General features: G+C 42.4%; 2 protein-coding genes across 2 annotated transcripts in view; both read right to left on the bottom strand.

Annotated features, from left to right (window-relative positions):
• lovit (loss of visual transmission) overlaps nt 1-24,143 on the bottom strand; it is a 141,074-nt gene extending 116,931 nt beyond the window's left edge. Inside the window, exon 1 of the mRNA XM_053790216.2 lies at nt 23,666-24,143. The gene's annotated coding sequence lies outside the window, so the exon portion shown is untranslated. The remainder of the gene's footprint in view (nt 1-23,665) is intronic.
• An 11,120-nt stretch (nt 24,144-35,263) lies between these two features.
• Nucleotides 35,264-68,647, bottom strand: LOC128698108 (uncharacterized). Its single transcript, XM_070097553.1, has 5 exons — nt 68,437-68,647; nt 58,629-58,968; nt 39,639-39,798; nt 38,475-38,607; nt 35,264-37,961 (listed from the first exon to the last, which is right to left on the bottom strand). Exons 2-5 carry the CDS (start codon nt 58,752-58,754, stop codon nt 37,772-37,774), a joined length of 609 nt encoding a protein of 202 aa, XP_069953654.1. The 5' UTR covers nt 58,755-58,968; nt 68,437-68,647; the 3' UTR covers nt 35,264-37,771.
• Between the last annotated feature and the right edge of the window lie 3,442 nt (nt 68,648-72,089).

The raw sequence follows: 72,089 nt of genomic DNA, 5'->3' as shown, positions 1-72,089 counted from the left end.
CACGACATACAAAATACTGAGAGGAATTGACAAGGTGGACAAAGACAGGATGTTCCAGAGATTGGACACAGTAACAAGGGGACACAGTTGGAAGCTGAAGACACAGATGAATCACAGGGATGTTAGGAAGTATTTCTTCAGCCACAGAGTAGTCAGTAAGTGGAATAGTTTGGGAAGCGATGTAGTGGAGGCAGGATCCATACATAGCTTTAAGCAGAGGTATGATAAAGCTCACGGCTCAGGGAGAGTGACCTAGTAGCGACCAGTGAAGAGGCGGGGCCAGGAGCTCGGACTCGACCCCCGCAACCTCAACTAGGTGAGTACAACTAGGTGAGTACACACACACACACACACACACACACACACACACACACACACACACACACACACACACACACACACACACACACACACAACACTGCAGTTGGCCACCAGAACAAGAGTGGACCACCTCCGAGGTTACGAGTCTCGTTCCTCTATTAAATCTCTCTCCCTCGTGTCTTGATTGAGGCCAAATCTATTTCCCTTGTGGGGAGAATGTGTGGCAGAAGCAACAATGGTTCATAGATTAGAGAGAAATATTTTGGGCACAAGCAATGCTTACTTTTTCTTTTAAATAAAAATACAATTATTAGTTGAAATATTTTTTCCTATAAATAATAATAATAATAATATCTTCATTTATTACAAGTACATGTACAAGGTATACAGACCATAGCTGACATCAGTAACATACTACTATATAGAAAGCCACTTGTTATGCTGAGCATTTCGGGCAAATTAGGTCAGTTTTGTCCCAGGATGGGACCCACACCAGTCGACTAACGCCCAGGTACCCATTTTACTGATGGGTGAACATAGACAACCTGTGTAAGATACACGTCTGATGTTTCCACCTCTTCGCTGGGAATCGAACCCGGAACCTCGCTGTGTGAAGCGAGAACTTTTGCCACCAGGCCACGGGGCACCGTGGTCTGGTGGCAATGAAGAATATTTTGTTTAGGTAATGTTAACAGCAAATTAACACAGGATATATACAGTACACCAAGAGGTGTGTATCTCCTGTCTATATACACAGAGATGTGTATATACATCTTTGTATATACACCAAGAGATGTATATCTGTGTATATACACCGAGAGATGTCTCTCTCAGCCTATGTATAATGATAAATGCCTATCTCTCTGTATATACACCAAGGTTTAATTTAATCCCTGTCATACCTATTCTTGCAACTGCGTATGGAATTTGCCTCCACCAACACTGTCCCACTGTAGCTTATCACCCTGAGGCTGACAAAGTAATTCCTAACATCCCCATAAATAACGTGTTTATTTCAGCTATCTCAGCATAACAACGGAATGTATCATATTTAGCGGCCGGAGGTTCGAACCCCCATCACACCCCGTGCTGAGTTTCTTGTAAGTCGTAATCGTGTCCCCCCTAGTTCGTCCCTTTTATTTGTGTGAGGAGTCATATGTCATATGACTGACACCAGTGTTATCATATAACTGACACCAGTGTTATCATATGACTGACACCAGTCATCATATGACTGACACCAGAGTCAGCAGATATCTCTGTTTCTTCTGACAAACAAAATACTCTTTCCCGCTTCTCTCTCTCTCTCTCTCTCTCTCTCCTTCTCTAGCTCATAAAAAAATATCTTTTAGCCAAGCAGTAATATAAACCCAACACTTCTCATTTACAATTTACACTCGAGGTTTGTATTCAACAGACGTTCAGCTCATGAATTATGTAAACAAAGTTAAGACATTTTCTCTACCTTGACTCACGTTGCAAAGTAATTAGGCAGTGAAAAACCTGTGGTTTCTGCCACACACACACACACACACACACACACACACACACACACACACACACACACACACACACACACACACACACACACACACACACACACACACACACACACACACACACACACACACACACACACACACACACACACACACACACACACACACACACACACACACACACACACACACACACACACACACACACACACACACACACACACACACATATATATATATATATATATATATATATATATATATATATATATATATATATATATATATATATATATATTAGCACCACATCTTCACACATTAGTCTACTTTGTGTTCTACTGGGATCTACTCTTCAAAGAAGGGGGCTTTACGTTATCGTTTTCCTTCTTCAGAGAAAACCTCACTACCAGCATTCCCCAGGGGCTGTATGGCTCCTACGGGTTGAGCACAATGTATGGCGAGACTATGCAGAGAATTCATAGTTTGGATATTAGGTGCGGGGGGGCCACTAAATTTATTATCCAGAAAGCTGAAGAGTGGTTGTTGAGGTGGCTTGGATATTTAGAGAGGATGGAACATACTTCTGTGGATCAAAGAGTATGTTAGGGGAAGGAAGCAAAGTGATTGCCAGGGAAGATCCGTCAGAATGGGCAAGAGTAACTAGCGGGGTTCCGCAAGGGATCCGTATTTGGACCAGTACTGTTTCTGGCTCATGTGAATGACATACCAGTTAGGATTGGGTTAGATGTATCACTGTTGATTATGTAAAACTAATAAAGAAAATACTAATAGATGAGAGCAAAGAAAGTCTCCAGAGTGATCTGGACAAATTGCAAGATTGGTCCGATAAGTGATTGCTTGAATTCAACCCCAGTAAATGTAACGTCATGAAGATTGGAGTAGCAAGAAGACAGGAAACGGGGGAAAAGAGGCTGCAGACTTCCAAGAGAAAAACCCCGGGGTGAGCACAGTGCCCAGCATATCGCCAGAGGTTCACATCAGCTGAATAACCTCTGCAGCCAATGCTCGTCTGACAAATCTAAGAGCAGTCTTCAGGAATCTCATTTCAGTGTCATTCCAGGCCCTTTATACAACATACATTAGACCCATTTTGGAATATCCAGCACCAGTATGGAACCCACACCCGAAAAAGCATATTAAGAAACTGGAAAAAGTGCAGAACTATGCAACAAGACTTGTTCTTAAGCTAAGATGTCTTGTAGCTCGATTGCTAGCGCACCAGCTCACAGATTGAGGTCTATGGTTCGATCGTTGGTACGGGTGGAAACATGACGTGTTTCGTTAAGACACCCGCTGTCCATGTTCTTTTTTTTTTTTTTTTTTTTTTATTCGCCGGTATTCTCCCGGCCCGGGTCTTTTCCAAGTAGTGGCGACCCGGCCTTGGCTCCCTATCTGGGGAGTGTCTCGAGACTTAAGTCTCCCATGGGAGGAGGTACAGTACCTCCTCATCTTTGGGACCAAGTGTCCCCAGGCCTAGCCACATTCCCCGCCCTCACGGGGCTCGTAGGGAGAAGCTAGGCCTCTGGTCTGCCATCTACCCCGCCTCAAAGGGGCTCGTGGGGATGGCAGTCTTATGAGCTGCAGATGGTAGCAAGCTCAGGCCTCTCTTTGTCCATGTTCACCAAGCAGTATCATAGGTACCTGAGTGTTAGCAGACTAGTCTGGGTCGCATCCTGAGAACAAAACTGACCTAATTTGCCCGACATGCTCTGCATAACAAGGGGCTTTCTGTATAGTAATATGTCACTGATGTTATTTAGGCCTGCATACCTCGTGCATGTGCTTGCAGAAATAAAGATTATTGTTATTATTAAGGGGCATAAGCAATAAGGAGAGGCTAACGAAACGGAACCTAACGACATTGGAGGACATAAGAACCAGGAGGACAAGACTGAGAGGAAACAGGAGCTCGGGGACACCACTGGAAGTTAAAAAGGCACATGTGAGCCACAGGGCTGTTAGAAAGTATATCTTCAGTCTCAGATTTGTCGGGAAGTGGAATCATCTTGGTGAGGAAGTGGTGGAAGCAGACTCCATACATAGTTTTAAGAGCAGGCACGATAGTGTCCACGAGGCTAAGAGAGAGTGACTCGGAAGAGGGGCCAGTTAAGAGGCTGGGCCAGGAGCTGAGAATCGACCCCTGCAACCACAAATAGGTACGTACAAATAAGTGATTATACACACACAGACACACACACACGGGGCCAGGAGCTATGAATCGACCCCTGCAACCACAATCTGGCGAGTACACAGACACACAATAGCCTGCTAATTACAACTCACAGATTAAATGTCGTATTCACCTGTCTCCTCTGCATCTCTAGGTGTGTGACTTGCACTGTAACACACACACACACACACACACACACACACACACACACACACACACACACACACACACACACACACACACACACACACACACACACACACACACACACACACGAGTCATCTAACAGCTTATTCGCGCAGTCTTAATAACCCTATAGTACTCACTAGGCTTCAAGTCCAATTAACCAACCTTAGAAATAATTCAACGCCGTTACAAGAGACAGTTAGCAATGCAATAAACTGGTAATATTTGTCACCGTAACGAGGTGGTTCAGTCATTATATGGTAAGAACTTCTAATTAGTGATTGTTGATAAGCGCTATCATTGCGATGCTGTCGTCTGTGCTGAGTACCAGAGGCAGGGGAGATATAGGGAAATTAGATAGGGAAAAAGGGAAACTGTAAAGGGAAAAGAGAAATTGGAAAGGGGGTAAAAAGAGGTGAAAAGTCTTGAGAAAGAAAACTAGATAAGGAAAATTCGTTAGGAAAAGAGGGAAACAACATAGGGAAAATGTAAATAGGGTAAATATAAACGGGAAATGAACCCAGGTAGAAGAAAACTTACCGGGAGGGGAAAGAAAATAAGATCCCGGGGTGAGAGAGAGAGAGAGAGAGAGAGAGAGAGAGAGAGAGAGAGAGAGAGAGAGAGAGAGAGAGAGAGAGAGAGAGAGAGAGAGAGAGAGAGAGAGAGAGAGAGATTTGAAAAGCAAATTGATATCTTAAGTCCCCACGGAGGCTATCTTCTGACAAGGTCTATCTACATCTATCGTGATGAAGTACTGTCTACAATTATCTAGACGGTGGAGTCAAGGGAAGTAAAGCAGAAGGTTCTCCACCCATCCTTCAGCCAGCACCAGCATGAGAAATATACCATACTGAAGAAATGAGATGGAGTGTACATACAGTAGAAATAGAAGTGGATGGATGGTCACTAACTGCCTGTACTGTCTAGTTCTACCATAATTACTCATGTTACTTAACTGCTAGCTACAGAGATGTGTACTAGTGCTTCTGCTGCTAGTTATCGCTGGTTCTTCTGCTAGTTATCACTAGTTCTGCTTCTAGTTATCACTAGTTCTGCTACTTACTATGGTTCAGGATGGGAGCAAAACACTGGGATACCGGTGGTCAGTGTTATAACTACCATAACTAATTCCACTATTACTAGTAGTATTACTACCTTGGGGGCTCATTAAGAGAGGGGGGGAAAGAGAGAGAAAGGGGGAGAAGAGACAGGAAGAGAGTGATAAGATGGTGATGGAAGGAGAGGGGAGAAATAGAGGGGAGGAGAGATGGGAGGGACGGGAGAAAGGGAAGAGAGGAACACCCTACTTCGTCAGGATATTCAAGGGGGTGTATCAGAGGGTGGTGAGAGGTGGGTGATGATTGTTGTGATTGTGGTGATAGAGGTGGGTGATGGTGATGAGTGTTGTGATAAGAGGTGGGAGGAGATGATTGTGGTGACTAGTGGGTAATGGTGATTATGTACGTGAGTGGTAACTATAGTTGGCGATGGTGGTGAGTGGTGGGTGATTGTGACTGCAGTGGTTAATGTGGCGACTGTGGTAGGTGATTGTGACTGCAGTGGGTGATGTGGCGACTGTGGTAGGTGATTGTGACTGCAGTGGGTGATGTGGCGACTGTGATAGGTGATTGTGACTGCAGCGGGTGATGTGGCGACTGTGGTAGGTGATTGTGACTGTAGTGGATAATGATGATTGCAGTGAGTAATGGTGATTGTAGTGGGTAATGGTGATTATGGTGGGTAGTGATGATTTAGTGCATGAGTGGTAATTGTGGATGATGGTCGTGATTCTAGTGGGTGATGATGGTGATTGTAGTAGTTGGTTGTGATGTAGGTGGTGATTGTAGTAGTTGGTTGTGATGTAGGTGGTGACTGTAGTAGTTGGTTGTGATGTAGGTGGTGATTGTAGTACTTGGTTGTGATGTAGGTGGTGATTGTAGTAGTTGGTTGTGATGCAGGTGGTGATTGTAGTAGTTGGTTGTGATGTAGGTGGTGATTGTAGTAGTTGGTTGTGATGTAGGTGGTGATTGTAGTAGTTGGTTGTGATGCAGGTGGTGATTGTAGTAGTTGGTTGTGATGTAGGTGATTGTAGTAGTTGGTTGTGATGTAGGTGGTGATTGTAGTAGTTGGTTGTGATGTAGGTGGTGATTGTAGTAGTTGGTTGTGATGTAGGTGGTGATTGTAGTAGTTGGTTGTGATGCAGGTGGTGACTGTAGTAGTTGGTTGTGATGCAGGTGGTGACTGTAGTAGTTGGTTGTGATGCAGGTGGTGATTGTAGTAGTTGGTTGTGATGTAGGTGGTGATTGTAGTACTTGGTTGTGATGTAGGTGGTGATTGTAGTAGTTGGTTGTGATGTAGGTGGTGATTGTAGTAGTTGGTTGTGATGTAGGTGGTGATTGTAGTAGTTGGTTGTGATGTAGGTGGTGATTGTAGTACTTGGTTGTGATGCAGGTGGTGATTGTAGTAGTTGGTTGTGATGTAGGTGGTGATTGTAGTACTTGGTTGTGATGCAGGTGGTGATTGTAGTAGTTGGTTGTGATGTAGGTGGTGATTGTAGTACTTGGTTGTGATGCAGGTGGTGATTGTAGTAGTTGGTTGTGATGTAGGTGGTGATTGTAGTAGTTGGTTGTGATGTAGGTGGTGATTGTAGTAGTTGGTTGTGATGTAGGTGGTGATTGTAGTACTTGGTTGTGATGTAGGTGGTGATTGTAGTAGTTGGTTGTGATGCAGGTGGTGACTGTAGTAGTTGGTTGTGATGTAGGTGGTGACTGTAGTAGTTGGTTGTGATGTAGGTGGTGATTGTAGTAGTTGGTTGTGATGTAGGTGGTGATTGTAGTAGTTGGTTGTGATGCAGGTGGTGACTGTAGTAGTTGGTTGTGATGTAGGTGGTGACTGTAGTAGTTGGTTGTGATGTAGGTGGTGACTGTAGTAGTTGGCTGTGATGTAGGTGGTGACTGTAGTAGTTGGTTGTGATGTAGGTGGTGACTGTAGTAGTTGGTTGTGATGTAGGTGGTGATTGTAGTACTTGGTTGTGATGTAGGTGGTGATTGTAGTACTTGGTTGTGATGTAGGTGGTGATTGTAGTAGGTGGTTGTGATGTAGGTGGTGACTGTAGTAGTTGCTTGTGATGTAGGTGGTGATTGTAGTACTTGGTTGTGATGTAGGTGGTGATTGTAGTACTTGGTTGTGATGTAGGTGGTGATTGTAGCAGCAACAGCCTGGTTGATCAGGCGCTGATCCACCAGGAGGCCTGGTCACAGACCGGGCCGCGGGGGCGTTGACCCCCGAAACTCTCTCCAGGTAAACTCCAGGTGGTTGTGATGTAGGTGGTGATTGTGTTGCTGACAGAAGACATTAATAGTGGTGGTACAGTGGAAGTGATATAGGTAGATGGTGGTGGTGGTGGGAATTAGTGGTGATAGTGTTAGGAGGATGGTGGGGATAGTGGTTAGTAGTGATGATAAGAGATGATGCTGATAATAGTGATAGGGAGGGGTAGTAGGTGGTGGTGGTGATTATGGTAGGAAGTGGTGTTTGTGTGTGTGAGAGAGAGAGAGAGAGAGAGAGAGAGAGAGAGAGGGGGGCTACGCCCCCTCCCGAAACAAACATACGCCTAAAAGTCAGTAAGGGACCCCCGAGCCTCCCAGCGTTGCCAACGTCGGGAGATACCTTCAATGTTATTGATCCCCTGAGAGACTTGTGGAAGCAACAAGTGGACTTCACACTGACAACACTGCCACTCCACCAAACGCCAGAAGCAACAGTCTGCTCCACCACGTATATTTTCCAAGACATTTTACGAACCAAAACATTCCAGAAAGCTTAGAAACAAGGCAATACAAGCAGAGGCAGCTTATTCTAGGATTCTAGATGCGTATTAGAAGTTCTGACGCATCTTATGCTTAAGTGCTGAGCTGACGCATAATTACGCATACGAAGCGTAGATATAACGAATTTTAAGCATACACTGTGTGCATATAACACATATTTTGTAGAAAATCAAAGAAAAAGTATGATCAAACAACATACAAGGTGATGTATAACTGTACATACACTGTGATCAGAATGTCTTGGTACAGAGGGATATGTTTCAGCGTATAATACACCGAGAGATGTCTGCATATACAGAGATGTCTCTCAGTGTATATACACTAAGAAATCTTTCGGTGTAGCTAGAGATGTATCGGATATCCGCATCCGCGGAACACCCGCACAATTTCTTACATCCGCATCCGATTCTGCATCCGCATTTTACTCTAAACAGATATCTACATATGCATCCGCATCCGCGGATATCTAAATTTTCACATCCGATTCATCTCCGATACATCCGATGCAAACTCATTGTTAACACGTTGAGTGATACACACTTCTTGTGAATATAAACTGAAAGATATACATATTTTGGCGTATATATACCGAGACATCTTTGTATATACAATAACATTTCTCGGTGTATATTATACACCGAGAAATGGCATTGTATATACAAAGATGTCTCGGTATATATACTCCAAAATATGTAAATCTTTCAGTGTATATTCACAAGAAGTGTGTATCTATCAACGTGTTAACAATGGGTTTACTTTATTCCTAATTTAATAAAATTTCATAACTTTGTTGAGCACATGTGATATGCAGCCTTAATGACCTTCGTGCAGTCGACTGGCTTCAAACTTAATAAACATACCGACCAACACTAATGCTTATAATAATAATCTTTATTTCTACATGTACAAGGTATACAGGCCTAGCTGATATTAATGACATACTACAGTAGTCAAAAAAGCGGCTGGGGGCCCCTTCAAAGGATGCCGCCTTTTCACACCTATGTGCTAATGACCTTGACCCTATGATAATGACCCTTCCGGGCACGTGTCCCCTTTTCACACCTAGGTGTTACTTCAGGTTTTGACCATGACCTCGCCCTCGAGACTACCTCACCCTTGACCCCCCCCCCCCAACCAGTACCCCCGTCCCACGACCCCCCCCCCCTTCGCGACCCCCCCGCCCCGCGCGCCCGCGCGCCCGCCCGCGCGCCCGCCCGCGCGCCCGCCCGCGCGCCCGCCCGCGCGCCCGCCCGCGCGCCCGCCCGCGCCCTTCGCGAGCCCCGCCGCGCCTTCTGCTGCGCCTTCTGCAGCGTCGTCCGGATCGCCCCCGCGCCTCGAATTTTTTTCCGATTTTTTTCGAATTTTTTTTGAATTTCATTTTCTTGTGCTCTCCATCTCCTTGGATCAAGGTTTTTTGGATTGCCCCTCCTTCCACCCCCCATCCCCAAAAAATTTCTCAATATTACCAAGTTTTTGCATTCCCCCCTATGGGGGTTTCTCCATCTCCTCGGATCAAATTTTTTGAGGTTCCCCCTCTCACTTTCACCCCCATCCCAAAATTTCTCAATATTACCAAGTTTTTGGATTCCCCCCTATGGGGGTTTCGAAATTCTCCATCTCCTCGGATCAAGTTTTTTGGATCCCCCCTATGGGGTTTTCGAAATTCTCCATCTCCTCGGATCCCCCTCCCACTTTCACCCCCCAACCCCAAAAATTTCTCGATAATACAAGTTTTGGATTCCCCCCTATGGGGGTTTTGAATTTCTTATGATCACCTTGGATCAAATTTTTGGATTACCCCGCCTTTCACCCCCCCCCCCATCCCCCCCAAAAAATTCTCAATATCAAAGATCCACTTCCTCGGATCCCCCTCCCACTTTCACCCCCCCCAACCCCAAAAATTTCTCGATAATACAAGTTTTGGATTCCCCCCTATGGGGGTTTCGAAATTCTTATGATCTCCTCGGATCAAGTTTTTTGGATTCCCCCCTATGGGGTTTTCGAAATTCTCCATCTCCTTGGATCAAGGTTTTTTTTGGGTACCCCTCCTTTCACCCCCCATCCCCCCCAAAAATTCTCAATATCAAAGTCTCCACTTCCTCGGATCCCCCTCCCACTTTCACCCTCAACCCCAAAAATTTCTCGATAATACAAGTTTTGGATTCCCCCCTATGGGGGTTTCGAAATTCTTATGATCTCCTCGGATCAAATTTTTCTCGAAATCAAAGAATCCAACTCCTTGGATCAAGTTTTTCTCAATAATACCAAGTCTCCATCTCCTTGGATCAAGTTTTTGGATTCTCCCCTCTGGGGGTAAGCATTCAAATGAACTCCTCCTATGGGGCATGCTTACTACAGGTCTAAACAAGTGTGACGTCACCCCACCTGTGTTTACTCGGCGGTCAGTGACGTCACGCGATGACCCCCACACACACAGGCTGAATCTTGTCGTTCAGACAATAACTTAAAATGCAGGATAACACTATTTATTATACAACCAATGCATTTCATATACAACATAGGGAAAACATTTTCACTCTTAACCCAGGTTAATCCAAATAATTTCACATTTTTGTTTCGTTAATACCCACAACAATCCAACAATTTCTTTACAACACAAGTCTAGACATTTTTGTAACTATTTCATCTCAGGTCACTCCCCCACGAAGTAACCTCCTCCCCACCCTCCCGAACCCTCACACTCCAACCAACACCTCACAATTTTCACTCATAACCCCCAATTTTTCTCGTTTTAACCCTTTTAGTTCATTAAAGTTAATTAGGGGATACAGTACATCAGAAAGTCACCACAACACTTATAACCACTTTTCGATAAATTCACCAGTCACAATTTTACATATTACGAAGTTAATACGCACTTTTACTTTGAACACCTTCAAAACACTCTCTTAAATCATTTGAATACTCACAAAAATACCTTTATACATTTCAAAACATCACTGAAATACTCCAAAACATCATTCGAACACCCCCAAAATCACCTCTAAATACTCCCAGAACACCTTCATAAGTACTCTTGCACATCATTTGAACACCTTCATAAGTACTCTCATAATCATTTGTACACCTTCAAAAAACACCTTTGAATACTCACATAAACACCCTTGAACACCTTCAAAACACCTTTGAATAACCTCAAAACACCTTTGAACACCTTCAAAACACCCTTGAACACCCTTGATCACCTTCAAAAAAAAAAAACAACATTTGAACACACTCAAAAACACCTTTGAACACCTTTGAACATTTCCAAACAACACTGAAACACTTCCAAAAACACCATTTGAGTACTCCCAAATACACCACTGAATACTAAAACACCACTGAATACACTCAAAACACCACCAAAATCACCATGAAACACTTCCAAAAAACACAATTTGAGTACTCCCAATTACACCACTGAATACTAAAAAAACACCGCTGAATTCAATCAAAACACCCTTCAACACCTTCAAAACACCTTTGAACACCTTTGAACATTTCCAAAAACACTATTTGAGTACTCCCAATTACACCACTGATTACTACTAAAACACCGCTGAATTCAATCAAAACACCCTTCAACACCTTCAAACACCCTTGAACACCTTCAAAACACTCTTGAACACCTTCAAAAACACCTTTGAACATTTCCAAAACACTATTTGAGTACTCCCAAATACACCACTGAATACTAAAACACCGCTGAATTCAATCAAAACACCCTTCAACACCTTCAAACACCCTTGAACACCTTCAAAACACTCTTGAATACCTTCAAAAACACCATTGAACATTTCCAATCAACACTGAAACACTTCCAAAAAAAAAAAAAAAAAACAATTTGAGTACTCCCAATTACACCACTGAATACTACTAAAACACCGCTGAATTCAATCAAAACACCCTTCAACACCTTCAAACACCCTTGAACACCTTCAAAACACTCTTGAACACCTTCAAAAACACCTTTGAACACATTCAAAACACTCTCATAATCATTTGAACACACTCAAAACACCTTTGAATAGCCTCAAAACACCTTTGAACACCTTCAAAACACCCTTGAACACCCTTGATCACCTTCAAAAAAACAACATTTGAACACACTCAAAACACCTTTGAACACCTTTGAACATTTCCAAACAACACTGAAACACTTCCAAAACACTATTTGAGTACTCCCAATTACACCACTGAATACTAAAACACCGCTGAATTCAATCAAAACACCCTTCAACACCTTCAAACACCCTTGAACACCTTCAAAACACTCTTGAATACCTTCAAAAACACCATTGAACATTTCCAATCAACACTGAAACACTTCCAAAAAAAAAAAAAACAATTTGAGTACTCCCAATTACACCACTGAATACTACTAAAACACCGCTGAATTCAATCAAAACACCCTTCAACACCTTCAAACACCCTTGAACACACTCAAAACAGCCTTCAACACCTTCAAAACACCTTTGAACACCTTCAAAACACCTTTGAACACATTCAAATAATCATTTGAACACACTCAAAACACCTTTGAATAGCCTCAAAACACCTTTGAACACCTTCAAAACACCCTTGAACACCCTTGATCACCTTCAAAAAAACAACATTTGAACACACTCAAAACACCTTTGAACACCTTTGAACATTTCCAAACAACACTGAAACACTTCCAAAAACACCATTTGAGTACTCCCAATTACACCACTGATTACTACTAAAACACCGCTGAATTCAATCAAAACACCCTTCAACACCTTCAAACACCCTTGAACACACTCAAAACACCCTTCAACACCTTCAAAACACCTTTGAACACCTTCAAAACACCTTTGATCACATTCAAAACACTCTCATAATCATTTGAACACACTCAAAACACCTTTGAATAACCTCAAAACACCTTCGAACACCTTCAAAACACCCTTGAACACCCTTGATCACCTTCAAAAAAACAACATTTGAACACACTCAAAACACCTTTGAACACCTTTGAACATTTCCAAACAACACTGAAACACTTCCAAAAACACCATTTGAGTACTCCCAAATACACCACTGAATACTAAAACACCACTGAATACACTCAAAACACCACCAAAATCACCATAAACTAAGATCAACACCCACATCCCACAACACCCACAACCCACAATTTTTTCTCGTTTTATCTAATTTCATCAGAAAGTCACAACACCCACACCCCCCATTTTTTTCTCGTTTTAACCCTTTTAGTTCATTAAAGTTAATAAGGGGCCACACTACATCAGAAAAAGTCACAAAAACAACCCACTTATAACGTCTTTTCGGTATCTCTAGTTCGACAACAACACCCACATCCCACATCACCCACATCCCACATCCCCCACACACACACACAGACACACACACACACATCCCTAACCTAGCCTAACCTAACCTAACTTATCCTAACCTAATCTAACCTAACCTAACCTAACTTATCCTAACCTAGCCTAACCTAACCTAACCTTACCTAAATTATCCTAACCTAACCTAACCTAGCCTAACCTAACCTAACTTAACCTAACCTAACCTAACCGAACCTACCCTAACCTAACCTTACCTAACCTAACCTAGCCTAACCTAACCTAACCTAACTTAACCTAACCCAACCTAACCTAACCTAACCTAGCCTAACCTAACTTAACCTAACCTAACCTAACCTACCCTAACCTAACCTAACCTAACCTATCTTAACCTTACCTAACCTAACCTAGCCGAACCTATCCTAACCTAACCTAAAATATATTGGAACACTTCCAAAATACATTAGAGTACTCCAGAATTACTTTGAACGACTCCATTTTTGGATATTTCCAAATTAGTTTTGAAAACTTTATCGTAAAATCGAACATTATTTTCTTGTTGGTAAAACACACTCAATGGTAGAAATATTTACTCGATTTCCGAATAGAAGCACTGTCCTCGCTCTGAGAGACTCATTGTGGGTCACCCCAACACATGGTGTAATGCGCTTCACACCCAAGGTAGAACATAACACCTGCGTCAACTCAGGACAGACAGGCGCCATGTAATGCGGGTAACATCCAAGGTAGAAAATCATCTCTTTCCAGACCAACTGTCTATCCTAACCTAACCTAACCTAACCTAACCTAATTCCTAACCTAACCTAACCTCACCTAACCGAACCTAACCTAACTCCATCAATCACCTCTATCCTAACCTAACCTAACCTAACCTAACCCAACCTAACTCCATCAAACACCTCTAACCTAACCTAACCTAACCTATCCTAACCTAACCTAACTCCATCAAACACCTCGAATACTACCTAACTTAACCTAACCTAACCTTACCTAACCTACCGAACCTAACCTAACCTAACCTAACCTATCCTAACCTGTCCCAACCTAACCTAACCTAACCTAACCTAACCTAACCTAACCTAACCTAACTTATCCTAACCTAACCTATCCTAACCTAACCTAAACACTGACTAACTTTGAACCAACTCTGAACACCACTGATCTTCTTCAAAAAATGCTCTGCACATCATTTGAACACCTTCAAAAAAAAAACACCATCAAACACCTCCGAATACTCCCAAAAAAAAACACTACTGATTACTACCAAATCACCACTGAATACTACCAATCACCGTCAAAATCACCAGAAACTAAGTTTAACATCACCATCTAACATCCTTTTTATAGAAATCCCCTCAAATCACTATAACCAAGAACTCCCTCCCCATTTGGCGCATAAAAAAAAAAAGCATGAACACAAACCTAATACGCAAACACTTAGTACATGATCACCATCAACTGAAAACATATCTTATACACACACATAATATAAGACAATCACCAACTACAATCACCCATGTTCACTTACCTCAAAATCACTAATATCACAGAAAACAATAATTTTTATAAACATTTCACACACACACACACACAAAAAAAAAATCATATTTGACAATATCTAAGCGCACTCACCTCACTACCACCAACACACGATGTCTCACCTCACAGGACCGACGAGGTCACCTCCAGTGACGTCACACTCCCATTGTGTTACTTGGTGGTTGGTAACATCACACCTAACCCCCTTGTTTCAACCTGTTGTACCCTACATTATCTAAGAACACTATATCCAAGACGATTACCAGATTTTATGATCCCCAACACCAAGATCACAGAAAACACACATTTTTATAATTATTCACACAAAAATCACGATCACCAATTCCATATCATGTTTACCGTCATCTATCAACACTAATCACCAAGATCACCAAAAAATCTAAGATCATGCATCTCAAAACTACTATGATCACTGAAAACACTTATTTTTTAAACATTCGCACAAAAATAAGACATACACAAAAATACCACAACACTTCCACCAACATCTATAACATAACATGAGCACTATAACATATCACTATCACAAAAAAAAATAATACACAAACACCCACATATTATACATTTCAATTGGAAATTTAAGACATGAGACATACACACCAAATCTAAGACATTCACCTCCAACTAAGACATACACATCACCCTTAAAACTTCCTTCCTTATTCATTCCGCATATCTCCTAGAGCTGTTTTAACCCCGACGGATCCACCACGACGTAGGAGCCAGAGTGTAGTAGGTGGTGTTGGAGTGGTGATGGTTCCTCTGGCTCCTACGTCGTGATGGATCCGTCGGGGTTAAAACAGCTCTAGGAGATATGCGGAATGAATAAGGAAGGAAGTTTTAAGGGTGATGTGTATGTCTTAGTTGGAGGTGAATGTCTTAGATTTGGTGTGTATGTCTCATGTCTTAAATTTCCAATTGAAATGTATAATATGTGGGTGTTTGTGTATTATTTTTTTTTGTGATAGTGATATGTTATAGTGCTCATGTTATGTTATAGATGTTGGTGGAAGTGTTGTGGTATTTTTGTGTATGTCTTATTTTTGTGCGAATGTTTAAAAAATAAGTGTTTTCAGTGATCATAGTAGTTTTGAGATGCATGATCTTAGATTTTTTGGTGATCTTGGTGATTAGTGTTGATAGATGACGGTAAACATGATATGGAATTGGTGATCGTGATTTTTGTGTGAATAATTATAAAAATGTGTGTTTTCTGTGATCTTGGTGTTGGGGATCATAAAATCTGGTAATCGTCTTGGATATAGTGTTCTTAGATAATGTAGGGTACAACAGGTTGAAACAAGGGGGTTAGGTGTGATGTTACCAACCACCAAGTAACACAATGGGAGTGTGACGTCACTGGAGGTGACCTCGTCGGTCCTGTGAGGTGAGACATCGTGTGTTGGTGGTAGTGAGGTGAGTGCGCTTAGATATTGTCAAATATGATTTTTTTTTTTTTTTGTGTGTGTGTGTGTGTGAAATGTTTATAAAAATTATTGTTTTCTGTGATATTAGTGATTTTGAGGTAAGTGAACATGGGTGATTGTAGTTGGTGATTGTCTTATATTATGTGTGTGTATAAGATATGTTTTCAGTTGATGGTGATCATGTACTAAGTGTTTGCGTATTAGGTTTGTGTTCATGCTTTTTTTTTTATGCGCCAAATGGGGAGGGAGTTCTTGGTTATAGTGATTTGAGGGGATTTCTATAAAAAGGATGTTAGATGGTGATGTTAAACTTAGTTTCTGGTGATTTTGACGGTGATTGGTAGTATTCAGTGGTGATTTGGTAGTAATCAGTAGTGTTTTTTTTTGGGAGTATTCGGAGGTGTTTGATGGTGTTTTTTTTTTGAAGGTGTTCAAATGATGTGCAGAGCATTTTTTGAAGAAGATCAGTGGTGTTCAGAGTTGGTTCAAAGTTAGTCAGTGTTTAGGTTAGGTTAGGATAGGTTAGGTTAGGATAAGTTAGGTTAGGTTAGGTTAGGTTAGGTTAGGTTAGGTTAGGTTAGGTTGGGACAGGTTAGGATAGGTTAGGTTAGGTTAGGTTAGGTTCGGTAGGTTAGGTAAGGTTAGGTTAGGTTAAGTTAGGTAGTATTCGAGGTGTTTGATGGAGTTAGGTTAGGTTAGGATAGGTTAGGTTAGGTTAGGTTAGAGGTGTTTGATGGAGTTAGGTTGGGTTAGGTTAGGTTAGGTTAGGTTAGGATAGAGGTGATTGATGGAGTTAGGTTAGGTTCGGTTAGGTGAGGTTAGGTTAGGTTAGGAATTAGGTTAGGTTAGGTTAGGTTAGGTTAGGATAGACAGTTGGTCTGGAAAGAGATGATTTTCTACCTTGGATGTTACCCGCATTACATGGCGCCTGTCTGTCCTGAGTTGACGCAGGTGTTATGTTCTACCTTGGGTGTGAAGCGCATTACACCATGTGTTGGGGTGACCCACAATGAGTCTCTCAGAGCGAGGACAGTGCTTCTATTCGGAAATCGAGTAAATATTTCTACCATTGAGTGTGTTTTACCAACAAGAAAATAATGTTCGATTTTACGATAAAGTTTTCAAAACTAATTTGGAAATATCCAAAAATGGAGTCGTTCAAAGTAATTCTGGAGTACTCTAATGTATTTTGGAAGTGTTCCAATATATTTTAGGTTAGGTTAGGATAGGTTCGGCTAGGTTAGGTTAGGTAAGGTTAAGATAGGTTAGGTTAGGTTAGGTTAGGGTAGGTTAGGTTAGGTTAGGTTAAGTTAGGTTAGGCTAGGTTAGGTTAGGTTAGGTTGGGTTAGGTTAAGTTAGGTTAGGTTAGGTTAGGCTAGGTTAGGTTAGGTAAGGTTAGGTTAGGGTAGGTTCGGTTAGGTTAGGTTAGGTTAAGTTAGGTTAGGTTAGGCTAGGTTAGGTTAGGTTAGGATAATTTAGGTAAGGTTAGGTTAGGTTAGGCTAGGTTAGGATAAGTTAGGTTAGGTTAGGTTAGATTAGGTTAGGATAAGTTAGGTTAGGTTAGGCTAGGTTAGGGATGTGTGTGTGTGTGTGTCTGTGTGTGTGTGTGGGGGATGTGGGATGTGGGTGATGTGGGATGTGGGTGTTGTTGTCGAACTAGAGATACCGAAAAGACGTTATAAGTGGGTTGTTTTTGTGACTTTTTCTGATGTAGTGTGGCCCCTTATTAACTTTAATGAACTAAAAGGGTTAAAACGAGAAAAAAATGGGGGGTGTGGGTGTTGTGACTTTCTGATGAAATTAGATAAAACGAGAAAAAATTGTGGGTTGTGGGTGTTGTGGGATGTGGGTGTTGATCTTAGTTTATGGTGATTTTGGTGGTGTTTTGAGTGTATTCAGTGGTGTTTTAGTATTCAGTGGTGTATTTGGGAGTACTCAAATGGTGTTTTTGGAAGTGTTTCAGTGTTGTTTGGAAATGTTCAAAGGTGTTCAAAGGTGTTTTGAGTGTGTTCAAATGTTGTTTTTTTGAAGGTGATCAAGGGTGTTCAAGGGTGTTTTGAAGGTGTTCGAAGGTGTTTTGAGGTTATTCAAAGGTGTTTTGAGTGTGTTCAAATGATTATGAGAGTGTTTTGAATGTGATCAAAGGTGTTTTGAAGGTGTTCAAAGGTGTTTTGAAGGTGTTGAAGGGTGTTTTGAGTGTGTTCAAGGGTGTTTGAAGGTGTTGAAGGGTGTTTTGATTGAATTCAGCGGTGTTTTAGTAGTAATCAGTGGTGTAATGGGAGTACTCAAATTGTGTTTTTGGAAGTGTTTCAGTGTTGTTTGGAAATGTTCAAAGGTGTTTTTGTTCAAAGGTTGATCAAAGGTGTTTTGAAGGTGTTCAAAGGTGTTTTGAAGGTGTTGAAGGGTGTTTTGAGTGTGTTCAAGGGTGTTTGAAGGTGTTGAAGGGTGTTTTTTGAGTGTTTTGAGTGTGTTCAAATGTTGTTTTTTTGTTCAAGGGTGTTTGAAGGTGTTGAAGGGTGTTTTGATTGAATTCAGCGGTGTTTTAGTAGTAATCAGTGGTGTAATTGGGAGTACTCAAATGGTGTTTTTGGAAGTGTTTCAGTGTTGTTTGGAAATGTTCAAAGGTGTTCAAAGGTGTTTTGAGTGTGTTCAAATGTTGTTTTTTTGAAGGTGATCAAGGGTGTTCAAGGGTGTTTTGAAGGTGTTCAAAGGTGTTTTGAGGCTATTCAAAGGTGTTTTGAGTGTGTTCAAATGATTATGAGAGTGTTTTGAATGTGTTCAAAGGTGTTTTGAAGGTGTTCAAAGGTGTTTTGAAGGTGTTGAAGGCTGTTTTGAGTGTGTTCAAGGGTGTTTGAAGGTGTTGAAGGGTGTTTTGATTGAATTCAGCGGTGTTTTAGTAGTATTCAGTGGTGTAATTGGGAGTACTCAAATTGTTTTTTTTTTTGGAAGTGTTTCAGTGTTGATTGGAAATGTTCAATGGTGTTTTTGAAGGTATTCAAGAGTGTTTTGAAGGTGTTCAAGGGTGTTTGAAGGTGTTGAAGGGTGTTTTGATTGAATTCAGCGGTGTTTTAGTATTCAGTGGTGTAATTGGGAGTACTCAAATAGTGTTTTGGAAGTGTTTCAGTGTTGTTTGGAAATGTTCAAAGGTGTTCAAAGGTGTTTTGAGTGTGTTCAAATGTTGTTTTTTTTGAAGGTGATCAAGGGTGTTCAAGGGTGTTTTGAAGGTGTTCAAAGGTGTTTTGAGGCTATTCAAAGGTGTTTTGAGTGTGTTCAAATGATTATGAGAGTGTTTTGAATGTGTTCAAAGGTGTTTTTGAAGGTGTTCAAGAGTGTTTTGAAGGTGTTCAAGGGTGTTTGAAGGTGTTGAAGGGTGTTTTGATTGAATTCAGCGGTGTTTTAGTAGTATTCAGTGGTGTAATTGGGAGTACTCAAATTGTTTTTTGGAAGTGTTTCAGTGTTGTTTGGAAATGTTCAATGGTGTTTTTGAAGGTATTCAAGAGTGTTTTGAAGGTGTTCAAGGGTGTTTGAAGGTGTTGAAGGGTGTTTTGATTGAATTCAGCGGTGTTTTAGTATTCAGTGGTGTATTTGGGAGTACTCAAATAGTGTTTTGGAAATGTTCAAAGGTGTTTTTGAAGGTGTTCAAGAGTGTTTTGAAGGTGTTCAAGGGTGTTTGAAGGTGTTGAAGGGTGTTTTGATTGAATTCAGCGGTGTTTTAGTAGTAATCAGTGGTGTAATTGGGAGTACTCAAATAGTGTTTTTGGAAATGTTCAAAGGTGTTCAAAGGTGTTTTGAAGGTGTTGAAGGGTGTTTTGATTGAATTCAGCGGTGTTTTTTTAGTATTCAGTGGTGTAATTGGGAGTACTCAAATTGTGTTTTTTGGAAGTGTTTCATGGTGATTTTGGTGGTGTTTTGAGTGTATTCAGTGGTGTTTTAGTATTCAGTGGTGTATTTGGGAGTACTCAAATGGTGTTTTTGGAAGTGTTTCAGTGTTGTTTGGAAATGTTCAAAGGTGTTCAAAGGTGTTTTTGAGTGTGTTCAAATGTTGTTTTTTTTTTTTGAAGGTGATCAAGGGTGTTCAAGGGTGTTTTGAAGGTGTTCAAAGGTGTTTTGAGGTTATTCAAAGGTGTTTTGAAGGTGTTCAAGGGTGTTTATGTGAGTATTCAAAGGTGTTTTTTGAAGGTGTACAAATGATTATGAGAGTACTTATGAAGGTGTTCAAATGATGTGCAAGAGTACTTATGAAGGTGTTCTGGGAGTATTTAGAGGTGATTTTGGGGGTGTTCGAATGATGTTTTGGAGTATTTCAGTGATGTTTTGAAATGTATAAAGGTATTTTTGTGAGTATTCAAATGATTTAAGAGAGTGTTTTGAAGGTGTTCAAAGTAAAAGTGCGTATTAACTTCGTAATATGTAAAATTGTGACTGGTGAATTTATCGAAAAGTGGTTATAAGTGTTGTGGTGACTTTCTGATGTACTGTATCCCCTAATTAACTTTAATGAACTAAAAGGGTTAAAACGAGAAAAATTGGGGGTTATGAGTGAAAATTGTGAGGTGTTGGTTGGAGTGTGAGGGTTCGGGAGGGTGGGGAGGAGGTTACTTCGTGGGGGAGTGACCTGAGATGAAATAGTTACAAAAATGTCTAGACTTGTGTTGTAAAGAAATTGTTGGATTGTTGTGGGTATTAACGAAACAAAAATGTGAAATTATTTGGATTAACCTGGGTTAAGAGTGAAAATGTTTTCCCTATGTTGTATATGAAATGCATTGGTTGTATAATAAATAGTGTTATCCTGCATTTTAAGTTATTGTCTGAACGACAAGATTCAGCCTGTGTGTGTGGGGGTCATCGCGTGACGTCACTGACCGCCGAGTAAACACAGGTGGGGTGACGTCACACTTGTTTAGACCTGTAGTAAGCATGCCCCATAGGAGGAGTTCATTTGAATGCTTACCCCCAGAGGGGAGAATCCAAAAACTTGATCCAAGGAGATGGAGACTTGGTATTATTGAGAAAAACTTGATCCAAGGAGTTGGATTCTTTGATTTCGAGAAAAATTTGATCCGAGGAGATCATAAGAATTTCGAAACCCCCATAGGGGGGAATCCAAAACTTGTATTATCGAGAAATTTTTGGGGTTGGGGGTGAAAGTGGGAGGGGGATCCGAGGAAGTGGAGACTTTGATATTGAGAATTTTTGGGGGGGATGGGGGGTGAAAGGAGGGGTACCCAAAAAAAACCTTGATCCAAGGAGATGGAGAATTTCGAAAACCCCATAGGGGGGAATCCAAAAAACTTGATCCGAGGAGATCATAAGAATTTCGAAACCCCCATAGGGGGGAATCCAAAACTTGTATTATCGAGAAATTTTTGGGGTTGGGGGTGAAAGTGGGAGGGGGATCCGAGGAAGTGGAGACTTTGATATTGAGAATTTTTTGGGGGGGATGGGGGGGGGGGGTGAAAGGAGGGGTAATCCAAAAATTTGATCCAAGGTGATCATAAGAAATTCAAAACCCCCATAGGGGGGAATCCAAAACTTGTATTATCGAGAAATTTTTGAGGGGGGGGGGGTGAAAGTGGGAGGGGGATCCGAGGAGATGGAGAATTTCGAAAATTTTTGGGGTGAAATAGGGGGGAATCCAAAAAACTTGATCCGAGGAGATGGAGAATTTCGAAACCCCCATAGGGGAGAATCCAAAAACTTGGTATTATCGAGAAATTTTGGGATGGGGGTGAAAGTGAGAGGGGGGAACCTCAAAAAATTTGATCCGAGGAGATGGAGAAACCCCCATAGGGGGGAATGCAAAAACTTGGTAATATTGAGAAATTTTTTGGGGATGGGGGGTGGAAGTGGAGGGGCAATCCAAAAACCTTGATCCAAGGAGATGGAGAGCACAAGAAAATGAAATTCAAAAAAAATTCGAAAAAAATCGGAAAAAAATTCGAGGCGCGGGGGCGATCCGGACGACGCTGCAGAAGGCGCAGCAGAAGGCGCGGCGGGGCTCGCGAAGGGCGCGGGCGGGCGCGCGGGCGGGGCGCGCGGGCGGGCGCGCGGGCGGGCGCGCGGGCGGGCGCGCGGGCGGGCGCGCGGGCGCGCGGGGCGGGGGGGTCGCGAAGGGGGGGGGGGGGTCGTGGGACGGGGGTACTGGTTGGGGGGGGGGGGGGTCAAGGGTGAGGTAGTCTCGAGGGCGAGGTCATGGTCAAAACCGGAAGTAACACCTAGGTGTGAAAAGGGGACACGTGCCCGGAAGGGTCATTATCATAGGGTCAAGGTCATTAGCACATAGGTGTGAAAAGGCGGCATCCTTTGAAGGGGCCCCCAGCCGCTTTTTTGACTACTTACTACTATATAAAAAGCCCCTTGTTATACAGAGTATTTCGAGCAAATTAGTCAATTTTGTCCCCAGGATGCGACCCACACCAGTCCACTAACACCCAGGTACCTATTTTACTGATAGGTGAACATGGACAGCAGGTGTCTTAAGGAAAGATGTACTAATATTTCCACCCGCACTGGGGATCGAACCATGGACCTAAATGTGTAAGTTGAGTGCGCTAGCAATCGAGCTACGGAACAATTTAATGTACAGGAACTATCGGTTGTTTAGGGCAGTCGGTTAATTAGGTTAGATGTCTATACCCTACATGGGGGAGCGCTAAACTCGTAGGATTATACAGGGCCTAGGGGAAGATGGAAGGTATTCTGGCTCAATTCAGGGAAACGGAGCAGATCCAATTCCCTAGATCACCAGCGTCAAGGAACCTGCCTTGAGGGTCATTAACCATGAAATTTTACATACTAGGATATACATCCCTCCAGGATGCTCTCAGTATATCAGGATATATATACTCCTAGAATATATGCCACTACACAACTCTGGTTAAATTGTAATCTACAATGTTAATTATAAAAGCAATTAACTCACATTTGCCCTAATTAAAAGTAATTACTTGTCACCATGACCAAATTTAAACTGTTGGACATTATGACAGAGATCAAGATTATTATTCACCGAATAAAATTATATATATATTATATATATATATATATATATATATATATATATATATATATATATATATATATATATATATATATATATATATATATATAATAGGGTCATAGAACCTATTTATAATGAATACAAACGTACATACTTGAAAATTCAGATTTTCAAATCAGTTTTAAGATTTTCTTCATAAAAAACCTACCACAAAACCAACATTTCAACTCCCGCTGGGTTGGCTTCACAGATTTCCTCATTAACATTGCAAGAAAACAGTCTACTTCTTACCAGTTACTGTTGGAACCCCCCGTTAACAGGAGGTATATTATATGGGAACTTTCTTGCCGCGTTGCTCGCCGTTACCAAGTCCAGAAAAAAATTAAATATATATAATCAGTTTCACAAAACGTGACACATCAAAATTAACACAGATTTACCTTGAAAAAAAAAACACAAGGTAAACTTTGATCGAATAAAAAGTTATGTTAAGGGAAGGATGCCGTTGTGGTTTAGTTTCCCAACTGTTGGTAAATGTCACAGTAGAATGTGAAGAGTGAGGCAGGAGGGCGCGGCAGACGTGCTGCCTCCACGACGTGTTCTGCTCAACAAGTATTGCACTCTCACTACCTCCTTTATATAGTCTCCGTTTGGGGGAGAACCCACAATCCAGGACCATCTCCCTCCCTATCCACATCCATACTTCCCATTCCAGGACCATCCCTTCCCTCTCCATTTCCATAGTTCCCATTCCAGGACCATCCTTTCCTCCTCTATTTCAGTAATTCCGATTTCAGGACCATCCCTCCACCCCATTTCCATAGTTCACATTTCCTATAAATCCCTTTTTTCCATCACCCTTTCTTTATCCTTCCTTCTAAACCGTCCTCTCTCCTCCCTCACTTAAGATACTAGTCGTTTCCCCTGATGGAAACCTGCTTCCCCATTTCCGATAGTCCCATTCACTGAATCCCATGATATCTAGTGATATTAGTAGTGTACTAGGATCCCTAGTGATGGTAGTAGTGTACTAGGATCCCTAGTGATGGCAGTAGTGTACTAGGATCCCTAGTGATGGTAGTAGTGTACTAGGATCCCTAGTGATGTTAGTAGTGTACTAGGATCCCTAGTGACGGTAGCAGTGTACTAGGATCCCTAGTGATGGTAGTAGTGTACTAGGATCCCTAGTGATGGCAGTAGTGTACTAGGATCCCTAGTGATGGTAGTAGTGTACTAGGATCCCTAGTGATGTTAGTAGTGTACTAGGATCCCTAGTGATGGTAGTAGTGTACTAGGATCCCTAGTGATGGTAGTAGTGTACTAGGATCCCTAGTGATGGTAGTAGTGTACTAGGATCCCTAGTGATGGTAGTAGTGTACTAGGATCCCTAGTGATGGTAGTAGTGTACTAGGATCCCTAGTGATGGTAGTAGTGTACTAGGATCCCTAGTGATGGTAGTAGTGTACTAGGATCCCTAGTGATGGTAGTAGTGTACTAGGATCCCTAGTGATGGCAGTAGTGTACTAGGATCCCTAGTGATGGTAGTAGTGTACTAGGATCCCTAGTGATGTTAGTAGTGTACTAGGATCCCTAGTGACGGTAGCAGTGTACTAGGATCCCTAGTGATGGTAGTAGTGTACTAGGATCCCTAGTGATGGCAGTAGTGTACTAGGATCCCTAGTGATGGTAGTAGTGTACTAGGATCCCTAGTGATGTTAGTAGTGTACTAGGATCCCTAGTGATGGTAGTAGTGTACTAGGATCCCTAGTGATGGTAGTAGTGTACTAGGATCCCTAGTGATGGTAGTAGTGTACTAGGATCCCTAGTGATGGTAGTAGTGTACTAGGATCCCTAGTGATGGTAGTAGTGTACTAGGATCCCTAGTGATGGTAGTAGTGTACTAGGATCCCTAGTGATGGTAGTAGTGTAGTAAGATCCCTAGTGATGGTAGTAGTGTACCAGGATCCCTAGTGATGAAGTGTACTAGGATCCCTAGTGATTTTAGTAGTGTACTAGGATCCCTAGTGATGGTAGTAGTGTACTAGGAACCCTAGTGATGGTAGTAGTGTACTAGGATCCCTAGTGATGGTAGCAGTGTACTAGGATCCCTAGTGATGGTAGTAGTGTACTAGGATCCCTAGTGATGGTAGTAGTGTACTAGGATCCCTAGTGATGGTAATAGTGTAGTAAGATCCCTAGTGATGGTAGTAGTGTACCAGGATCCCTAGTGATGAAGTGTACTAGGATCCCTAGTTATTTTAGTAGTGTACTAGGATCCCTAGTGATGGTAGTAGTGTATTAGGATCCCTAGTGATGGTAGTAGTGTACTAGGATCCCTAGTGATGGTAGTAGTGTACTAGGATCCCTAGTGATGGTAGTAGTGTACTAGGATCCCTAGTGATGGTAGTGTACTAGGATCCCTAGTGATGGTAGTAGTGTACTAGGATCCCTAGTGATGGTAGTAGTGTAGTAAGATCCCTAGTGATGGTAGTAGTGTACCAGGATACCTAGTGATGAAGTGTACTAGGATCCCTAGTGATTTTAGTAGTGTACTAGGATCCCTAGTGATGGTAGTAGTGTATTAGGATCCCTAGTGATGGTAGTAGTGTACTAGGATCCCTAGTGATGGTAGTAGTGTACTAGGATCCCTAGTGATGGTAGTAGTGTACTAGGATCCCTAGTGATGGTAGTAGTGTACTAGGATCCCTAGTGATGGTAGTAGTGTACTAGGATCCCTAGTGATGGTAGTAGTGTACTAGGATCCCTAGTGATGGTAGTAGTGTACTAGGATCCCTAGTGATGGTAGTAGTGTACTAGGATCCCTAGTGATGGTAGTAGTGTACTAGGATCCCTAGTGATGGTAGTAGTGTACTAGGATCCCTAGTGATGGTAGTAGTGTACTAGGATCCCTAGTGATGGTAGTAGTGTACTAGGATCCCTAGTGATGGTAGTGTACTAGGATCCCTAGTGATATTAGTGTACTAGGATCCCTAGTGATGGTAGTGTACTAGGATCCCTAGTGATATTAGTGTACTAGGATCCTTAGTGATGGTAGTGTACTAGGATCCCTAGTGATGTTAGTGTACTAGGATCCCTAGTGATGGTAGTAGCGCACTAGGATCCTAGTGATGTTAGTGTACTAGGATCCCTAGTGATGGTAGTGTACTAGGATCCCTAGTGATGGTAGTAGTGTACTAGGATCCCTAGTGATGGTAGTAGTGTACTAGGATCCCTAGTGATGGTAGTGTACTAGGATCCCTAGTGATGGTAGTAGTGTACTAGGATCCCTAGTGATGGTAATAGTGTACTAGGATCCCTAGTGATGGTAGTGTACTAGGATCCCTAGTGATGGTAGTAGTGTACTAGGATCCCTAGTGATGGTAGTAGTGTACTAGGATCCCTAGTGATGGGAGTAGTGTACTAGGATCCCTAGTGATGGTAGTAGTGTACTAGGATCCCTAGTGATGGTAGTAGTGTACTAGGATCCCTAGTGATGGTAGTAGTGTACTAGGATCCCTAGTGATGGTAGTAGTGTACTAGGATCCCTAGTGATGGTAGTAGTGTACTAGGATCCCTAGTGATGGTAGTGTACTAGGATCCCTAGTGATATTAGTAGTGTACTAGGATCCCTAGTGATGGTAGTGTACTAGGATCCCTAGTGATGGTAGTGTACTAGGATCCCTAGTGATGTTAGTGTACTAGGATCCCTAGTGATGGTAGTAGCGCACTAGGATCCTAGTGATGTTAGTGTACTAGGATCCCTAGTGATGGTAGTAGTGTACTAGGATCCCTAGTGATGGTAGTAGTGTACTAGGATCCCTAGTGATGGTAGTGTACTAGGATCCCTAGTGATATTAGTAGTGTACTAGGATCCCTAGTGATGGTAGTGTACTAGGATCCCTAGTGATGGTAGTGTACTAGGATCCCTAGTGATGTTAGTGTACTAGGATCCCTAGTGATGGTAGTAGCGCACTAGGATCCTAGTGATGTTAGTGTACTAGGATCCCTAGTGATGGTAGTAGTGTACTAGGATCCTAGTGATGGTAGTAGTGTACTAGAATTTCACTCTTCAGCGCCTGAAAGATGAAATATCGGTAAATATAGATTATCAGGTTTAAAGCCTATCGACTACACAGGGATCATTAAGGCTACACAAAACTTATTACCCACCAGACAATAACAATGTAATCTCTTAAATTGGGATTAAACTTTCATCATATATACAATGAAGGAGATGCATCTGTGTATACATACACTGAAGTGAATGTACCTCTTAATGTATATACTCTGAAGAGAATGTACCTCTTAGTGCATATATACATTGAGGAGAATGTAACTCTCAGCGTATATATACTGAGAGGAGAATATCTCTTGCCGGAAAAAAAATCCCCCCCCAGTACCAACAATACCACCAGTCCGATAACATTCTTCTTGGCAAATATACAGGGTCTAAAGCCAACAACAAACAACAAAATACCTTTCATCCGTGGACTGCTTGCAGAGGCAAAGGCAATGTTCGCGGCTTTCACTGAGACCCACATAAAGGATCACTTGGACAACGAAATATGGATCCCAGGTTACAACCTATACAGATGTGACAGAGTGAACAGGCAAAAGGGGGGGGTTGGCCTGTACATTGCAGAGTCACTTGTTTGCACAGAACTGCTAAATGCCTCAAATGATGTAGTGGAAGTTTTAGCAGTAAAGGTCGAGAACCAAAACCTAGTCATTGTGATAGTCTACAAGCCTCCGGATGCAACATCCCAGCAATTCCAGGAACAGCTGTTAAAAATTGACCACTGTCTGGAAAACCTTCCAGCTCCTGCACCCAACATCTTGCTCCTGGGGGATTTCAACTTAAGGCACCTAAAATGGAGGAATATAGCAAATAATATTGTTGCAGTAATAACACCAGGAGGCAGCTCTGATGAAAACTCACACTCACGCGAGCTTTTAAATCTCTGCACAAAATTCAATTTAAACCAGCAAATAATAGAGCCTACTAGACTGGAGAATACACTAGACCTCATCTTCACTAACAATGATGATCTGATAAGAAATATCACCATATCAAAAACAATATACTCAGATCACAACATAATTGAGGTTCAGTCATGTATGCGCGGAGCCCCAGACCGACATAATGAGATTAGTCACGAGGGAGCATTCACCAAATTCAACTTCAATAACAAAAACATAAAGTGGGACCAAGTAAACCAAGTCCTAACCGATATAAGCTGGGAAGATATACTAAGCAACACAGACCCCAACTTATGCCTAGAACAGATTAACTCGGTGGCACTCGATGTATGCACAAGGCTTATTCCTCTAAGAAAAAGGAGGAGTAGATGTAAAACAGAAAGAGACAGGCGCTCCCTTTACAGGCGACGGAAAAGAATAACAGAGCGGCTAAAAGAGGTCAATATATCTGAAATGCGTAGGGAGACACTGGTCAGAGAAATAGCAAGCATCGAACTTAAGCTAAAAGAATCCTTTAGGAGTCAGGAATCGCGGGAAGAACTAAAAGCCATAAATGAAATCGAAAGAAACCCAAAGTATTTCTTCTCCTATGCCAAATCAAAATCGAGAACAACGTCCAGTATTGGGCCCCTACTTAAACAAGATGGGTCCTACACAGATGACAGCAAGGAAATGAGTGAGCTACTCAAGTCCCAATATGACTCAGTTTTTAGCAAGCCGCTAACCAGACTGAGAGTCGAAGATCAAAATGAATTTTTTATGAGAGAGCCACAAAATTTGATTAACACAAGCCTATCCGATGTTATCCTGACGCCAAATGACTTCGAACAGGCGATAAATGACATGCCCATGCACTCTGCCCCAGGGCCAGACTCATGGAACTCTGTGTTCATCAAGAACTGCAAGAAGCCCCTATCACGAGCCTTTTCTATCCTATGGAGAGGGAGCATGGACACGGGGGTCGTCCCACAGTTACTAAAAACAACAGACATAGCCCCACTCCACAAAGGGGGCAGTAAAGCAACAGCAAAGAACTACAGACCAATATTATTATTATTATTATAATCAAGGGGGAAGCGCTAAACCCGGAGGATTATACAGCGCCTGGGGGGGGGATGTGGAAGGCATTCAGGCTTAATTCGGGGAACTGGAGCACAGATCCAATTCCCTAAATCAAGAGCCCCTCACCAACATCAAGGAACCTTCCTTGAGGGGTACAGACCAATAGCACTAACATCCCATATCATAAAAATCTTTGAAAGGGTCCTAAGAAGCAAGATCACCACGCATCTAGAAACCCATCAGTTACACAACCCATGGCAACATGGGTTTAGAACAGGTCGCTCCTGTCTGTCTCAACTATTGGACCACTACGACAAGGTCCTAAATGCACTAGAAGACAAAAAGAATGCAGATGTAATATATACAGACTTTGCAAAAGCCTTCGACAAGTGTGACCATGGCGTAATAGCGCACAAAATGCGTGCTAAAGGAATAACAGGAAAAGTCGGTCGATGGATCTATAATTTCCTCACTAACAGAACACAGAGAGTAGTCGTCAACAGAGTAAAGTCCGAGGCAGCTACGGTGAAAAGCTCTGTTCCACAAGGCACAGTACTCGCTCCCATCTTGTTCCTCATCCTTATATCCGACATAGACAAGGATGTCAGCCACAGCACCGTGTCTTCCTTTGCAGATGACACCCGAATCTGCATGACAGTGTCTTCCATTGCAGACACTGCAAAGCTCCAGGCAGACATCAACCAAATCTTTCAGTGGGCTGCAGAAAACAATATGAAGTTCAACGATGAGAAATTTCAATTACTCAGATATGGTAAACATGAGGAAATTAAATCTTCATCAGAGTACAAAACAAATTCTGGCCACAAAATAGAGCGAAACACCAACGTCAAAGACCTGGGAGTGATCATGTCGGAGGATCTCACCTTCAAGGACCATAACATTGTATCAATCGCATCTGCTAGAAAAATGACAGGATGGATAATGAGAACCTTCAAAACTAGGGAGGCCAAGCCCATGATGACACTCTTCAGGTCACTTGTTCTATCTAGGCTGGAATATTGCTGCACACTAACAGCACCTTTCAAGGCAGGTGAAATTGCCGACCTAGAAAATGTACAGAGAACTTTCACGGCGCGCATAACGGAGATAAAACACCTCAATTATTGGGAGCGCTTGAGGTTCCTAAACCTGTATTCCCTGGAACGCAGGAGGGAGAGATACATGATTATATACACCTGGAAAACCCTAGAGGGACTAGTACCGAACTTGCACACGAAAATCACTCATTACGAAAGCAAAAGACTTGGCAGACGATGCACCATCCCCCCAATGAAAAGCAGGGGTGTCACTAGCACGTTAAGAGACCATACAATAAGTGTCAGGGGCCCGAGACTGTTCAACTGCCTCCCAGCACACATAAGGGGGATTACCAACAGACCCCTGGCAGTCTTCAAGCTGGCACTGGACAAGCACCTAAAGTCAGTTCCGGATCAGCCGGGCTGTGGCTCGTATGTTGGTTTGCGTGCAGCCAGCAGCAACAGCCTGGTTGATCAGGCTCTGATCCACCAGGAGGCCTGGTCTCAGACCGGGCCGCGGGGGCGTTGACCCCCGGAACTCTCTCCAGGTAAACTCCAGGTATATACACTGAGGAGAATGTATATCTCAGTGTACATATCCTCTGTTATTAATCTGAAGTGACAAGATTCGTATTAGAAACGTAAAACAGGGAATTCAAAATTCATTATTTTTAATTAAATCTTTATTTTGTCTTGTCATTTACAATATTGTATTTACATGTAAACTTACAAAAAATAACGTTGTCCTTGTTTTGTAAATATTCTGGAAACAAATTGTCTTAAGTTGACCCACACTGGACTAGACATTTTTGGGTAGAACGATGCATTACCTTATATTAAACTCTATTTATGGTGAAGCGCTAAGCCAGCAAGGGTAATACAATGCCTAGACAATGGTAGGTAATCAGATTTGATCCGAGGAGGAGGGAAAAACAGCTCTAATGCCTTGTTTGAAGACACTCCCCGCTTCCCCCCAGTCGAAGGATCCTTACATTCAATCATTTTTTTTATAAATCATTGTATATCATTATTATTACAATGAGAACTATGCACAGAACCCACCAGGGTCATTCTATATCATTATATGCCCTGCCATATCATTATATACCCTGCTATATCACTATAAATTTGTAATATTACGTTTTATATAAAATATAAATAAAAAATATCACTATAAACGGTCATAAAACATATGGTACTGGACAGTTAATTCACCTGATTATTGTTTACAAACAACTTCTATAAACTGAAAATTACTGACCACACTTATTCCTGCGACAACCACAATAGTTTTCCAGATTTACCCAACACTATTACTGAAGTAACCTGAGCCAGTCACCTGGAGACTAATTATCTAAAACAACCTGACTGGGCAGTTTCATACTGTTTTAAATTAATATTCATTTGAAAATTCTGCACCCGTTTAAAAGTTATTTAGCATTTTCTAAATCGTAATCCCTTTGAAATATATTCAGTATTATTTTGTATATAGACTGTATATAGTTATACTATTGTTGAACCGGTCTAGGGAGGTTCCTTGATGCTGGTGATAGGTTCTTGATTCGGGAAATTGAACCTGTTCTTCCCTTTCTTGGATCAAGCCTGATTGTCTCTCGCTACCCAAGGCTGTCTCACCCCTACGGGTCTAGCGGTAATCCCAAATATAACAATAATATCGATGCTTATTACAAAAAGTGATGGAAAAAAATGTTAGTTTTAGCCCTAAACCTCTTTAAAAAAAATTCTGATATATACATAAAATAAGACATGTAGTATTACTTAAAGTCTTGTGAGAGCTATAAACACGATCCTCTATACAAAAATATTATATATGAAAGACAGTGTGCAGGAGTGTGTGTAGTCATGGCAACCAAAGAGCATATAAATGTACATTATTATTTCCTATGGAAGCACTAAAATAGCAAGGGCTATAACAGCGTCTGAGAAATGGGTGATAATGGAGTTTGATGCAAGTGAAGAGAGGCAGCTCAAAATCAATGGATCAAGAAACAAAGAAACCAGCTTTACATCACTCACCTTGGCGGGCCACACCACCAGCTTAACTTTTTTTAAATAAGCTTAGCATGTCTAAATTTAGCCTGCTTAAATAAGGTTTGCATGCTTAAGCTTTGTCTGTTAAAATCGGCTTTGTCTGCTTAGATTAGCTTTGCCTGCTTAAATTAGCTTTGCCTGCTTAAATTAGGTTTGCCTGGTAAAATTAGCTTTGCCTGCTTAAATTAGCTTTGTCTGCTAAAATAAGCTTTACCTGCTTACATAAACTTCTGTCGGTGTAAAATTATAAATACTTATTAACAGCCTAAATACATGTCTTCCATTTGTACACAGTATTAAGCTACATTATTAACATCATTTAAGTATTTCAACAAATCACTGAGCAGACGTTTACTCAACAAATACTCTCATATTAACGAGGATGTGAGAAGCTCACACCAGACCAGCGTCTCTTAAATAATCTGGACGGACACGACTCACGAAATCGTAATGACACGATTGCAAACAAACCATACCACGAGCGGGGATAGAACCCGCGATCAGAGAGTCTCAAAACTCCAGACCGTCGCGTTAGCCACTGGACCAGCTAGCCACAATAAAAAAAACTTGCATTTGTGGTCACAGTGGTGCCTATGCTAACCTTCCTATGGTGTAGAAATATATCTAGTTGGACGAATCTTATTGTGGCTAGCTGGTCCAGTGGCTAACGCGACGGTCTGGAGTTTTGACTCTGATCGCGGGTTCTATCCCCGCCCGTGGTACGGTTTAATCTGGACGGGTTGCACAGATTTCCTCATTAATGAGTTACACCAGAAGTCTATTTCTTACCAGTAATTCTGGAACACCCATCTCCATTAACAGGAGGTAAGATAAGATTTGCTGGGATTTTAGCCCGGAGAAAGGTTAGCCACCCAGGATAACCCGGGGTAGGGAGGGTTAGCCACCCAGGATAACCCTGGGTAGGGAGGGTTAGCCACCCAGGATAACCCTGGGTAGGGAGGGTTAGCCACCCAGGATAACCCGGGATAGGGAGGGACAGCCGCCCAGGATAACCCGGAATAGGGAGGGACAGCCGCCCAGGATAGCCCAAGAAAGGCAGTGCGTCATCGAGGGACTGTCTGTCTTATCTGCATTGGAGTCCTTCGAGTAAGACCCAGTTACCTACTTACTGCTAGGTGAACAAGGGAAGCAGGTGTTAGGAAATATGCCCAACGTTTTCACCCGTGCTGGGGATTAAACCACAGCGTGGGAGGCGAGAGCGTTACCAAGCTAGCCACGGGAAATTTCTTGCCACCGGATACTCTGCTCATTGACTCTTGTTCTCCTATCAATTATTTTATTACGTATAAATCTTGTTGCCATTTTATATCCTGTTTACTCGTTCACTGTGTATCACCTTACCTTGTACTTAATAGTACTGTTTTTATTTGATTAACTCAAACTTCTTACCCTGTCTTACAAGTGACGTCACACACCACTGGTATATTTATATACTCATATCAACTAACTACAGCATACTAATATCTCGACCTCGTCCACTACTTTCATAATCCCCACCTCATGAATGTTGACTCTCACCCAGATTTAAATCTTCCCTCGAGATTTAGGGATAAAGAATTAGACACATTTGCAACATCTGGGTATCTTTATCTGTAGACGTGTCGGCAACCAGTGGCTTTATTAATTATTATTTTTTTTTTTTTTATTATCACACCGGCCGATTCCCACCAAGGCAGGGTGGCCCGAAAAAGAAAAACTTTCACCATCATTCACTCCATCACTGTCTTGCCAGAAGGGTGCTTTACACTACAGTTTTTAAACTGCAACATTAACACCCCTCCTTCAGAGTGCAGGCACTGTACTTCCCATCTCCAGGACTCAAGTCCGGCCTGCCGGTTTCCCTGAATCCCTTCATAAATGTTACTTTGCTCACACTCCAACAGCACGTCAAGTATTAAAAACCATTTGTCTCCATTCACTCCTATCAAACACGCTCACGCATGCCTGCTGGAAGTCCAAGCCCCTCGCACACAAAACCTCCTTTACCCCCTCCCTCCAACCCTTCCTAGGCCGACCCCTACCCCGCCTTCCTTCCACTACAGACTGATACACTCTTGAAGTCATTCTGTTTCGCTCCATTCTCTCTACATGTCCGAACCACCTCAACAACCCTTCCTCAGCCCTCTGGACAACAGTTTTGGTAATCCCGCACCTCCTCCTAACTTCCAAACTACGAATTCTCTGCATTATATTCACACCACACATTGCCCTCAGACATGACATCTCCACTGCCTCCAGCCTTCTCCTCGCTGCAACATTCATCACCCACGCTTCACACCCATATAAGAGCGTTGGTAAAACTATACTCTCATACATTCCCCTCTTTGCCTCCAAGGACAAAGTTCTTTGTCTCCACAGACTCCTAAGTGCACCACTCACTCTTTTTCCCTCATCAATTCTATGATTCACCTCATCTTTCATAGACCCATCCGCTGACACGTCCACTCCCAAATATCTGAATACGTTCACCTCCTCCATACTCTCTCCCTCCAATCTGATATTCAATCTTTCATCACCTAATCTTTTTGTTATCCTCATAACCTTACTCTTTCCTGTATTCACCTTTAATTTTCTTCTTTTGCACACCCTACCAAATTCATTTATTAATATAAGGATATAATGAAGAAACTTAGTTCCTTTAAGACTATGGTGATCTTCACCAACTCCAAGACCGAGGGACTGATTACCTATGTTTTGTATACAATTCTTCACAGTATGTCCTTGTAGTGTACTGACAAAGCCACTGGTTGGAGAAACGTCTACAAATATTCCTCGTACATGATAGAGGTGTATCATCTTGCAGGAGAGACACATCAGAACTAGCCTATCTAACATCTTGTTTTTTTTTAAATTCATACCGCGAAACGTTAAACCCATTTGTGTTATTAATTCTTCTTTGCAAGATCACTAAGATGTGACTCTAATCTAAAGCCGCTTTTATCAACTAACTCAGCATTATATCAAAGCCACTAGTTTTGTGTATTACCTTCCACAACACAGTATTCACAAACATCACCCCTAACCTAAGGTGCCAAAATGTTATCACAACACTACTAGTGTTATCCTCCTTTTCTCTATATACCTTATATATGACACAATATCTAAGGCACTCTCATTATTGGCACCAAATCATTTTTTCTCACTTCCCAGTGATACTATCACGCTATAACTTTCAATACAAACAAAATCATAATACTGTTTCAAATCAGCCTACTAGAGATGTCTTTCCCACTACGAATAAATCTTTTGATGTTAGATCTGCCATATATAAACAAGCATATAATTGACGCCTACGAAGCACGAGGTAAGAGCCAGGACTCGACCCCCTGTAAGCACAAATAAGAGGCCAAGATTGTAATACCTTCCCTAAAGGCTAAATCTATCAGGTATTATTGACATTTTTATTGCTTACATACTTCATTTTCTAGTATTAGTGTGTGGATGTAGAAAGGTGGATGTGTGTTTCTTGTATGCACCAGTGGACATGTCCACTATGTATTTTTTTTTTTTTAGATTCAGCAAACTTTAGTAATCTCTCAAACCACGGAACGGATGGGGTTTGAACCCATGGCAAACGAGTCGTTGAACTCCAAGCAAGTGGGTTCAAATCCCACCCGTTCCGTGGTTACTTTGCTACAGTGTTACTAAGATTTTGTGAGTCTCGTATTATCTCTTTAAAAGCATCACATAACCGGTAAATAACCGAGTTCTTTAATCAATATAGCTGACGTGGCTCGTTGAAGCCTAACGTCTCCTATCAAGAATAATGTAATCCATAAAACGTAGATTAAAGTCAAATCTTTGTATAGGTACAGAGTTCAGTTAGCTAGTTAAGTTTCAAATATGGCGACTGTACAAAATGGGAGTGGAGACAGTTACTTTTTGCTGATGATACTGTGCTTATGGGAGATACTAAAGAAAAGCTGCAAAGGTTAGTTGACGAGTTTGGGAGGGTGTGTGTAAAGGTAGAAAGTTGAAAGTGAACATAGATAACAGTAAGGTGATGAGGGTATCAAATGGTTTAAAGAAAAATTGGATACCACATTGGAGAAAAAGAGTATGGAAGAATGTTTTCAGACATTTGGGAGTTGACTCGTCAGCGGATGGGTTTATGAAGGACGGGGTTAACCACAGAACTGATGAAGGAAAAAATGTGAGTGGTGCGTTGAGGTATCTGTGGAGGCAAAAATTTTTATCTATGTAGACAAAGAAGGGAATGTATAAAAGTATAGTAGTACCAACACTTATATGGTCGTGAAACTTGGGTTGTAAATGCTGCAGCGAGGAGGCGGCTAAAGGCAGTGGAGATGTGCTGTCTAAGGGCAATGTGTGGTGTAAATATTATACAGAGAATTCGGATTGTGGAAATTAGGAAGAGGTGTGGACTTAATAAAAGTATTAGCCAGAGGGCTAAAGAGGGGTTGTTGAGGTGGTTTGGTCATTTAGAGATAATGGATCAAAGTAGAATGACCTGGAGAGCGTGTAAATCTGGAGAAGGAAGGAGGGGTAGGGGTCGTCCTCGAAAAGGTTGGAGGGGGTAAAGGAGGTTTTGTGGGCGAGGGACTTGGACTTTCAGCAAGCGTGTGTGAGCGTGTTAGGAGTAAATGGAGAAGAATGGTTTTTGGGACTTGAAGAGCTGTTGGAGTGTGAGCAGGGTAATATTTAGCGAAAGGATTCAGGGAAATCGGTTATTATAAACTTAGCCGAACTTGAGTTCTGGAAATGGGAAGGACAATGCCTGCACTTTAAAGGAGGGGGTTGGGATACTGGCAGTTTGGAGGAATATGTTGTGTATCTTTATACGCATATGCTTCTAAACTATTGTGTTCTGGGCACCTCTGCAAAAACAGTGATTATGTGTGAGTGAGGTGAAAGTGTTGAATGATGATGAAAGTATTTTCTCTTTGGGGATTTTCTTTCTCTTTGGGTCACTAGGCAAGGAGTCGAACTCATGCTATTTTGGCCTGCCTTATGGTGAGAAAACGCATGACGCTTTAGACCACTAGACCACACAATCCTTAACAATGGTGCATCCAGCACTATTGTGTGTGTGTGTGTGTGTGTGTACACACACACAAGTAATCTATTTTACAATATTCAAGAAATTAAACACTTTAAACAACTATTAAAGTACACTCTCGGTGTATATACTAAGACATATACCTCTTAGTGTATATACACTGAGAGACACCTCTTAGTGTACATTTATATACACATCTTTCCATTATCTCAGGGTTTGAAGACCTCAAGAAAACATCTTTTTCGAAGTTTTGACGCCCCTCAGGGCTTCTATAACCTGTACCCTGGAGAGTGGGCACGCAGGGTAGATAGAGTAGCAGGGAGAGGGATCCAGTCCCGTGGCCAGCTGGCCCATATGGGCAGCCAGCTGGTATTTATATACGGGCGAGTCTGGCCCCTCCAATGGCAAGTAGTTCCTGAAAATAAACAAAATAAATTGTAATATGTTATTAGTAGTAGTACCAGCAGAAATAGTAGCATTAATAGTATTATTATTAGTAGTAATAGTGGTAATATCATTATTATATTCACAGGAAAGTGCTAAACCCACAGGGGTCACATACCCTGAGGGGGGGGGGCAACTTCAAGTAAATCCCTACCCCTCCTTCCCACCAACCCAGATTTAAAGCCCTAGTGATCCTATTTTGCTCCATCCTCTCAAAATGTCCACACCACCTCGACAACCCAGCCTCTGCCCTTCGAAAAATATTCATTATTATTAGTTCTGCCGAAGAGGATTCCAGAAGGCAGTCGAAATATACAATCACCTGAGTTTCTGTATTTGAGTGATTATTGAGCACAGTCAAAATATTAGCAACAGTAATGATATTAGTAATAGCAGTGATAACAGTTACAGCAGTAGCAGCATAACATTTTAAAATAAGTGCTAAATCCGTATGGGCGATATCGTGAGTGCAGCCTCAACTGACCTGAAGAGGTTAACAATATCCATCTCGAGCTGGGAGAGGTCAGAGTGGGAGGCCTGAGCGTGCACCTCACACACGAACCTTGGTAGGCAAGAATACAGGTCGAAATGGAACAGCGGCGTCTGTACGTACCAACCTGAAATACGAGTGACCATTTTTGAGAATGAACGCACTCATAGAAGAGCTAGGCTTGAGTTCCACAGTGCTTCGCTCACCTGTGAGTGAAATACTGTGTAATTACATTAAAATGATTACATTTAAAAGAAAAAACTTATGCTAAGCCCCGTACGTGTCACACAGCCTTGTTTCTCTGAGGATATATGGTTAAAACCAGCATATGGTGATTTCCATTATTATTAATTATTATTATTATTATATTTAAGGGAAAGCGTTAAATTCGCAAGGATCATACAGCGTTTGGATCAGGGTCCCTTAACTAGCATTAAGGCGCATCATGTATTGCTTTCTTGCTAGTACATATGATGACGCATGAGACGTGTGATTATATATATATATATATATATATATATATAAATATATATATATATATATATATATATATATATATAAATATATATATATATGTCGTGCCGAATATGTAAAACTGGTCAATTAGCAAGAACTCATTTAAAATTAAGTCCTTTCTAAAATTTTCTCTTATACGTTTAAAGATATATTTTTTCATTAATGTTAATGTAAAAAAAATTTAATTTTGCTCCAAAAGAATCTTAGAAAACTTACCTAACCTTATTATAACAAGAACAATTTATTTTAGCCTAACCCAACTAAATATATTTTAGATTTGTTTACAATAATTTAATACTAAACAAACACAGTGAAATATATTTTTTTCGTTAGGTTCAGAATGATTTTGGCGAAATTATTGCATACACAATTTTCACTTGTCCTATATGGCAAGATGAGCGTTGCTATTTAAGCCATGATCGCAAGTTCTGCCTATTCGGCACGACATATATATATGGTTGGTTATTGAGGTTAAATTCTCATCTACGACACGAAGGTCATTAAGGCTTCATGTTGCCTGTTCACCACTAGCCAAAAATTAAGCTAAATTCTCACCATATAGACACTGAGAGATATACCACTCATAATGTAGGCCATTTAAACAATATTTTGAGGGAATGATTTTTTCTGCAGATCACTCACGGGATTTTTCCTTGAAGGATTTCGCATAAAACAACTTATCCTCCTCCTCGTCTTGGTCCTCCAGGTAAAGCTCAGAGTATTTGTTGACATTATTCTGATCATCTCTCTTCTTCCTTTCCGGTGGCCCTTGTGGTGACTTGTCCAGTCTTCTAGACGCTATCTGCAAAGTAACATACTACAATAATCAGGGATCCCAGTGGAAATAAATTACTGACTTTTTTGGAGTTAGGTAATTCACAGTATGTACAGAGAACAAAAAGACAATATCGTGACCGGCACAATACACGTAAAAACCATACATTGGAGAGAGGAAAGTTTATTTGTGTATTACGCTATGTATAATAATTGTACTTATGTGTACCTGTGCCTAAATAAACTTTTTTATTTACTTATAGTCCTTGAAATTCTTTGCATAGGTAGGTAGGTATGTTTGTCAGGAAACAGGATAAGTGTTTCTTGATGCGGTCTTAATCGTATGATGACCCACAGCTGGAGCTTTTGGTAATCTGACCGAGGACTCCCGCTGGCTTACCAGTCCACCTCTTTAAAAATCATGGTTATGATTACAACTATAAGTATAACTACAGGCATAACTATAGGCTTTAACATATGAAAATATTCAATATCTTATACAATGTATAATCTAAGTAAATAATTGGCATTTAATGTTGATTTTATGAAGCTAAGCCATTCTGAAACTTGATGAAATTAAATGAATGAGCTTAAAATAATATATATCTGAACTCTAAAGAAAATCGTTCAGAACTGCATACCAAAACGAAAATGAAAACAACTCATTCTGACTCACGAAATCGTAATGACACGATTGCAAACAAACCATACCACGGGTGGGGTTTGAACCCGCGGTCAGAGAGTCACAAAACTCCAGACCGTCGGGTTCAAACTCCACCCGTGGTATGGTTTGTTTGCAGCTCATTCTGGCTACCAACTAGGCTTTAAATATTATTTTTTTTTTTTTATTCGTCGGTATTCTCCCGGCCCGGGTATATTAAGATATTACAAGGACCCCAATGAAAATACGTCACTTCGTCTGAATTTTTGGAGTTATGTTAGGTAATTTACACATCTTACTAGGTGTGATATTGTACTTATTTGTACCTGTACCTAAATAAACTTACTGAGCTTAATAATAATAAAATTATTTTTTTTAAGTTAGGCCTACACCTCACTGCTAGACCGAAAACGTTTCTGACATGTTAAGGTTACAAGGGGTAACTGATGGTAAAATGCAATATCTTAGTAAGTTTATATATGCACAGGAACACATAAGTGAAATGGTCGTACACAGTGTAAATAATCTAGGATAACCAATGATGGTGATGGATGAAAACGAGACATAAAACACCAAAGGCCTAGAGCTATCATTCAACTCCCTGCGTGGTTGTTCTGCATCTTGTATCGCTTGTTAAGATATTTGCATAATATATATGTATGTGTGTGTGTGTGTGTGTGTGTGTATGTGTGTGTGTGTGTGTGTGTGTGTGTGTGTGTGTGTGTGTGTGTGTGTGTGTGTGTGTGTGTGTGTGTGTGTGTGTGTGTGTGTGTGTATGTGTGTGTGTGTGTGTGTGTGTGTGTGTGTGTGTGTGTGTGTATGTGTGTGTGTGTGTGTGTGTGTGTGTCAGTTTGTGTTTGTGTGTGTATGTGTGCGTGTGTGTGTGTGTGTGTGTGTGTGTGTGTGTGTGTGTGTGTGTGTGTGTGTGTGTGTGTGTGTGTGTGCGTGTGTGTGTGTGTGTGTGTGGTGCCGAGACACAAACACACACGTGTAGATATATTCTTTCATTTACCTGGAGTTTACCTGGAGTTTACCTGGAGTTTACCTGGAGTTTACCTGGAGTTTACCCGGAGAGAGTTCCGGGGGTCAACGCCCCCGCGGCCCGGTCTGTGACCAGGCCTCCTGGTGGATCAGAGCCTGATCAACCAGACTGTTACTGCTGGCTGCACGCAAACCAACGTACGAGCCACAGCCCGGCTGATCAGGAACCGACTTTAGGTGCTTGTCCAGTGCCAGTTTGAAGACTGCCAGGGGTCTGTTGGTAATCCCCCTTATGTGTGCTGGGAGGCAGTTGAACAGTCTCGGGCCCCTGACACTTATTGTATGGTCTCTTAACGTGCTAGTGACACCCCTGCTTTTCATTGGGGGGATGGTGCATCGTTTGCCAAGTCTTTTGCTTTCGTAGTGAGTGATTTTCGTGTGCAAGTTCGGTACTAGTCCCTCTAGGATTTTCCAAGTGTATATAATCATGTATCTCTCCCACCTGCGTTCCAGGGAATACAGGTTTAGGAACCTCAAGCGCTCCCAGTAATTGAGGTGTTTTATCTCCGTTATGCGCGCCGTGAAGGTTCTCTGTACATTTTCTAGGTCAGCAATTTCACCTGCCTTGAAAGGTGCTGTTAGTGTGCAGCAATATTCCAGCCTAGATAGAACAAGTGACCTGAAGAGTGTCATCATGGGCTTGGCCTCCCTAGTTTTGAAGGTTCTCATTATCCATCCTGTCATTTTTCTAGCAGATGCGATTGATACAATGTTATGGTCCTTGAAGGTGAGATCCTCCGACATGATCACTCCCAGGTCTTTGACGTTGGTGTTTCGCTCTATTTTGTGGCCAGAATTTGTTTTGTACTCTGATGAAGATTTAATTTCCTCATGTTTACCATATCTGAGTAATTGAAATTTCTCATCGTTGAACTTCATATTGTTTTCTGCAGCCCACTGAAAGATTTGGTTGATGTCCGCCTGGAGCCTTGCAGTGTCTGCAATGGAAGACACAGTCATGCAGATTCGGGTGTCATCTGCAAAGGAAGACACGGTGCTGTGGCTGACATCCTTGTCTATGTCGGATATGAGGATGAGGAACAAGATGGGAGCGAGTACTGTGCCTTGTGGAACAGAGCTTTTCACCGTAGCTGCCTCGGACTTTACTCTGTTGACGACTACTCTCTGTGTTCTGTTAGTGAGGAAATTATAGATCCATCGACCGACTTTTCCTGTTATTCCTTTAGCACGCATTTTGTGCACTATTACGCCATTGTCACACTTGTCGAAGGCTTTTGCAAAGTCTGTATATATTACATCTGCATTCTTTTTGTCTTCTAGTGCATTTAGGACCTTGTCGTAGTGATCCAATAGTTGAGACAGACAGGAGCGACCTGTTCTAAACCCATGTTGCCCTGGGTTGTGTAACTGATAGGTTTCTAGATGGGTGGTGATCTTGCTTCTTAGGACCCTTTCAAAGATTTTTATGATATGGGATGTTAGTGCTATTGGTCTGTAGTTCTTTGCTGTTGCTTTACTGCCCCCTTTGTGGAGTGGGGCTATGTCTGTTGTTTTTAGTAACTGTGGGACGACCCCCGTGTCCATGCTCCCTCTCCATAGGATGGAAAAGGCTCGTGATAGGGGCTTCTTGAAGTTCTTGATGAACACAGAGTTCCAGGAGTCTGGCCCTGGGGCAGAGTGCATGGGCATGTCATTTATCGCCTGTTCGAAGTCATTTGGCGTCAGGATAACATCGGATAGGCTTGTGTTAATCAAATTTTGTGGCTCTCTCATAAAAAATTCATTTTGATCTTCGACTCTCAGTCTGGTTAGCGGCTTGCTAAAAACTGAGTCATATTGGGACTTGAGTAGCTCACTCATTTCCTTGCTGTCATCTGTGTAGGACCCATCTTGTTTAAGTAGGGGCCCAATACTGGACGTTGTTCTCGATTTTGATTTGGCATAGGAGAAGAAATACTTTGGGTTTCTTTCGATTTCATTTATGGCTTTTAGTTCTTCCCGCGATTCCTGACTCCTAAAGGATTCTTTTAGCTTAAGTTCGATGCTTGCTATTTCTCTGACCAGTGTCTCCCTACGCATTTCAGATATATTGACCTCTTTTAGCCGCTCTGTTATTCTTTTCCGTCGCCTGTAAAGGGAGCGCCTGTCTCTTTCTATTTTACATCTACTCCTCCTTTTTCTTAGAGGAATAAGCCTTGTGCATACATCGAGTGCCACCGAGTTAATCTGTTCGAGGCATAAGTTGGGGTCTGTGTTGCTTAGTATATCTTCCCAGCTTATATCGGTTAGGACTTGGTTTACTTGGTCCCACTTTATGTTTTTGTTATTGAAGTTGAATTTGGTGAATGCTCCCTCGTGACTAGTCTCATTATGTCGGTCTGGGGCTCCACGCATACATGTCTGAACCTCAATTATGTTGTGATCTGAGTATATTGTTTTTGATATGGTGACATTTCTTATCAGATCATCATTGTTAGTGAAGATGAGGTCTAGTGTATTCTCCAGTCTAGTAGGCTCTATTATTTGCTGGTTTAAATTGAATTTTGTGCAGAGATTTAAAAGCTCGTGTGAGTGTGAGTTTTCATCAGAGCTGCCTCCTGGTGTTATTACTGCAACAATATTATTTGCTATATTCCTCCATTTTAGGTGCCTTAAGTTGAAATCCCCCAGGAGCAAGATGTTGGGTGCAGGAGCTGGAAGATTTTCCAGACAGTGGTCAATTTTTAACAGCTGTTCCTGGAATTGCTGGGATGTTGCATCCGGAGGCTTGTAGACTACCACAATGACTAAGTTTTGGTTCTCAACCTTTACTGCTAAAACTTCCACTACATCATTTGAGGCATTAAGCAGTTCTGTGCAAACAAGTGACTCTGCAATGTACAGGCCAACCCCCCCCCCCCTTTGCCTGTTCACTCTGTCACATCTGTATAGGTTGTAACCTGGGATCCATATTTCGTTGTCCAAGTGATCCTTTATGTGGGTCTCAGTGAAAGCCGCGAACATTGCCTTTGCCTCTGCAAGCAGTCCACGGATGAAAGGTATTTTGTTGTTTGTTGCTGGCTTTAGACCCTGTATATTTGCAAAGAAGAATGTTATCGGACTGGTGGTATTGTTGGTACTGGGGGGGGATTTTTTTTCCGGCATTAGTATCTGTATCTGTTGGTTTGGAGTGGAGGCCTTCAACTGTGGTTCCACTCCAGGAATGACTGGATTTGGTGTACGATTTCTGCCATTTCCTGCCAGTTTTTTTTCCTTCCTGGCACTAAAAAACCTCTCCCTCTTGAGTGGCTGTGGCTACCCAGGTTTTCCCATGGCCTGGAAGTTTTGTATCTTTTTGTCCCCTTTAGATGGTATGCCTGGCAATTTAAGTTATAGCACAGTCTTTCCTGTACTGAAGAGGTACACAGTTCAGGGTGAAAAAGCTTACAGGAAGGGAGTTTGCATTTTCCTGTTGTCATATGGGCATGGCATTTTCTAGGGTGGTCATAGTTGCACGTCCCATCTGTTTTTCCAGATTTCCCATGCCAGCAGATACCAAGTGCATAGTATGTGCACAGGCTTGGTTTCCGTTTGCCTTGGGTTTCTGTGACTGTATTCCCTGTTGGTGCATGTTTCCCTGTCTTACTTCTATCGTCCCTAGCACCAACAATGGAGCTCCCACCAGTTGTTTTTGGTAATATATCCTCACTATTGCTAGTGGAGTCCTCTTGTTTGCTATTTCCTGCAGTATTTCTAGTTTGCAATATTGGTTTTATCTTATCTTTGACTACACTTGTTTCCCTACTATGGCTCCTGTCCCCTATGAGGTCATTTATATGTATTCCTTCCTGCGTATAATTCCCGACTACCTGGACAAAACCTCCAGCTTCAGCATTACTGTCTCCCAGGACAGCACCTCCAGATTCACCATTACTGTCTCCCAGGACAGCACCTCCAGCTTCACCATTACTGTCTCCCAGGACAGCACTATCAGCCCCACATTTACTGACTACCAGGACATCACCTCCAGCCTTACAGTTTCTGACTACATGGCCAGTATCAAGGGCAGTACCATTCAGCCCAGACTTTTTATGTTCCCATCTGTTGTAGAAAGCTTCCAGGTTTTCTATGAAAGCAGCTTTGATGTTGTCCTCTTTTAATACCCTTGTGATTTTAGTCCACAGATTTATCTCATTTGGGCATACCCAAAAACACTTCCCTGTTTTAACACTGCTTGTAGCTAGTTCTTGGATATCTGCACAAGGGGCGTGACACCAATTTCCACAAAAATTACAATTTACCCATGTGGAAGCCCGTTTGTTTGACTGACCAGAGACTACACACAGCTTCATAATGATTTGAATGGTTGATTTACTGCAATTCTACTAGCAACCTCTTGAATATTCTATTAATAACCTCCTTAAATTAAGCTCTAGGTATTTCTATTTCTGTTTCTAACTGTTTTTGTATATTGGACAGCTTACCGTGCACGTTCCTGATTTATATGTAATGTTTGTGTTTATAAGGGCGCCTACAACCCCATCCGTTTACAGTCTGCTTTATTGTCCAACGAAACCGTTTGAAACCAGTCAAGGGTTCAGACCAGTCAAGGGTTCGGACCAGTCAAGGGTTCGGACCAGTCGATCTGATCTGATCAGTGGGGCACTTATTTAAAACATACTGGTCAGTGATTTGAGCTAACACATGAAGGATCTACTGGAAATTATCTACCCGAGTAATATGTGATTTGAATGATACAAAAGTATAACTTGCGTGTTGAAGAAACCGGTGACTGCTGGCAACTCCTACAGTGACGAACGGTCGACCTCAACCCTTGTTTATCAATCGCTGTATCTAGCTTTTCTATTTTTTTTTTTTATGTTAATGTAAAAATTAATAATTTGGTACCAAAAGAAACTTAGAAAACTTACCTAACCTTAATATAACAAGCATAATTTAATTCAGACTAATCCAACTAAATATATTTTTGATAAGTTTACAGTAATTTAATAATAAACAAACACAATGAAATATATTTTTCCATTAGATTCAGAATGATTTTTACGAAATTATTGCATACACAAATTTTCACTTGCCTTATTCGGCAAGAAGAGCGTTGCTATTTAAGCCAAAATAGCAAGTTTTACCTGTTCGGCACGACATATATATATGTATGTATGTGTGTATACTCACCTAATTGTGGTTGCAGGGGTCGAGACTCGGCTCCTGGCCCCGCCTCATCATTGACCGCTTGGGTCCTCCCTCTCCCTGCTCCATGAGCTTTATCATACCTCGTCTTAAAACTATGTATGGTTCCTGTCTCCACTACATCACTTGCCAGACTATTCCACTTCCTAACAACTCTGTGGCTGAAGAAATACTTCCTAACATCCATCTGACTCATCTGAATTTTCAACTTCCAATTGTGGCCCCTTGTTTCTGTGTCCCATCTCTGGAACATCCTGTCTCTGTCCACCTTATCTATTCTACGCAGTATTTTATGTCGTTATCATGTCACCCCTGACCCTCCTGTCCTCCAGTGTCGTCAGGGCGATTTCCCTTAACCTTTCTTCGTAGGACATTCCCCTGAGCTCTGGAACCAGCCTTGTTGCAAAACTTTGCACTTTCTCTAATTTCTTGATGTGCTTGACCAGGTGTGGGTTCCAAACTGGTGCTGCGTGCTCCAGTATGAGCCTGACATACGAGTGTATAGTCTTGAACGATTCCTTACTGAGGTATCGGAACGCTATTCTCAGGTTCGCCAGGCACCCATATGCCGCAGCAGTTATCTGGTTAATGTGTGCTTCCGGCGACGTGCTCGGTATTATACTCACCCCTAGATCTTTCTCCCTGAGTGAGGTTTGCAGTCTTTGGCCGCCTAGCCTATACTCTGTCTGCGGTCTTCTTTGCCCTTCCCCGATCTTCATGACTTTGCATTTGGCGGGGTTAAATTCAAGGAGCTAGTTGCTGGACCACGCGTCCAGCCTGTCCAGGTCTCTTTGTAGACCTGTCTGATCTGCATCTGATTTAATTCTCCTCATTAATTTCACATCATCTGCAAACAGGGACACTTCAGAGTCTATCCCTTCCGTCATGTCATTCACATATACCAAGAATAGCACTGGTCCCAGGACTGACCCCTTTTGGACCCCGCTCGTCACAGGCGCCCACTGTGATACCTCATCACTGATGATACCATGACTTGTTGTTGCCTCCCTGTCAGGTATTCAATTGCAGTGCCCTTCCTGTTATATGTGCCTGATCCTCTAGCTTCTGCACTAATCTCTTGTGAGGAACTGTGTCGAAGGCCTTGCAGTCCAAGAAAATGCAGTCAACCCACCCCTCCCTCTCATGTCTTACTTCAGGTACCTTGTCATAAAACTCCAGCAGGTTGTGACACAGGATTTGCCTTCCATGAATCCATGCTGGCTGTAGTTTATAATCTTGTTCCATTCCAGGTGTTCCGCCACTCTCCACCTGATAATCTTCTCCGACTTTGCTTACTGTACACGTCAGTGACACTGGTCTATGGTTTAGTGCTTCGTTTCTGTCTCCTTTCTTAAAGATGGGGACCACACTTGCCGTCTTCCATACCTCAGGTAGTTGCCCAGTTTCAAGGGATGTGTTGAAGATTGTGGTTAGTGGCACATACATTGTCTCTGCGCCCTCTTTAAGGACCTAAGAGAGATGTCCGGTCCCACCACCTTTGAGGTATCAAGGTTATGTGTATTTCATCCAACACTTGTTGGTATATCCCTTGCTGGTGTACCCCTCTGTTTTGTGTTCCCAGTGTCCTTTCTGCCTCCACTGTAAATACTTCCTGAAATCTCGTGTTGAGCTCCTCACATACTTCTTGGTCGTTTCTTGTGAGCTCCCCACCTTCTTTCCTCAGCCTGATTACCTGGTCCTTGATAGTTGTCTTCCTCCTGATGAGGCTGTAAAGCAGTTTCGGGTCAGACTTGACTTTCGATGCTATGTCGTTTTCGTATTGCCGCTGCGCCTCCCTCCTTATCTGTGCATACTCGTTTCTGGCTCTTCGACTAATCTCTTTATTTTTCTGGGTCCTTTGCCTTCTGTACGTTTTCCATTCTCTAGCGCACTTACTTTTTGCCTCCCTACACCTTCGGGTAAACCAAGGGCTCATTCTGGTCTTCCCATTATTTCTGTTACTCTTGGAAACAAACCTTTCCTCTGCCTTTTTGCATTTTGTTGTTATGTAGTCCATTATTTCGTTTACTGACTTTCCTACCAACTCTCTTTCCTCAGGTATGAAGACCTCCTGTAGGAAGGTCCTCATACCTGTATAGTCCTCTCTTTTATAGTTTGGCTTTTCCCTTTCTACTCCTGTTACCCTCTCCACTTGTAGTTCTACGATGTATTCAAAGCTCAGAACTACGTGGTCACTAGTTGTACTCACCTAGTTGTGGTTGCAGGGGTCGATTCATAGCTCCTGGCCCCGCCTCTTCACTGGCCGCTACTGGGTCACTCTCCCTGCACCATTAGCTTTATCATACCTCTGCTTAAAGTTGTGAATGGATCCTGCCTCCCATATGTGTACTCACCTAGTTGTACTCACCTAGTTGAGGTTGCAAGGGTCGAGTCCAAGCTCCTGTATGTGTGTGTGTGTGTGTGTGTGTGTGTGTGTGTGTGTGTGTGTGTGTGTGTGTGTGTGTGTGTGTGTGTGTGGTGAAACACACAAGAACAGAGTTCATTACCTTTGTAACTTGTTCATCCATCAAAACTTTGGGGTCCAGTCCCTGGACCCATTATGCACCTCTGGATGGGTATGGAGTGCATAATAAGGATATTAAACTAACAATACAAAACAGAAAATCTCACACAGCACACTTAGGTTTGTATTCTGCAAAGCTCTCAAATCTAATGTAAAACATCATGATCACATGAAACGTGACAAAGATTTTACACAAGATATTTGAGATATAAAGTTAAATGTATTTTCACTTTCACACACACACACACACACATACACACACATACACACGTGTTAGATGAGGAGAAGTGTTGTGCCAGCCTCGCACACCAGGTGACTGGTGCTGGTGTTAAGCTGACAACTTGGCAAGATCAGCACGTACACAATAAAATACGCTTAACCTCTAACACAGCCTTCACATCACCCTCACAACCTCCACACCACCCTCACAACCTCCACACCACCCTCACAACCTCCACACCATCCTCACAACCTCCACACCACCCTCACAACCTCCACACCATCCTCACAACCTCCACACCACCCTCACAACTTCCACATCACCCTCACAACCTCCACACCACCCTCACAACCTCCACACCACCCTCACAACCTCCACACCATCCTCACAACCTCCACACCACCCTCACAACCTCCACACCACCCTCACAACTTCCACATCATCCTCACAACCTCCACACCACCCTCACAACCTCCACACCACCCTCACAGCCTCCACACCACCCTCACAACCTCCACACCACCCTCACAACCTCCACACCACCCTCACAGCCTCCACACCACCCTCACAACCTCCACACCACCCTCACAACCTCCACACCACCCTCACAACCTCCACACCACCCTCACAGCCTCCACACCACCCTCACAACCTCCACACCACCCTCACAACCTCCACACCACCCTCACAACCTCCACACCACCCTCACAACCTCCACACCACCCTCACAACCTCCACACCACCCTCACAGCCTCCACACCACCCTCACAACCTCCACACCACCCTCACAACCTCCACACCACCCTCACAACCTCCACACCACCCTCACAACCTCCACACCACCCTCACAACCTCCACACCACCCTCACAACCTCCACACCACCCTCACAACCTCCACACCACCCTCACAACCTCCACACCACCCTCACAACCTCCACACCACCCTCACAGCCTCCACACCACCCTCACAGCCTCCACACCACCCTCACAACCTCCACACCACCCTCACAACTTCCACATCACCCTCACAACCTCCACACCACCCTCACAACCTCCACATCACTCTCACAACCTCCACACCACCCTCACAACCTCCACACCACCCTCACAACCTCCACATCACTCTCACAACCTCCACACCACCCTCACAACCTCCACACCACCCTCACAGCCTCCACACCACCCTCACAACCTCCACACCACCCTCACAGCCTCCACACCACCCTCACAACCTCCACATCACTCTCACAACCTCCACACCACCCTCACAACCTCCACACCACCCTCACAACCTCCACATCACTCACAACCTCCACACCACCCTCACAACCTCCACACCACCCTCACAACCTCCACATCACTCTCACAACCTCCACACCACCCTCACAACCTCCACACCACCCTCACAGCCTCCACACCACCCTCACAACCTCCACATCACTCTCACAACCTCCACACCACCCTCACAACCTCCACACCACCCTCACAACCTCCACATCACTCGCAACCTCCACACCACCCTCACAACCTCCACACCACCCTCACAACCTCCACATCACACTCACAACCTCCACACCACCCTCACAACCTCCACACCACCCTCACAACCTCCACACCACCCTCACAACCTCCACACCACCCTCACAACCTCCACACCACCTTCACAACCTCCACATCACTCTCACAACCTCCACACCACCCTCACAACCTCCACACCACCCTCACAACCTCCACATCACCCTCACAACCTCCACACCACCCTCACAACTTCCACATCACCCTCACAACCTCCACATCACCCTCACAACCTCCACACCACCCTCACAACCTCCACACCGCCCTCACAACCTCCACACCACCCTCACAACCTCCACACCACCCTCACAACCTCCACACCACCCTCACAACCTCCACACCACCCTCACAACCTCCACACCACCCTCACAACTTCCACACCACCCTCACAACCTCCACGCCACCCTCACAACCTCCACACCACCCTCACAACCTCCACACCACCCTCACAACCTCCACACTACCCTCACAACCTCCACACCACCCTCACAACTTCCACACCAACCTCACAACCTCCACATCACCCTCACAACCTCCACACCACCCTTACAACCTCCACACCATCCTCACAACCTCCACACCACCCTCACAACCTCCACATCACCCTCACAACCTCCACACCACCCTCACAACCTCCACACCACCCTCACAACCTCCACATCACCCTCACAACCTCCACACCACCCTCACAACTTCCACACCACCCTCACAACCTCCACACCACCCTCACAACCTCCACACCACCCTCACAACCTCCACACCACCCTCACAACCTCCACATCACCCTCACAACCTCCACATCACCCTCGTAACTTCCACATCACCCTCACAACCTCCACACCACCCTCACAACCTCCACACCACCCTCACAACCTCCACACCACCCTCACAACCTCCACACCACCCTCACAACTTCCACACCACCCTCACAACCTCCACACCATCCTTACAACCTCCACACCACCCTCACAACTTCACCCTCACAACCTCCACATCACCCTCACAACCTCCACACCACCCTCATAACCTCCACACCACCCTCACAACCTCCACACTACCCTCACAACCTCCACATCACCCTCACAACCTCCACATCACCCTCATAACTTCCACATCACCCTCACAACCTCCACACCACCCTCACAACCTCCACACCACCCTCACAACCTCCACACCACCCTCACAACCTCCACACCACCCTCACAACCTCCACACCACCCTCATAACCTCCACACCACCCTCACAACCTCCACACTACCCTCACAACCTCCACATCACCCTCACAACCTCCACATCACCCTCATAACTTCCACATCACCCTCACAACCTCCACACCACCCTCACAACCTCCACACCACCCTCATAACCTCCACACCACCCTCACAACCTCCACACTACCCTCACAACCTCCACATCACCCTCACAACCTCCACATCACCCTCATAACTTCCACATCACCCTCACAACCTCCACACCACCCTCACAACCTCCACACCACCCTCACAACCTCCACATCACCCTCACAACCTCCACACCACCCACCCAACTTCCACACCACCCTCACAACCTCCACACCACCCACCCAACTTCCACACCACCCTCACAACCTCAACACCACCCTCACAACTTCCACACCACCCTCACAACCTCCACACCACCCACCCAACTTCCACACCACCCTCACAACCTCAACACCACCCTCACAACTTCCACACCACCCTCACAACCTCCACACCACCCTCACAACCTCCACACCACCCTCACAACCTCTACATCACCCTCACAACCTCCACACCCTCATAACCTCCACACCACCCTCACAACCTCCACACTACCCTCACAACCTCCACATCACCCTCACAACCTCCACATCACCCTCATAACTTCCACATCACCCTCACAACCTCCACACCACCCACCCAACTTCCACACCACCCTCACAACCTCCACACCACCCACCCAACTTCCACACCACCCTCACAACCTCCACACCACCCTCACAACTTCCACACCACCCTCACAACCTCCACACCACCCTCACAACTTCCACACCACCCTCACAACCTCCACACCACCCTCACAACCACTCAAAGAGAACCTCCACACCACCCCTCTAACAGAGTCTTCATACCACTGAGGTTCCAATTAGATTCTCCCTAAGGAAGCAATCCTCGGCACTAACTCCCTTGTATCACTGTTTAAAGTTTGACGTGGATCCGAAGACTCACTGAAGTTCCAAGCGAGTTAATTACATATCTGAGGATATATGCTATCTAGTGACGGTTCCGAGGTTCATCGCTCCTACGACCCGGTCTCAGATCTAAGATCGACCTACCGTCTTACACGTTCACGAGGCAGAAAGAAAAAGAATCAGTAATCCAAGAATGGTATATAAGAAAAATGTCCTTATATAAGGAAGCTAATTCAGCAGATTTAGAGAGGTTGGACAAATACATGCCAGCCTAGTACATGCCAGCCTAGTACAAGCCAGCCTAGTACATGCCAGCCTAGTACATGCCAGCCTAGTACAAGCCAGCCTAGTACATGCCAGCCTAGTACATGCCAGCCTAGTACAAGCCAGCCTAGTACATGCCAGCCTAGTACATGACAGCCTAGTACATGCCAGCCTAGTACATGCCAGCCTAGTACATGCCAGCCTAGTACATGACAGCCTAGTACATGCCAGCCTAGTACATGCCAGCCTAGTACATGACAGCCTAGTACATGCCAGCCTAGTACATGACAGCCTAGTACATGCCAGCCTAGTACATGCCAGCCTAGTACATGCCAGCCTAGTACAGGCCAGCCTAGTACATGCCAGCCTAGTACATGCCAGCCTAGTACATGCCAGCCTAGTACATGCCAGCCTAGTACATGCCAGCCTAGTACATGCCAGCCTAGTACATGACAGCCTAGTACATGCCAGCCTAGTACATGACAGCCTAGTACAGGCCAGCCTAGTACATGCCAGCCTAGTACATGCCAGCCTAGTACAGGCCAGCCTAGTACATGCCAGCCTAGTACATGCCAGCCTAGTACATGCCAGCCTAGTACATGCCAGCCTAGTACAGGCCAGTACACCTACCACAATGCTACTTTTCCTTATATTGTGAATTTCTGAACAACGCACAACTAGCCTCGTTAACTGCATGTAACTTAACTACAGTAGATCACAGTTAACTAAGACAGAAACTCAGACACAAAAAAAGTCATATTTAACCGAGTTTTGCCAGATTAATTTGCGCCAAAGTTACTATGTTAATAAGATTTAATATATGGTTTATTGCATTTTATTGAGACGTTTCGTTCAGCAGGTGGTTGAAACGTCTTAATAAAATGCCATACACCGCATATTGGGTCTTTGTAATTTACTACCGTATATACGACAATTGGTGAGACTTAAATTTGTAAGTTGAATCTCGACAAAAAAAAAAAAAAAACTCATCTAGTGGATACAGTAGTTGAGATAATGTCAACTTGAGTGTAAGGTGGAAAGTAATACTGTAAACAGAATGAGTGTACACAAGAAAAGTAAACTAGGAAGAGTGAAAGCAGGCAAGGGAAAGCGAGTGAAAACAGGAGTGAAGACAAGATGGTCGGTGCAGAGAGTGACAGCCGTTCTAAATCTGTTTATTAATGTCTTGTAATGTAAGACATAATGCTGAAAATGGTATAAAATACTGACAAGTTGATGATGAAGGCACATGGGTATGTTTATTATTGAAACGTTTCGCCTACACAGTAGGCTTCTTCAGTCAAATACAGAGTCAGCAAGTGTAGTAGTGAAATGAAGATGATGTAATCAGTCCTTCAACCTTAGATAAATAGTTGAGGTGGTTCCATGGTCGTTCCAGATCATGGAACTAAACTCTTCTCAGGCTGAGGGACTGACCACCTCAAATACGTACTTTTTTTCCAAGGTTGATGGACTGATCACGTCATCTGTATTTCACTACTACACTTGCTGACTCTGTATTTGACTGAAGAAGCCTACTGTGTATCAAATCAAATTTTATTTCTTTGCATAGGTTACAATGTGTGAATGTATATAAAGCGTGTTAAAGGTACAAAGAAAGCCACTAGCATGCTGAGGTATTTCGGGCATGAGAAACATTTCAACAATAGTATCATTCTGCACATCAAGGCAGAATGGTACTAACTAGGTGGGTGAGGAGAGACAACTGGGAAAGTGACACCTTGGAGAGTCAAGGACTCAGAGTCACCATCCTCTTACAGGACCTTGTCACTACGCCGCAAAATGTGGTACCACCGCACCTCGTTACAGACACAACAGTGGCGAAATTCACTTACTGTTATCCCGTATGGTGTTATTAAAAGTAATCCAGGACTGAAAACAAACGTGAAGATACATAAGAGAGACATCATCCGATTTAATTTGAAAAATCGGGACGTGCCTGCCAAATGCCACATTTCAAGAGGTTGCTCCACGTTACTGGAAATAACGGGAAGAGGGGCTACGGATGGCGCTATAAGTCAAAGAAAACTGCTTAAACACAGATCTCAAGGCCGAAAGGACAGACACAATCTCTCGAGTAGAATTTCTAGGGCTCGAAAAGTTTATTAAAGATGTGATATACTGACCCCCTCCCAAGCGTGGAAAGCGACCAAGGGAAACTTCGGGACGAAAATGTTAAGGCTTCGAAATACGATAACGTAGTGATCCACCTGGTGGTTCACACTTACACTCGCTCACTCATTTGACCATAAACAGAAATATTAATCTCAGTCTTAAAATAATGAATCCTGTGATACTCCAATACTGAAACTATATACTGTGCCAAAACAAAAGCATTCACATTGCTAAACTCACAAACTAGTATTTAGTCACTTAGCCATAATACCAACTTACCTCATAATTCGTAATATTTTACAATTAAGAATAAAACTAAGTATGCCCGAAATGCCTAGCCATGCTAAGCGTTCTAGTGGTACACTCTGTAATCACAATTTTACTACATGTAAACCAAACAATAACCAAATTTCTGTAAACTCAGCATTGTAATCCTTATAGAGAATAAACTTTGAATTGAATTATAATTGTAGCCAAATTGACTGGAATACTGTAACTTCACAGTAGCAGTTCAAGACTGCTTCTTTAAAGCAGTTTGTAACTGAACCTGCTGGACCTGGTTCTGTCAAACAAGGAGCCCTTAGTAAATAGTCTAGAGATCAAGGATGAGCCTGACACAAGTAATCACGAAGTTATTACTTTTCTTATTAACTGGGAGGGTTGATGAGAAGGATTATGCAGTAAAGGTCTCAGATTTTAGTTCTGTAGTTTATAGCAGACTTAGGGAGCACCTGTCTTGTGCTGACTGGGGTTATCAGGCTGTGAGTCTGTCGATGATCTTTGAAACGGCAGTGAAAGAAATTAAATCAAGTTAAAACTATACCAAATGGATTAAGAAGAGACAAAAACATATCTTAGGACTGAAGAAAGAACTTTACAGGCGCATCTTAAGAGGTAAAAAAAAATGGGGAGGGGAGATCAGAAAAGCTAAACGACCGTCAGTGACTATGAAATTAAAGTGGCAAGTGAATCCACGATAAAATACAAATAATTCTTTCAAGTGTATAGGACAAATATCAACGGTAAAATTGGATCACTAAAACTAATGAAATGTGCTCTCTTTTTAAGTTACTTTTTGTTGGTCTTCACACAAGAAGACAAATGACATCCCAGCAATTAAAAATTATAGAGGGCCTGGGCCAGGGACATGGTTATTAAACAAGTACACATTAAAAAAAAAAAGTCGCCCTAGCTCGGACGAACTGCTCTCAAGGGTACTTAAAGAATGCAGTGTCACTGAAGTCAACTACTAACTAACCCGTTCGGCATATCTTCAACATCATGCTGATGTTGAAGATGGCTAATGAAATTCCTGTCTTCCAATCAGAATATAAAGCATACATCAAATTACTGCCCAATAAGAACAAAAAGGCACAATACTGCGACTGGTACAATAAATCTGACCACCCAATAACCCTGACCTCAATAGTAGGAAAATTATTAGAATTAACAATAGCCGATATAATAAGAAGCACTTTGATGAGCACAACCTAATTAGTGAATTTCAACATGGATTTACAAGGGGCCGTTCTTGACTGACAAATTTACTAAAAAAAAAAAAAAAAAAAAACATACCACGGACGGGGTTAGAACCCGCTATCAGAATCTCAAAACTCCAGACCGTCGCGGGTTCTAACCTCACCCGTGGTATGGTTTGTTTGCAATCGTTTCATTACGATTTCGTGAATCAAATTTATTAACCCTCTAACTTTAAGGCAGTGGGACATAGTGAAGAATACAATGGCGTTTATATGAATTTCTGTGAAGCTTTTGACGAGTCCCACACGGAAAGATTAAGAAAGTGGTAGCACATAGCACTAAAGGAAAAGTTATCTCATAGATCGAGGCATGGCTGACTAACAGGAAACAGTTTGGAGGTGAAATAAGAATGGAGATCAGTTGTAAGTGACGTTCCACAAGTATCAGTTTTAGGCCCCTTGTTGTTCATAATCTATATTAATGACCTTGACGAGGGAATAAAATGCAAAAATGAATAAATTAGCTGATGACGCAAAAATAGGCTGAATAACAGAATAGCAAGAATATGTCACTGAACCACAATAAGATTTAGACAAGCTAATGTTTTGGAAGAGTGGCAGATGCGGTTCAGTGTGGTAAAGGTTAAAGTCCCAATCCTTGGAAATGAAAGTAACCTTCATACTGTACTTACAAACTATGTGCTGTGAAGCTTGATCATTCAGACTGGAAAGAACTTGGGAGTCATGGTAAGAAGAAATCACACACTCAATATTGGTTGTGTGCGATAAGGCTAACAAAACACAAATACTAACCTGCACATACAGAAAAAAAAAAAAACTTATGGTCCGACTTGGACTACTGACTAGGTTTTTTGTTCTTTAAGAACAAAACTACTCAGGCAATACTAGATGATACCATATTCTGCACTTATTAATTTACTAAAAACAGCCAATCACTTGACAGAGCACCCTTGACGTCAACACATATATGCACCAGTAACTACGCTGTTTCACATTTCCCTGATAACAGGTAGAATGAACCTAATTATGCAAGTTTGACCATTTAGCGACAAGATCTTTGCTGCTAATTGCCAATAACATATCTTCCAGTTGCAAGTTAATTAATGACATTTGTTAGAGAGATCTGGAAGCCACCCACGCACGGGAATAAATACTATACCAAACAAGTATACGGGGAAAGGGCTAAGAAAGAGGGGGCACAATTAAAAAAATACGGCAGACACTTAGAAAATGGTGAAGGTTCTCTATCATTCACCATTTATAGAGATTTTTCTTCTAGATTAAATAGGAAAACTCAGTGAGACATTTCAACTTATTTGCAGATAAACAATCAAACCTTATATATATTAGGTTAATTACCACTAAATATTACAAGTACATCGTGTGAATAATGTGTCATAGGATATATATACACGGAGAGGCTCATTTCTCTTATCGTGTATACGCTGGAGATTTAATCCCTATTTTAAGGATTAAATTATCCTTGTCTGGTGGTGACAAGGTTACATGCAGCCTGAATGACCCTTGTGTAGTCGATAGGCTTCACACCCCATTAACCAAGCAAGGAAGGTGAGAGGGAGAAAGGGAGTTAGTTGTTACCTTGGCGGTGTGAGTGGCTGGGTCGTGTTCCAGAGGATTGAAGACAGCATCTAGCCAGCTTAGGATCATTAACATCACCGCTACCACCACCAGCCTCTTCAACCTCGTCTGTCTGTCTGTCAGCATCTTTGTAGTGCTGCTGCTGTAGCTACGACAGTAACTACTGTACTTTCTGCACAGGAAGGACTGCTGTTCCTAAACAGCTTTTTTGTGCTCTGTTGTGTTCATGAAACAGTGATCATTACTGTTGCACTGTAGTTGTTTTGCTACTGTTGTTGCTGCTCCTGTTAATGTTGTTGCTACTACTATTGTCACCACACTCATGCTGCAAATACTGATTCTGTGGGGAAAAAATCAGCGTTAATAAGAGTGTTCATTTTTTACAAGGATGCTGAGACGTCATTACAACATATAAGATACCATGAGAACTTTACATGGAGAGAAAAAGATTGTTAAAGAGTAGGGAAACAAACACTGCGACAAAGATGGAAGCTAAAGACGCGAATATGCCTCACATAAGAATATTCCTTCAGTTTCAGAGCGGTCAGCAAGCAGGATGAACTGGAGGCAACACTCTTCATTAACATTACGTTCAACACTGCAGATTACATCAGTTTGTTAATCAGTAATCACCATGAACACAACTGGAGAATCTGGGTTTTACACAGCTTCTTAATTATGACCAACGATCATGACAGACTTAAGCGATACACAAATTAGTATTTTTACCACATCTCAAAAAAAAAAAATCATTTCATCCCATTATCATACGAAGCTGAAACTCCAGCTACGTCTTAGTGTTATTAAAATTTTATTACAATAAAAATTGATAGGTTATATTTTATAGTTCCCCTCCCCTCAAAATGGTTCATAACGGGGTACTTCTTAGGGTACTTAAAGTATTATCGACTAACAACCGAAAGAACAGGGTCAAACCCTGGAAGGGTTGTAGCATGTGGTCGTTTCCTAACTTCTGCTGGCTCTGTTACCCAGCAGTAATAAATACCTTGTTGCTAGGGGACTGTATGGCCGTTCTCGCACCATACACTAGCATCGTCAGATATTAAACGAATTAGTTCAGGAAGATGTGTTAACTTTGTTATTGTAGGTTAAATATACTTACATGCAACGTAACGTAACCTATAACATATACTTATTGCTCTTTGGAGAGCATGAAATCACATCATCGGAGGGTGTCCAACAAGGAGATCCTCTTGCACCATTTCTCTTCTGTATAGCAGTTAGGGAAATCACAGACTGACCAGCGAGCTAAACATCTGGTTCCTAGATGATGGCACACTAGCAGGTACAAAGGAGTCCCTCCTACATGACCTTACACAGGTAATGACACTGACAGGAAATGGGTCTCATCCTGAATCTATCCAAATGTGAAATCTCAGTCAGTTAACGAGTGATAAATGCAGTGAGATCAAAACTACCAGGAGCAGCAGTCATTGCCCCCATAAATAGTGTCTTGCTAGGAGCACCTCTGGGAAGCAATGCCATTGACACAATTCTCAGGAAGAAATTGGAAGAGTTAAGGAGAATGGAACAACGAATAGGCAATCTGGACACTCACGATGGCTTGTACCTTCTCACAAAGTGCTTGAGTCTGCCCAGGTTGACATATTTCCTAAGATGTGCACCTTCATATGATAACCCTATACTGCACGAATATGACAGTATTCTGAGGCAGATTTTTACGAAAGTACTTAACCTTACTCTAGAAGACGGGCAGTGGAACCAAGCTACACTTCCAGTCAGACTAGGAGGCATTGGTGTCCGCAAGTCATCAGAGATTGCGTTATCTGCTTTTCTGTCCTCGTGTATTGCATCCAGAGAGCTTGTAGCAGCGATTCTCCCTGAACATCTTAGGGACAAGATTGGAGTCCAGGACCAAAAATTCATTGACGGAGCAATGATCTGGGATAATCTAACGGGCTCTGAAACCAGACCAGCTCCCCCCAACAACTACAAACAATCGCACTGGGATGGTCCAATAGTGGAAAATATAGCCTCAACAATGCTTCAGAGTGTGTTAGGGAAGGATAGAGCCCGCCTCCTGGCAGTGAGAGCCCCTCATGCTGGGGACTTTCTGTTGGCTGTTCCCAACTCCAGCCTTGGCACACGCCTCGACCCACAGACCATCCGCATCGGTGTTGCCCTTCGACTTGCCGCCCCTATTCTCGCCGAACACAGGTGTATTTGTGGCAGTGAAGCAGCAGACCGATTCGGGTACCATGGTCTTGTGTGCCGTAAATCCGAGGGAAAGATTGCAAGACATGAGGAGGTTAATAACATTATCAAGAGGAGCCTCAAAACAGCCGGATGCCCAGCAGTAAGGGAGCCACCCCAGCTATGCAGATCTGATGGCAGCCAGAAGCGTCCAGATGGTATCACCCTTCAAGCCTGGACAGATGGGAAGCAGGTGGTGTGGGACTATACATGTGCATCTACCTTGGCTGATACCTATCTCCAATACACCAGGGAAGAAGGAGGGGCAGCTGCCAGCTTCAGGGAGTCCCAAAAGTCTAGAAAATATGGAGAACTTGCCCATCATTATATGTTTGTTCCCATAGGCTCAGAGACCCTTGGCTCATGGGGAAAGAGTGCATCTAAATTCCTTAAGGAGCTGGGAAAAAGGCTCATCAGGGTAACTAGGGATCCCAGGGCAGCTAGTTTTCTGTTCCAGCGGCTCAGTGCGGCTGTTCAAAGGGGTAATGCCTGCTGTATTTTGGGCACACGCCCCAGCTCTGAGGAGCTGGATGAGATTTTCGCCTTATAATCGGTGATACACACGTAACAACATGTACCGTATATGCCACCCTTATATCAACAATGTATCTCTTAAATCTTCTGTACCCTATTATGTAATAAAATATTCCTATTGGTAAAAAAAATATATATATATATTAAAAGATGGGGTGGTAGGGGAAGTGGAATATTCAAACTGCTTCAGAAAGAAATCCAAATATTCTTCCTTGAAGCCTTTTTATCCACTTCTCCGAGGCTATGGGTCCCACAATTTACACCAGAGGTGGACCCCATCTTATATATATATATATATATATATATATATATATATATATATATATATATATATATATATATATATATATATATATATACATATATATATATATATATATTACATATATAAATATATATAATATACATATATATATATATATATATATTATACAAATATATATATAATATATATATACTCACCTATATGTTTACCTAGAGTTTACCTGGAGAGAGTTCCGGGGGTCAACGCCCCCGCGGCCCGGTCTGTGACCAGGCCTCCTGGTGGATCAGAGCCTGATCAACCAGGCTGTTACTGCTGGCTGCACGCAAACCAACGTACGAGCCACAGCCCGGCTGATCAGGAACCGACTTTAGGTGCTTGTCCAGTGCCAGCTTGAAGACTGCCAGGGGTCTGTTGGTAATCCCCCTTATGTATGCTGGGAGGCAGTTGAACAGTCTCGGGCCCCTGACACTTATTGTATGGTCTCTTAACGTGCTAGTGACACCCCTGCTTTTCATTGGGGGGATGTTGCATCGTCTGCCAAGTCTTTTGCTTTCGTAGTGAGTGATTTTCGTGTGCAAGTTCGGTACTAGTCCCTCTAGGATTTTCCAGGTGTATATAATCATGTATCTCTCCCTCCTGCGTTCCAGGGAATACAGGTTCAGGAACCTCAAGCGCTCCCAGTAATTGAGGTGTTTTATCTCCGTTATGCGCGCCGTGAAGGTTCTCTGTACATTTTCTAGGTCAGCAATTTCACCTGCCTTGAAAGGTGCTGTTAGTGTGCAGCAATATTCCAGCCTAGATAGAACAAGTGACCTGAAGAGTGTCATCATGGGCTTGGCAGCCCTCGTTTTGAAGGTTCTCATTATCCATCCTGTCATTTTTCTAGCAGATGCGATTGATACAATGTTATGGTCCTTGAAGGTGAGATCCTCCGACATGATCACTCCCAGGTCTTTGACGTTGGTGTTTCGCTCTATTTTGTGGCCAGAATTTGTTTTGTACTCTGATGAAGATTTAATTTCCTCGTGTTTACCATATCTGAGTAATTGTGGGTACAGGAGTCTAATCACAGCTCCTGGCCCCGTGTATTTGTATATCGCAAACTTCAAAAATCAGCACTGTCTCACGTGTTGCCAGTGACAGCGCAGTTTGACAGGTGGCACCACACCTACCCGTCCAGCCAGTGACAGCACAGTGTGACAGGTGGCACCACACCTACCCGTCCAGCCAGTGACAGCACAGTGTGACAGGTGGCACCACAACACCTACCCGTCCAGCCAGTGACAGCACAGTGTGACAGGTGGCACCACAACACCTACCCGTCCAGCCAGTGACAGCACAGTGTGACAGGTGGCACCACACCTACCCGTCCAGCCAGTGACAGCACAATGTGACAGGTGGCACCACATCTACCCGTCCAGCCAGTGACAGCACAGTGTGACAGGTGGCACCACAACACCTACCCGTCCAGCCAGTTACAGCATAGTGTGACAGGTGGCACCACACCTACCCGTCCAGCCAGTGACAGCAGTGTGACAGGTGGCACCACACCTACCAGTCCAGCTAGTGACAGCACAGTGTGACAGGTGGCACCACACTACCCGTCCAGCCAGTGACAGCACAGTGTGACAGGTGGCACCACACCTACCAGTCCAGCCAGTGACAGCACAGTGTGACAGGTGGCACCACACTACCCGTCCAGCCAGTGACAGCACAGTGTGACAGGTGGCACCACACCTACCAGTCCAGCCAGTGACAGCACAGTGTGACAGGTGGCACCACACCTACCCGTCCAGCCAGTGACAGCACAGTGTGACAGGTGGCACCACACCTACCAGTCCAGCCAGTGACAGCACAGTGTGACAGGTGGCACCACACCTACCAGTCCAGCCAGTGACAGCACAGTGTGACAGGTGGCACCACACCTACCAGTCCAGCCAGTGACAGCACAGTGTGACAGGTGGCACCACACCTACCAGTCCAGCCAGTGATAGCACAGTGTGACAGGTGGCACCACACCTACCAGTGACAGTACAGTGTGACAGGTGGCACCACACCTACCAGTCCAGCCAGTGACAGCACAGTGTGACAGGTGGCACCACACCTACCAGTCCAGCCAGTGACAGCACAGTGTGACAGGTGGCACCACACCTACCAGTCCAGCCAGTGACAGCACAGTGTGACAGGTGGCACCACACCTACCAGTCCAGCCAGTGACAGCACAGTGTGACAGGTGGCACCACACCTACCAGTCCAGCCAGTGACAGCACAGTGTGACAGGTGGCACCACACCTACCAGTCCAGCCAGTGACAGCACAGTGTGACAGGTGGCACCACACCCACCCGTCCAGCCAGTGCGTCATATAATGACCCCCCCCCCCAACACTACTTCCGTCTAGCTGAATGGTCATGCACATTCTATTTATCTGACAGATTCACTAACTTGCAGACAACTTTGAGTTACTTTAACAAATCGGAATTCGATCTGAGTTATATATGATACATTAACAAAGATACCCGGCTTCTAGAATGACAGGGTATATATATATATATATTTATACCTAGAAATATACATCTCAGTGTATACGTATTGTTACTTTATTTCCTATTTTAAAGATAAAGTATTCTTGACTGGTTTATAGATGACGTACAGCCTGAATAACCAATGTGTAGTCGATAGACTCTAAACCTAATAAGCCAAGGAACAAGCAGAATTATTTACATCATTTTAAGTATCTACTAATTTATTTTTACCGTCAGGGTAAACATACGAACACACAAATACCTGGCTGTTTGAACACTATAATTAGACCACTGGAATGTAATACTGTCGAGTTCAGAATAAGTCACATGTTACAAAAACCACTTACAAGCTTCACAATGATGGTTTGACCACATCCATGAACAATTTATTACGATTGTGACCAGATATAAACATGTAAACAGTTCCATATTCTTGCAGTTTGGTTAGCTATCATATCTTTGGGGCCCAGTCCTTGGACCAGTTATGTACCTCTGTAATCTTTTGACTGTCATCCATAGGATGGGTATGGGGTGCATAATAGGCTGTTAGTTAAACTAACACCAGGTTTTTCTCCACAGCTAGCCATAACTTTGGTCTGTAATACAAGATCATAATTCTTGACTCCCAGCCTTGAGGCTCCCTCAAGGACATTTTGTACACCCTCCTTCCCAAGAAGTTACATCTTGAGTGTAGATGTTTTAGGTCTAAATGTGGCTCTCATGGCTTCAAATTTGACACAAAGATACGGGAAAGCACTGGGTCGGCATCTGTAGACAAGTGGAACAAACTATTAAGGAGCCTACTTGTACAAGTAGCGTTAAAACTGGGTTAGACACAACCTATCTAAACCAAAAGAAAATGATGAATTTTACGGCAATAGGCTGTACATGGAGCACTTCACTATAGTGTTCAAATTTAAATCTACAGACCAGACGCAAATGAACCACCTGTAACTGATAATTTTAAAGACCCTCAGGAAACATTACGTATTATCACTAGAGATACACCTTGTTATTAAACATGTAGATTGATTGAAACAAATGCTACACAATAAGTCCCCGGGTCCCCATGAACTGTTTTCAAGAGTTCTTAAAGAATGCAAGATGTTCAATGTCGCTATAAATGTGAGTCATATGTAAGAAAAATAAGGGAGAAAAAACCTTACCATCGAATTACCGCCCATTCAGCCTGAGGGAAAATTACTGGAATCAATAGTGCCGGATATAATCAGAAGCCACTATGATAAAAATAATTTGATTAATGAGTTTCGACACAGATTCACAATTTTTTCAACACGGCATTTAAGGCAACAGATCATGATAACGAATATAATGACTACCTAGATTTCAGCAAGGCTACTGAGAGTCGCATTAAGTTATTAAAGAAAGAAGCAACCTATGATACAGAAAAAATTCTTTATGGATTTATAAGGGTCTAACGCTTCCCCATAAATATAAGAGATGACGATGATGAAGAAAGACGAGTATTAATGATAATATTAGCTTCTTCACAAAGGATAAGTTCCATAAATCCTTCAGCCTGAGCTGGCAGAATACAACAGAACAAACAGAACATCAGTCTGGATAATGTGCCTCTAATCTTTTGACTTCCACCCACATCATGAATTCCGGGATTAATGGGGTTTGAAGCCTATCGACTACACGCTGGTTATTAAGACTGTAGGTCACCTGTTCATTATCAGTCAAGAACACTTTAATACCTTAAACAGTGATAAAACTCTCAGTGTATATGTATATATATACTGCGATGTATATACCTCTCAGTATATATATCCTGCATTAACGCCAATCAATTCACATGCACGTAAAGAGTTTAGTCATACAAAAAATATGGAAAAAAATTCTTATTCTCAAGTCGTAGTTCTACATTTTATTTATATTTTACTTTTATTAATATGAAACATTTGAAAAAATAGGATAGGATAGCATAATTAAAGGATCATTGAGATTGAGAATATACATGCGTAGTTCTGAACGATGACAGCCAAGGACAGCAGCTGAGAATTTCTACTTTGAGGCTTGTACCATGACCTTGGTCGTATCTACCACCTTTCATTACTACTACTACTACTACTACTACCATTACTACCAGCATTATTACCTTCACTGATACTACTACCAGCATTATCTTCACTGATACTACTAGCAGCATTATTACCTGATCCACCAGGAGGCCTGGTCACAGACCGGGCCGCGGGGGCGTTGACCCCCGAAACTCTCTCTCCAGGTAAACCTTCACTAATACTACTACCAGCATTATTACCTTCACTGATAATACTACCAGCATTATTACCTTCACTGATACTACTACCAGCATTATTACCTTCACTGACACTACTACCAGCATTACCTTCACTGATACTACTACCAGCATTATTACCCTTCACTGATACTACTAGCAGCATTATTACCCTTCACTGATACTACTAGCAGCATTATTACCTTCACTGATACTACTACCAGCATTATTACCCTTCACTGATACTACTAACAGCATTATTACCTTCACTGATACTACAAGCAGCATTATTACCTTCACTGATACTACTACCAGCATTATTACCTTCACTGATACTACTACCAGCATTATTACCCTTCACTGATACTACTACCAGCATTATTACCCTTCACTGATACTACTAGCAGCATTGTTACCTTCACTGATACTACAAGCAGCATTATTACATTCACTGATACTACTACCAGCATTACCCTTCACTGATACTACTACCAGCATTATTACCCTTCACTGATAATATTACCAGCATTACCCTTCACTGATACTACTACCAGCATTATTACCTTCACTGATACTACTACCAGCATTATTACCCTTCACCGATAATACTACCAGCATTATTACCTTCACTGATACTACTACCAGCATTATTACCCTTCACTGATACTACTACCAGCATTATTACCTTCACTGATACTACTACCAGCATTATTACCCTTCACTGATACTACTACCAGCATTATTACCTTCACTGATACTACTAGCAGCATTATTACCCTTCACTGATACTACTAGCAGCATTATTACCTTCACTGATAATACTACCAGCATTATTACCTTCACTGATACTACTAGCAGCATTATTACCCTTCACTGATACTACTAGCAGCATTATTACCTTCACTGATACTACTACCAGCATTATTACCTTCACTGATACTACTACCAGCATTATTACCTTCACTGATAATACTACCAGCATTATTACCTTCACTGATACTACTAGCAGCATTATTACCCTTCACTGATACTACTACCAGCATTATTACCTTCACTGATAATACTACCAGCATTATTACCTTCACTGATACTACTAGCAGCATTATTACCCTTCACTGATACTACTAGCAGCATTATTACCTTCACTGATACTACTACCAGCATTATTACCTTCACTGATACTACTATCAGCATTATTACCCTTCACTGATACTACTACCAGCATTATTACCTTCACTGATACTACTAGCAGCATTGTTACCTTCACTGATACTACTACCAGCATTATTACCTTCACTGATACTACTAGCAGCATTATCTTCACTGATACTACTAGCAGCATTATTACCTTCACTGATACTACTACCAGCATTATTACCTTCACTGATACTACTAGCAGCATTGTTACCTTCACTGATACTACTACCAGCACTGCCATCACCACCCGTTTGTACTAATACTACCACTACTATTACTACATGATTACCATCACCAACCCTTTACTACTTCACTACCACTTCTATTATCACTACTATTGCCACTGTAGTTGTCACTACCACCTCTACTACTACACTATCAACATTACTGCCGTCACTATCACTACTATTATACCACCACTACTACCACTACTACCACCATCACTACCACAATCACAACCATCCCAGATTTCATCACATCTTGATACATATGTTTCAAAATTATACACAAAACAAAATGGATTTTATTGGAAATAAACCATAATATTTGGTTTTGTTTATCCTCGTCTTAATCATAATAAAACACAACTACTGTATGTCTAAAATCAGTCAGTACATATGGCATGAACATATGTTTATTTAAATTATATAAAACTTGGTTTTTGTGGATAATTTGGATTTAATTAATAATATTCAGTCATACTGTAATTTTATATATATGAATACTTGTTAAATTCGTGATAGTCTTGTGTATAAACATAGCGACTTAGATATATGGTTAATATATAGACTTACCTTCCAGAAAGATGGTCGCATCAGAAAAGTGTAAATTTGTCCATGGCACTATACTGGGGCTTTTCTATGGCTTATGTATTGTTATAAGTTCAAACACAACTATTAGCTAGACTTTAGAGTATACACAGGGAGATGTATGGAAGCCAGAGTGTCCAGCAACACTGTCAATAAGTTCAACATTCACTAACCACTAACTCTCTCTGCTACTCCCTCACCTGACTCACGTTGCCTCATACTCAATACATTTCAATAATTTCCTACTTTAGTTTAATTACACCTCAGTCTGATAAAGCATTAACTGAAATTCACATTCTGATTAAGCTACGTGTAGTGGAAATCAAAATTTTGAGAGCTGTGGGGGAATATATATTATGTGGAAAGGTGGCAACCGCGTAGTGAAAGTGATATGAAGGTCTTATTTCCTTTATGGTAAGAAAACATTGCATATTGTTTTGTCTTCCATTCTCACTTGTATATAGTTATAGTACGATATTTTGCTGGAAAATAACGTGCCACCATAGGTAAATTAGGCCTAATATAAACTAAATTGTTGAATACAAATCAGCCTATTTTTTTTTAATGCTTACGTATTCTAGCTCAATAATTGAGGCGTGATGGGAATTTTATATAGCTCAAGGAAAAGGTATATTTGTGATTTCTTAAGAGGAAAATCAAAACTAATGGTATATTATGACAGTAAATATATCAGTCTGGCAATAATAAAATTGTTCCACGATAACTTGAGCGTCAAAGATTATTTTTATCTTCTATATAATTTACCCGACACATGCACTTTTTGTTTATAAGACAAAATGTACGGTTGAAATTACTGGAAAACATTCTGAATCAATACTGAAGATTATATATATATATATATATATATATATATATATATATATATATATATATATATATATATATATATATATATATATATATATATATATCGGCCGTCTCCCACCCAAGTAGGATGATCCAGAAAGGGAAGCAAAAATTCACCATTACTTATGCCATTGGTCTAAGCTGGAGGTTGACATGGACCTGCCCCGCATGGGCCAGTGGGCCTGCTGCAGCTGCTGCAATGTTCCTTCTTTTTTATGTTCTTATTCAAAATCTATCTTTCCAGAAGTGAGATGACATCATACTTCGGATGACTCTCCTAATTGCAACATCTTTACACATCCTTCAGAGTGCAGACACCGTACTTTCCACCTCCAAGACTCAAGTCTGGCTAACTGGTTTCCCTGAATCCTTCATAAATGTTACCCTGCACACATTCCAACATGTCAGGCTCTAAAATTAACCTCTCTTCACATACTGATGTATTACGCTCACCACTGGGCTGCTATATGTTCAAACCCTTGCTACTTAGAACCTCCTTCACACATCCATCCAACCTTTCCTGGGATGAACACAACTTCCTTCGATCCCAAATTTATGCGCAGTCTTTACCATTTTATTCCCTTCCATCCTTTCTAGATAGCCAAACCACTTCAACAACCTTTCCTGTGCCCTATGCATTATATCCTACGGCTACCCTAGATAACTTACACCATGTATGAAAATTGTACTTATGTGTACCTGTGCCTAAATAAACTTAATTACTTACCACCTTCTTTATCTCGTCATTCCATCAACCGATCTTTTTTTTCAAGTCCCATCCACTCCCCTGTAACTACAAGCCTGAGCTATACGTTTTTACATTGCATTCTAAAACTTACCCAACGCCTCTTTGACATGCATATCATTCCTTGCACTCTCTCCTGAGAGTGCTCCTTGTTTAGCTTATTCTTACCCACTGATACCTTTATCCCTGTACCCCATCAGCCTCTTACTCTTACTATAGCTAGTCACCACTAGTTACAGAGGTTTACCCGTCAGCCTTTTATATACTAATACATAATATAACAAACTGCTGCCATTGCGCACTTCATCATGTTTTTGGTTCGAAACTCCCATACATTCCCATAACACCTCCCAAAATCTCTTTCTAGCTGCATAAACGTTTAATCTGACCCGCTTCTCACATCCCACAGTTATCATAACCCACACAACACTTCCCTATTGTGGGTGGGATCTTGGGGAAGAACCTGAGGACTTGTGAGTTGTATCCTTGGGGAGGACCCAAGAAATGATGTAACTGGTATCCTTTGGAGAAGATATAGGAACTGTTTTGGGTGGCATCCTGGGGGTAGCACCTCACCTTTGATAGTATATCTACATTCTGTTACTTCAGCGTCATTGTTCCAGATTCTGGAGCAGAACTCTTCTCCAGGCTGAGGGAGTGAGTACCTCAAAACTGCGTCTTCGATGGTGATGGATTGATTGCAATGTCTATACATCTCTATATTTGACTGAAGAAGTGGAAAAAGGCACTAATGTACAGTTCAGGACATTTATTATATTAAACGTTTCACCACGAGTGGTTTCTTCAGTCCTAATGGACTGCAGGTACGTAAGTGTCTCTTTCCACGTCTTATTATCACCATACTATTTCTCGACTGAAGAAGTCTACTGTGTAGACGAAACGTTTCTAAATAAAGATACTTAACTGCTGCCTGTATGTCTTAACACCTTGTGTATTGTATACCATTAGAGCCACAATATATAACGTGCAATTAAATATTTAATTATAGATTATTAAGATAAATTATACTTGTTGATATAATATCATATACTGTATATTAGAGAGCATCAACTAAATGTGTGAAAACCTAATAAGTTAGTTTCTATTTTGTTTATCTGATATCCTGTGCAAAATTATGGACTTAAAAAAACCTCTATAGATACATTTTTTTTTTTTTTTTTATTCGCCGGTACTCTCCCGGCCCGGGTCTTTTCCAAGTAGTGGTGACCCGGCCTTGGCTCCCTATCTGGGGAGTGTCTCGAGACTTAAGTCTCCCATGGGAGGAGGTACAAGTACCTCCTCATCTTTGGGACCAAGTGTCCCCAGGCCTAGCCACATTCCCCGCCCTCACGGGGCTCGTAGAGAGAAGCTAGGCCTCTGGTCTGCCATCTACCCCGCCTCAAAGGGGCTCGTGGGGATAGCAGTCTTATGAGCTGCAGATGGTAGCAAGCTCAGGCCTCTTGTGTAGGGCGTCTATAGATACATTAAAACTAAAGATTATATACATTTTTGAATAATGGAAATAAGTCACATTTTTAACTCTAATGTTTCTATTTAGGGCTATGCAAAGTACGTTCTATTTAAGTTTCATACGTAAATTACATTTTTACAATCGATTTACATAGTAAATTACGTACAATTTACACAGCCTACACATAGAATTTAACGTATGACGACGTTTCGGTCGGTCTTGGACCATTCCTGTGTGCAGGCTATTTTGTATTGTTTCAATCACGGTATTGTGTATTTTGATTCTTTACAATAAACTCAAACAACGAGACATTCATCATTTTTTTTACAATGGTGTTGTGGGCACGTTGTTCTACAATGGTGTTGTGGGCACGTTGATGTTCTACAATGGTGTTGTGGGCACGTTGTTTTACAATGGTGTTGTGGGCACGTCGATGTTTTACAATGGTGTTGTGGGCACGTTGTTTTACAATGGTGTTGTGGGCACGTTGATGTTCTACAATGGTGTTGTGGGCACGTTGTTTTACAATGGTGTTGTGGGCACGTTGATGTTCTA

This window comes from Cherax quadricarinatus, chromosome 58 (assembly GCF_038502225.1).
Source record: "Cherax quadricarinatus isolate ZL_2023a chromosome 58, ASM3850222v1, whole genome shotgun sequence".
Classification (NCBI taxonomy): Eukaryota; Metazoa; Arthropoda; class Malacostraca; order Decapoda; family Parastacidae; genus Cherax; species Cherax quadricarinatus.
Note: the sequence above shows the minus strand (reverse complement) of the source record. Positions and strands in the feature narration are given on the sequence as shown.

Excerpts from the sequence above, each read along its gene's own strand:
- LOC128698108 (XM_070097553.1), bottom strand. The coding sequence starts at position 58,754 with ATGCTGACAGACAGACAGACGAGGTTGAAGAGGCTGGTGGTGGTAGCG. Across the intron at positions 39,799-58,628 it reads CAGCCACTCACACCGCCAAG|ATAGCGTCTAGAAGACTGGA; the intron begins GTAACAACTAAC and ends GTTACTTTGCAG. Across the intron at positions 38,608-39,638 it reads ATCCTTCAAGGAAAAATCCC|GTTGGTACGTACAGACGCCG; the intron begins GTGAGTGATCTG and ends CTCGTATTTCAG.